The following is a 69,283-nucleotide window of genomic DNA, read 5'->3' on the forward strand; positions in this document are numbered from 1 at the left end:
CTATGTTAGCTTTTGTGAATTACTTCTATTTAAAGAAATGACTGGAATTCAGAAACACATTTCTTCAGCAAATACACATTTGGGGGGGAAAATGCAGACTTTGCCCAGGCCAAATTGATCTAACTGATAAGGACCTCATGATTCAGTGAGTCATTTCTCTCTCAAACAAATATTTACTAGCAGAGATAACAAAAAAAAGATCAGCATTCCAGCCTCACTGCATCTTTTCACCTTCTGTTGACAACACAAAGAGAAAGTGTTCAGTTCCAAGATAGCCCAGTTTGGGGGGAAGGGAAGTGTGTCTCTCCAGACAGGATTTCAGTTCAGATTCCCTAAGTTAGATATTAATTTTCTCAGCTGCAGATAGGTCTAGGTAATGCACAAAACCCAACAAGTGAATCTTTCAAGGAAGATCTTTAAACCAAAGTCCTTACCTAAGGGGCACCAGAGACAACATACTTTTAACCAGCAACCCTCTAGTGCATTCCACAGATGGAGAGACACAGGGTGCGGGGAGGTAAGAAAAGTATTTTCTACTTACTGCCCTCATTAAACTACCACTCAATTGCTAAGCAACACCAGAGATTGTCTCTACACATCTCAAGCCCAGCTCAAGGCAGTGTTCATGTAGTCACTGGGATTTTATATAAAACTTTTCAGATTGTTTAGAATACATTTTCAGAACCTCCCTATAAAGTCAAATTACTGAAAAATAAGAAAAGCTTTGAACTCAAAGCACAACAACAAACCTGCACCGTTCGCATCACCGTGAACTCTTAGTGTACTTTGTTCGGGTGAACATCAAGGCATTCACCCAGGAGTCTAGGCTCCTTTAGTAATCACAGGACAGCAAAAAGCTCTCTAGAGGGCAATGCATCCTATATGAGATTGACTTTTTTGGTCTTCACAGGAAACTTTGCACTCTTAAAGGAACACAGGCTCTTAAATTTGGAGCCTAATGTAAATTTGGCAGTGCTTCAGTGAGGCAGAACTGACATACTGCATAAGTGTTTAGATGGGGGCTAGAGATATCCTATGCTGAGTTTTGCAAGCTACTTTCCTATATTTACTTGCTTCAAATTTGCATAAAACATCAATGAAGCATATTCAGTGAAAGCTCATCTTTGTGTAGAAACAGAGCATCCATCACTTCCACATTAGGGGAAATGTCCTAACTCCCTGTGAAAGCAAGGCCTTTTTTTCTATACAGTGAAGCTGCTGTTCATCTCTTCCTGAACTGGAGAATTTACCAATGATTACTTTCATTGCCCCACACTTGTGTGAAATTCAGAGAAGGCTAGCCCTAAATATAACTTGGAAGTTTAGGAATAGACCCTATCTCGAATTGGTAGCATTAGAACAATCAAACATATTGCAGCCTTACTGAAAGCATTATGCCATTTTGCACATACCTCTGATTTTATCATCTGCAAACTGTCATATTCTGGAGATTTCTGCCTTTGGTTCTGTAGTTAAACCAGCCCAGTGATATTTTCTCATGGGATGTTTCTCTTTTTCATTTCTCTAGGTTGCCTTCTTAAAAGGTGGTCACACAGCAAAGGAAACACAACAGTGCAGCTGGGAGCAGAACATGGCTAACACATTTATCACTGTCCCTGATGGGTATTGCCTTCCTGAGCCTATACAGTACTATGGTGAGCAAAGCAAAATCCCATATTGTGAGAAAGCAGTCTAGTAGAATGGACAGCTGTGAGAAATCCCATCATTTTCTTCAGTTTAGTTTGTCTTTATAAGCACCCATGCAACACTGCCTAAAGTGTGACCAGGCCATTTTTAACACATCTAAGATTCTACTTCAAAACAGATCAGGTACCCTATTTAGAAAGAACACATCAGAAAATGTGTTTCTCTAATATTTATGATTTTTTAGTTTGTAAAACACTGTAAAATTTACAAGTAGCTGATGTTGAGATCCTCTTCAGGTTTTTACTTAACTGTAATTTATTTCTGTACGTAGATGTTTTACCAGAGCACATCAACTACCAGCTGCAAGACACCGACTTTCAGACTGCACCTTACTGCCAATACTCTGCAGTTCAGATCCCTCCTCCAGTACTACAGTCACAACCTCCTCATTCCCAGTACAGCACATATGGGCTGGACTCTCAGTACAGCGACGGGCAGCCTATCAGCAGCAGCTGTGAATTGAGCAAACCCCCTTTCATGGCTCCCCACATTGACGATGGTGGATACCAAGGATTAAAACGGCCACGATTAAGCCACTCTTCTTTGAGACTAAGGGGGCAGGAGGAGCTGTGCGTTGTGTGTGGTGACAAAGCCTCAGGCTATCACTACAATGCACTGACCTGTGAAGGATGCAAAGGTGAGAGGAGAAGCTGAGCTGTAACTTCCAGGACCGTGGCTCCACAGTGCTCAACTTAATGTCTGAGTATCTATGATTTAAGCAAACAGATTTAATCACTTTTAAGCTGACACTTCTACAGAGAATTTTCATTTATCAAAAAAACCCTTATCCAGACTCACATTTTATATAACATTTTTTGAAGACATGCTTTGAAGGTGTCTATTTAATAGAAGCATTTAATGTATCTGAGTTTTGCAATGCTTATTCTCAGGAACAGTGTCTATTTCAGCAGGTGCTGATTTTCCCATGACAATTTTTTCTAGATTTATTTCAGCATGACTAATTTTACTTATTAATAAAATTAAATGAACCCAAGTAATAATTAATTGCTACTTGTATTTTAACTTGCAATATGGAAGCTGTTTTGATTAGGCAAGGAAAACAGTGATTAATATTAAGAAGAAAAAGATGTAATTGTTGTGGAAAAACAGTATTTTAAATGAAGGTAATGTTTGCATTGTTTAAAAAAACCAAACACACAACAACTACCACAAACTTCAAGACATTTGAATTCTTTAAACCATTGCAAGATAAACCTCCTGTGCTAGTTTGAGGCAAACTGGAATATTTTAATGAGAGAAACAGATGATAGGCTGTGAAAAGGAAACAATGGGGATGTCTACTGCACTCATAGGCTTGCTGAGACATATAAAAATAAGAACACAAACATAGATAAGACTGTGTGTGTCTCTGAGTGTGTGTTTCTGCTTAGGTCTGTGTAACTAATCCTTCTGCTTCCAATTCCCCTTGCTGATCCTCTAAACTCACCTTGCATGTAAGACAGACTCTGGGATAAGGTAGAGGTGTGGAAAGAAGGTGGAAGGGTGGTTGGGAGCTCCTCTTGTGGACTCTGATTTCTGGGAGAGGTGTTGTGTTTCTGTATTACCTTTAACTTGTATATTTCTCTATATAACTGCATATATTTGTAATACATAGTAACTAGCTGCTTGTATATTGTGCTAAGCTGTAAATATAAAGCTTCATTCCTTAATTTCCAGCCAGCTGAGTCTAGTCTGGGTGATTTCGTTAGAGCTTGTGGGGGCAGGTAACTCCCAAACCATCACATCACCCTAAATTCTTTCTCTGTAGGCTTCTTTCGACGTAGTATAACCAAAAATGCAGTGTATCGGTGCAAGAACGGCGGCCACTGTGAGATGGACATGTACATGCGCAGGAAGTGCCAGGAATGTCGCCTGAAGAAATGCAAAGCAGTGGGAATGCTCGCAGAATGTAAGTGCTCCTTCCATGCTGGCTACTGTACCTTTTCCAAAGCCAGTCTCTTCTTGTTAAGCTCAGTGGTATTGATCTACATTTCAACTAGCTGTAGGAATATTTCACTGTGCATTTGCTTTGCATGCTTTGTATTTGCATTAACATTAGCTTTGCTGCTTCATTAAATCTGTTTTCATTTCATCCCATGGGACTCCCCCCCTTTTCCCAGTCCTCCTTTCCAACTGGGAAGGAGTCATTAGAACAATTGCTGTAGTTTAGCCCCAGATAAGTCTGTAGCACTTGCAGCTGCTTCATCTGCAAAGCCTACCAATGCTTGGGAACTATCTTCTGAAGTTAAGAGGACTGCTATTCAAAGGCATTACATGAGAGAAAAAGAAACTACTGAAAAGAGACAGCAAAATATCCTGAACCTTGACAGGACAGCTGTAAGAATATCAGATGTGCTTTGGCTTTGAAAAAAAACCCAGAAAAGCCCTGATTGATTGATTGATTGCACAACATTGTTATGAGAATAGGCTGAGGGAGCTGGGGTTGTTCAGCCTAAAGAGGTGCTGATCCAGGAGGATCTTAGCGCTGCCTGCTAATACCTGAAGGGATCCTAAAAGAAGGCTGGAGAGGGACTTTTCAAACCTAGCAATAGGACAAGGCAGAATGGTTTCAAGCTGAGGGACAGTAGGTTAAGAAGTTCTTCATTTGGAGGGTGGTGAGACTTCGAAAAAGGCTGCCCAGGGAGGTTGTGGATGCCTTCTCTCTGGGAGCCTTCAAGGTCAGGCTGGCTAAGGCCTTGAGCAGACAGATCTGAGAGATGTCCCTGCCCATGGTGAGGAGGTTGGAGTAGATGATCTCTAAGGTCCCTTCCAATCTGAGCCATTCTGTCATTCTGTGATTCATGAAAAATTCTCAGAGCTGTGTGTCACAGAGCCACAAGTAGAACAATGTAAGAAGACTGCAAACACTCAGGTCTTTTGGTGGATACTGAAACTAACTTCCCTAATAAATTACACATTGCCATATTCTCCAGTGAGCATAGCTCCTCATCCATTATGGCTCCTGTGATGCAACATGTGTGTTATATAAAACAATAAAGTGTTTATTTCCTATTGTATATATTGGTACACACTGCTTTACTTTGCAGGTCTGCTAACTGAAGTTCAGTGCAAGTCAAAGCGACTGAGGAAGAATTTCAAACAGAAGAGCAGCTTTCTTTGCAACATAAAACTGGAAGATGAGGGACTGAACAGTAAGCATGTATCATCTACAACAAGATCTGCAAAAGTGGGATATTTTTTCTATTTAAAATATTTCTTCTTTAATTTCTTTTTCTTTCTGCCCCAAGTCATTGTCACTTGATTGGTTTATTTTTCTAAAAGATCTTGGAGAAGATGGAACTCACTCCAGGGGAACATCAGCTTCTTGACCACATTGTGGCAGCACACCAAAAATACACTATTCCCCTTGAGGAAGCAAAGAAGTTTGTATGTATACATTACAATCAGCTTGCACTGCTAAGTTAATATTATCCTAAGCACTGTACTTTGGTTATATCAGATGTCTAAATGCTCTTTCATGCAGCTACAAGAAACTGCAAGTCCTGAGGAAAGCTTTCTCCGTCTCTCGGAGACAGCAGTTGTCCATGTACAAGTGCTAGTGGATTTCACAAAAAGACTTCCAGGTAAGTTTTTTCCTTTGGGAAGAAAGAATCAATAACATTTCTTTGCTCGTTGAATTCAAGGAGCAAAAGAGCTTGTTTAAAGATGAAAACAGTCTTTAAAAAGATCACATGAATAATATCCACAGTCACTAAGCAATGGGAGAAATATAAAGTATTAGGATGTGATATAAATACTAGTAAGGAATTTTTGGTTAAGTCTTATCTAGACCCAGAATTTTTAGTTGTATCTTCCTGGAAATCTTGTAACAATAGACACTGTCAGCTGCACTTTTGTTTGGTCTAACCAAGTGTGTAGAGTAGAGTTCCATGGTAAAAAAGCAAGACAGATGCCAACTGCCTTTGGTACGTTTGTCTTTTAACTATGGCTTCTCCTTTCCAGTAAAGGCATTTGTTAAAAATCATTTTATCAATTAATGTTAGGGGGCTTAAAGGCAGCCACAGCCTTCCTTGGCTCTTGACGTGTATCTTTCCCTGCAGGATTTGAAAGTTTAGCTAGCGAAGATCAGATTGCACTGTTGAAAGGGTCAACAGTTGAGGCAATGTTTTTGCGCTCTGCCCAAATATACAACCAAAGAATTCGTGAATGCCAGCCATCAACAAGTGAAAGTAAGTCTGCCTCGCAAGCCTTCTGCTGAGTAGGAGGCTCTTTTGGAACAAATTCCATGCACTTTAATTCACTTAGCCTCAAATAATTGCTCATTGAAGCATAGTGGTACTTAAAATAATACTGATGGTGCCTGTGTGCCTTCTCTAGGTCATTTTTTCAAACACTATACAAAAAAAAGTAACATGCCTACCCCCAAAATTAATCTGATCTCAGTTTTCTGTCCATTACTTCCAAAAAGCAACATTCTCTAGTATTTGCACAAATTGTGAGATAGAAGGACACTATTAGCTATATTAATGGCATATGCTAAGACACTTCAATAATGCCACCAATGAAAGAGGTGATAGGTGCCAAAAAGAACAAATTTTCGAGTGCATGAATCTGGGGAAAAAAATATCACACATTTTTAGGTATCTACCTGCAAAACAGATGCAGACAAATATTTATTAAGGCACATCGAGCTCGGCTGGGAACTGTCATTTGTCTCGTTTCAGGTCACGTAAGACTTTCTGACCATGGGACGTGTTGCCACGTTCAAAACCTCGACAAAAACATTTATGCCATGGAAATGTCTCACAGTGAAGACAGTCCAACTTCCACTACAACCACAGGTAATGGAGGTCTGGGAATCAAAATACTTGGGTATGCCTTTGTTTTGCTGGCCTTTGATCAGGCTTTACAAGGCTTTGGTCAGTTCCCCCTTCCTGGAGGGGTCTCAAAGCCGTGTGGAGGTGATGGAGGGACATGGTTTAGTGGTGACCTGTCAGTGCTGAGTTAACGTCTGGACTCAACCATAAAGATCTAACCAAAATGATCTGATGATTCTGTGAACTAACCTGCTTTTATTTCATTTTTAAGGTATAACCGAGGAGTTTATTACCGCACTGTTTTACTTCTACAGAAGCATGGGGGAACTCAAAGTGACAGAGACCGAATATGCCCTCCTCGTAGCAACGACTGTGTTTTTTTCAGGTAAAATGTGAGCTGACTTGCACTTACCCGCACTTGCCCCGGGTACTGTCCGTCTCCTCCCACCGCGCTCTCAGCTACCGCAATGCTCGCCGGTCCCTTCCGCGGCCCTTCGGGCTCCCGTTCGCTCCCGTTCTCGGCGCTCCCGCTCGCCCACCCCGCTAACCCCCGGCTCTCTCGCCGCGCTCCCGCAGATCGCCCGCTCCTGAGGAATAAGCGGCACGTAGAGGAGTTGCAAGAGCCGCTCCTGGGCATCCTGTACAAGTACTCCAAGATCCACCATCCCGAAGACCCCCAGCATTTCGCCCGCCTCATCGGGCGCCTGACGGAGCTGCGCACCCTCAACCACAGCCACGCGGAGGTGCTGGTGACGTGGCGGACGAAGGCTCCGCGGCTGACTCCGCTGCTTTTCGGGACCTGGGACCTGCCCTGACGGCGCCGCCGCACAGCCGCGTTCCCGCCGACCCCCCGGCGCGCGCCGCCTGCCCGCTCGTGCCCGGCGCGCGCTTTCGCCTCCCGCCTTTTTGTCCTCCCTCAGCAGCCGGCGAGTGCCGGGCGTGAGCCTGCCCCTCATGAAGTGCTGGCCCTGAGCCCCTTTTCTCCGAGACCATGGAGAAAGAAAAACCCTTTAAACTGTTCGTGCCGCCGCGCTTGAGCGGTGGGCAGGTGTCTGCAGTCAAACCCCAGACGAACACTCGGGCAACGGTCCCGCGTCAGGTAAACGGTGCAGCCGCCTGTGTGGCGCGGTCTTGCTCTGGAAGCTGTGAGGGGGGAGCGGTGAGAGAGCCACGGGGCCGTTCCCCGGGGGCACGACGGGGAGCGATCTTCCAGGGTAGCCCGCGAAGTCCTGACCGTCCGTCCTGGGCATCACACACACAGTGTGCGCGAAAGTGCGTGCGCCGGGCTCGTTGTGCTGCAAACGGCTAAGACTGGAGCTGGGGGGAGCATCTGAACTCCTGTTTTCATAGCCTTCCCCCTCTCCCCCCCATCAAACCCGCAGAGAATACTCTCCTCGAGCTCCTGCTATGTGTTTTAACGGCACACCACCGCTGATAAAGGTGCTTGACATGGATAATTCACTAAATGGGAAGTGCACTGCTGGGATCCACGTAGTGGCTTTGATTTATTGATCCCGCCAGGTCAAGTGCGCAGTGAAATTGTTCTGCTCTACGCTCTGAGCTGTGTGAATGCAACAAGATAGGTTTTCACGTTGAGGCTCCGTATGAAACTGTGTTTGAAGTGCGGTATTCTGATGGGAAATGGGTTGCGCCTATTTACAGCATACATCTCTGTGGCTTTAAAAACACCTTGTGACATTTTTATGCTAAAATGTAATCTGATACTTTTCCGAACTACTCTTGGGAATAAGGCAAAAAATAAATACCAGGTATTTGACTTGAAAAATAATTTGCTTAGTGAGTTTTTTGCTATGGAACTCTACAGGTATGCAATCGTTCATCAGTTCTTGCCGTCAAAAGCTCCCACTTTGATCACAGTATTGTCTAGAAAGCAAACTACAACATCCCAACAGTTAAAAAGATCTCTGTGAAATATGAAGCAAAAGAGTTCCAAAGCCATTGCCAATACCTTGGGCTTTGAAAATTATGGGTAGTTAATTTAGTCATTGACAATCCTATTTTCATTTCCCCCCCCACCCTGTGGTTTTTATAATCCTTCTTTACAGATCTACCCACAAGAAACTAATTTTTGAATTTGTGCAGGGTTTTAACAAGTGCCCAGATGATGATTTTAGTTTGCCATTTGTAATAATGGGTACCCCGAACCATGGTGAAATCACTGATTCAGGTAAGGCTAAATAAGCATTTTCCTTGCATGTTCCTTAAACTTTTTCACATTCTTGTCATTTTATGACTGGTTTAACAGTTTCATAGCTGTAACTGTTAAATACAGTTCATGTTGTTTTTTAGAAATACATTAATCAAAAGCTCTTCATATTTCAGATGCAATTTCACAGCAAGTAAAACTTGTCTCTGAGGTAGATGAAGAGGTCAGCTAAGTATAAACTGTTCATCTAATTTCTTATGTCCTCTTTTCTTCCTAAAGAGGTGCTTAAAGCAATATTCAGTAGGGACATCGGGGCTAAAGGAAGTGGTCAAAGGGGAGTAACAATTTTCTGTCTACTGTTTAAAGCTGAGTCACTTTGTAACTCACTAAATGTGACTGGACATAAATGGTTAAACATGAAGTGGATGCACAAAGATTTTAAATGATGGTTCCTGATTTTATATAAGCTTATGTCACCATTTGTGGAAAGAAATTTACACGTGTGGTATTTCTAAGAGATAAATATGTATCTAAGTCTAATATCATTAAATAGCATTTGAGATGAAATTATGGAACCTGTTTTGATAGAATATAGAAACAATGAATGAATTGTATTCAAAACTCTACAAAGAGGCCGAGAAGATCAGGCGGTGGAAACTAACTGTAGAATCAGAACTAAAGCAGAAAGAAAGAAAACTACAAGAAAATAGGAAGATTATCGATGCACAGCGTAAAGCCATTCAAGAATTGCAGGCCAGTATTTTACAATGCATACTCAATATGTAAACAGACAGTTCTTCCTGATTTAGTATGAGACTATTATTCAGGCAATTAAATACTATGGAATGTTGCAGAGGTTGGAGAAATTTTCATTATGATGACTTCGAAGAGGCTGTTTAGTTGGATATTAGTGAGCTGTGACTACTATTGCTGAAGGAAAAAAGTAACATTTTAGGGTTTAAGTATGTTTGTAACGTTGCATCTTTGTATTATTTACACATACATCATACTGTGGTTATGCAGAAAGGCGTTCAAGACAGTAAGATTTCATGCTCCTGGTATGTTGAGCATGTGCATGCATATTTATGTTCAGCACATACAGGAAGCAGTGCACTGAGCTTTCTCCTTCTCTCTTACTGTTGCTGGGCAGCTTTGTGAGAGAAATACACATCTTAAACAGTTTATTGATTCTTTTTTGTTGTTGTTTGTTTGCCCTGGCTTTGGTAACCTCAGTCATCTTTCATTGTTTGAATTTTGACTTGAGAAAGTGAATATTATGAGAAGGGGAGTGAACACCTACAGTGTGTGGTAGTATCTATGAATTACATACCTGTAAGTGTTTCAGTTGCTGGTAAAGTACTGTTGATTATTGTCTTTCATGCAAACTGCAAGAAGGGATGGCTGAGTATGTAATATCAGATAAAATGTATTTCTGTGTCTTCTGATACAGAAGATTACTTTTTCATGTGAGATTTGATAAATGAGAGTGTTTTCGTAATATATTTTTCAATAACAATGTGTTTTTATGTCTGTTCCCTATGAAATTAGTTTGAAAATGAAAAACTAAGTTTAAAACTGGAAGATGAGATAAGTGAAAATAAAGATCTCTTAAAAGAGTAAGTAATATGGTAAAATTTTTTTGTGAAAATCATTCGTTTTTGTTAAATTGTAAAGATGCTCATGATATTTACATAGTTACTACTTTGGTATGCAAAGTACCATACATTCCTGTGACACTTTATTATGTTTTTTTCCCCTCTAGAAACAGTGCCTCCAGGCATCTCTGTGATCTGCTCAAGGAAACCTGTACACACTTCACAGAGAAGTCCACCAAATGTAAATGCTATTTACATTTTGCTTTGTGAAAGTAAATGTACTTAGAGCTTTCTCTAAATTCCTGAAAGAAAAAGCTGCCTTTCTGTTCAAAGGATACAGGATGTTAGGGTTTGGAAGGGACCCAAAGAGATCATCGAGTCCAATCCCCCTTCCAGAGCAGGACTATACAATCTAGCTCAGGTCACACAGGAACATATCCAGAGAGGCCTTGAAAGTCTCCAGAGAACGAGACTCCACAACCTCTCTGGGGACCCTGTTCCAGTGCTCTGGGACCCTTATAGGAAAGAAGTTCCCCCTTGTGTTGAGCTGGAACCTCCTGTGCTACAGCTTCCTTCCATTGCTCCTTGTCCTATCCCAGGGAGCAGAGCCTGTCCCTTTCCTCCTGACCCCCAGCGCTCAGATAGTCATAAACATTTATTAAATCCCCACTCAGTCCAGATTAAAATGCCCCAGGTCCCTCAGCCTCTCCTCATCAGACAGTGTTCCAGTCCCCTCATCATCCTCGTAGCTCTCCCTTGGACTCTCTCTAGCAGACCCCTGTCTCTCTTAAAGTGTACTCAAGATGGGGTCTCACTGGGGCAGAGCAGAGGCAGAGGAGAACCTCCCTCGATCTGCTGGACACACTCTTCTTAATGCACCTTAGGATCCCATTGGCTCAAATTGGTTCCAAATCTCTGGTTGAGAAGTGCTGTACGTGGCTCTGTGTCAGAATGGAAGTAGAAGTCAAGCCATAGATGTAAAACATATGTTTTGTAATACTGACTTTAGCAAGCCTTTGGATTTAGCATGACTGTTTGCTAAAAGGTTACAAGCCCAGGAGCCATTTAGGTATGGGAAGGACATTGAAAAGCTGAGCTTGCTTGATGTTTCAGTGGAGTGTACATTTTCTCCAGATTATGTAGCCTTTGGCACTCTGTTTCTTTAATTTTTTTGAGAAAAGAGCCCATAATTCCTCTGTGCTGAGTAAGCATAATGGCTTGGACAGCTTACATTGTTTGTCAAAAGGAAAACTTTATGGTATATTCTTACTTGACAGATGAACATGAAAGAGAAGAAACAAGACAACTCTACACAGAACTTCATAACAATGTTGAGGTAAGTGATGTAGCTTGTGAAAAGCCTCAGAGTTACGTATGTCGAGATACTTGCATAAACAACAACCTCTGATAAAGTGATTGGTACTGTCATGTGATGCAGGAAATTTCTGTCCCTTTTCAAGAATCATTTTTGCACTGTGTAGGAAATGTGCATTGGATAAAATGCAACAGTGTTTGGGATGTAGATCCATGTGATATGTGTAATCTGCTTAGTGTTCATGGCTACTGTAACTGTTTTCCTTTTGTACGCTATTTCACCTGTTTGGTGATGATCCCAAATGACTGCAATTGGAAGCACCCTCTGGAGAACATCTGGAGAACTTCCCCTGCTAAAAGCAGGGTCAGCTGTAGCAGGTTACATAGGGCTGTGTTCAGTCAGGTTTTGGGTATGCTAGGGTTATTCTACTGGATAATTGTATTTAATGCAGAGTGAAAGAAAAGCACAGCAACTCATCTCTTGTGTTAGGGATCTGCAAACATGGACCAGTTAAAATATTTCATCCTTGAAATTGTTTGGATTTTGAGTACAGAAATTCTTAAACTTCCAACTTGGAATATTCTAACATTGTTTATTCAAAATATGTGCTCTGAATTCTCCTACAAGTGGGAATGAGCTTGTAATACTGTTTGTTTATAAAGCATAACTATAGCTCTTCTTTACTGGAAGTACTTAGTATTGTATGAACCTAATACTGAATTTTACTTTTAGAGAATGATAGTGGCATTTGAAGAGCTTCGTGTGCAGGCAGAGAATTCCAGATCAGAGATGTCTTTCAAGTGTGAGAATTCTGGTTTTTGGGTTTGTGCTGCAGGCTTAACAGTTTTATACTTCATAGATAACATTGCATGCATCTTCAAGCCAGAAAGATGAGAGGTGCTGGAATGGTGAACAGTTCATGTTGCGACAGCCTGGACACTCACACTGCCTGCTTTAAATACCAGGGCCCTTATGTTGTTTATCCACAGGGTCAGATCTGGGACTTTATTTTTCTAATAGTCACTCAAAATCTTAAGTTTTGTCCATGAGGTCCAGTTTTAGGGATCACTGCTTATTTTTGTGATTGGTTTATTTAATGTTAATACAATAGTGTATAGCTAGAGAAAAAGAAATATGCTGCATGTACATTAGTTATTTAATATTGGATGAGTTCTGCAGAAAGCTGATGCAAACATTACTTTTGTTAAACATGACCTCAGCAGTTACTCTTTAGGAAATAAATTGTACAGCTCTGCATTTATAAGCAATCTTAAACTGGAAATTGTATTTAACTTGGAGTGTATTTTAGCTAATATGTTAACTATGGATATTACTGTATCTCAAAAGTGAAAGAAGAAGCAGAGAAGGTGGAGAAGTTTGAAAAAGAATGCAAAATGGAAATCAGTATGAAAGAGAAGCAGGTAAACAGGGTTTTGCAGTTTCTTTAATATTTTGAAAGTGCTTGGTTGTTTGGAAAATACTTGGATTTTGGAGGGATGGAAATTAATACTGACCCTTGTTTGGTGGTGTTCTTTCTGTGTTGTTTGGAATAAAATATGCATTAGGCTGCTGAGTCATGATAAGAAGCATCTTAGTGACAGGATTGGAAACTACCACTGAATACACTTTGTTCTTTGTACATACACTTACCTTTATAAAGTAGTTTGTGCAGAAGCATACAATTAGCAGAGCACTCATCACTCCTAGTGAATAAAAATAAATCATATCTGGGAAGAAGTTTTATAATCTACAGCAGGCACAGGCTGGTAGAAAGTTAAGGAATCTCAGATTTTTTTGTAGCAGTGATGAAAATACCCATAATGGAAGAATAATTAAGTTGAAGAAGTCAACTGTCAGAAGAGTTTTTAGTTTGTAAAACAGGGCTGTCAGAGACTGTGTCTTGTCTGTATATGGCAAGGTCAACAGCTGGAGGATTTGCTGAGGGTGAATGTGACAATGTAAAGGAGCAAGGAACATTTCCTGGGCATCCATAGAAAGGAGCAAAAAACCATCTGGAGCTGCATTTGATTCAGATTCTGCTAACTTAACTGGTGTTCCTTTCATCTCTTGGAATTCATTTTGATTTTGAACTGAAGAGTTTCTTCATCTGTGGTCATGTGACTTGATGAATATTTGGCTAAAACCAACCACCTCATTTAACTTAAATGACAGCAGTTTCTATGCTAATCATACACGGTACACAAATGTAAGTCTGTCCTTTCTTTCTAGACTTCATTGTAATATGATTTTACTTTTGTTAGATTTCAGTTCTTACCATACAGAGTGATGAAAAAGATCATATAATAAGAGACATCAAGACTCAGCTGCAGGAGTCAAAAAATAAGATTGCTGATTTAGAAGAAGAAAAAAGTAAGAGTTCTCTGTATTAGGAGAAAATGTAATGTAATTGTTTGTAGAAGTATAGAGAACAAGATCATTTTAATTTTAACATGTTACTAGTCAAAATTTTGAGGCCTTGCAGGCCATATTTTTGTTTGGAAGAGAAGCTGTTGGTGTGGGATCAAAATTGGTAGCATAATCTGCCTATATGTGAGAACTAGGCCCTTACTTCATAACAAAACTTTCTCTTCAGGTTCAGGCGACACCCTGGTTTTGTTTTGATGTGATGGCTTCATTGTGAGGGATCTTTCTTTTCAATAAACTCTAGTGTGAACATGCTGCATTCCTGTAAAGGTGTCATTCCTTTTCTGTAACAGAAGTAAATTTTGTCGGGGCCCTAACCTGTTCTGAACAGTGTTCAGTTTCTGTTGGACTTGTATAGTACACATGGCATGATAAAAGTGTTTTCCCTGATTACTGGATTGATCTGTTTCACATGAAGTTAGTGAAGGGTCTTCAGTGTCATGTTTTTCAGCTGTCCAAAAATAATATCCTTGTTCCATGTTCTGCAAGGCATATTTTGCTGTCTTTGCCAAATAACACCCCAAACCAAATCTTACTTGCAAAGAGACAAATGATTGATGGTGTTTGGAAGCAAAACTGTTTCTGAAGGGCTCTTTTTTAAGGGAGAGTCAAGCAGAGAGAGCTCTTGAAGACTGCAGTAGGACAAGACATTGCTTGACTTTTGCAAAATCACAATCGGGCATTATGTAGCTTGGTTAAGTTGAAGGAATGTATTTATCTGTAAAATGAAAATGCAAGCATTCTTTAGCAAATACTCATTTTTTCTTAGATGTAAGCATATATATTTTTAATTAGGACACGAAGGAGAAATGTTAAAGGAATCCGAGATCAGTCAAGAGCTCTTGAGGAAAGATCTGGAAGAGGCCAAAATTTCATTGCAAAAAAAAGAGGTAGAGCTGGCTTATAACTTTCCAGTATAAATAGATTAGATGAGCAGTTCCATAAATAATTATGGATACTTTATGAAATAATTGTAGCTGTTCATTGCAAAACATGCTTAGAAATCATATACTTTTTGAAGGTGATTCAGAAGAGCTTAGAAACTGAATTGCAGAATGCAGTGCAAGCATTAATGCAGGTCACTGGAGAAAAAGAAGCACAGGTGGAAGAATATGAAAAAACTAAGGCTTTGCATGCATCAGTGATAAAGGAGTTTGAGGCTTCCATTTCCAATTTGAAAAGCTTGCTGCAGGAAGAGCAAAATAGGTACATGTAACAGTTTAAATTCAAATAATGATCTTACAGGTAAAATATTATATCACTGAACTTCTGGGAATAAAACATAAATCTCATATGTGATCTGGTATTTTTTTATTAATTACTTCTTTTAAAAAATCTCTCACCTGTCTGCTTATTTCAGTTATTAGCACCTGAAGGTGTTTACAATGTTTGATCTTGTGTCTTTTGTAATTTTGCTTTAAAGAAATGCAGATTTATGTCTGCGTATTTTTGATTACTTTTATGTCTGCTGTTCCAAAGGTGTAAAATTAAAATACATGATATATATGGGAGGCAGATATATCACCTGCCTGTTGAAAGACAAATGTTCTTAAAATGCTTGTGATTAGGACTTTGTTTTATTGTCCTTTAAGTTTCAAGTGCAATGCTTTGTTCTACACAATATTTTTTTTAATTACCATTTTCTTAGATTGAAGAAATCTGAGGATGAGGCAAATCTACTTATTGTGGAGCTCACTAATAAGTCTGCTGAACTGGGTAAAATTTGTAGAAAGAGAGAAAATGAGCCAAGTGTTCAAAATGTTTTCTGAAAATGGACTGTCCCTATTGCTCAAAGGAATGATTGTACAGCAGCCTGTAACTGTCAGGAGTGCTTGCATTTATTTTCACTGCGACTCCCTTTTCCCTGCTAGTCACTGTAGCTGGCACCAGTTGTACAGTATCGCTGTGCAGACTTCAGTAGTACGACCGTGCATATGTGGGTTCTCCTGGAAATTACTTTGGTTTCTCAGCAATCAGTTGGGACTGATAGCACTGCAGACCTGTTTGGGAAGTAGTGTTTAGTCTGCTAGGCAGTAGATTCCAGGAATCACTTCTCTATCTTGTAGCAGAGACAGAATACTTACATTAAGCTTTCCTGCAGACCACTCTCCCCATGTTAGATGTAGAATCATGCTGACAGTGGGTAGCTTTAAATACTGCTTTGACATCCTGTGATGTCTAGATAGGCACTAAGCCCAGAGAAAGAGGTCTATCTTTAGCACTGTTTTCTCAGTATCTCTAGTCCTGATACCTGATATCCTCTAGTACCTGCTAAATATGTAAAATATTTCTGTTCAATTAATTTTACATTGCATGTGCTGTAGAAGAGATGACTAAACTGAAATGTGACAAAGAAATGAAACTTGAAGAACTGTCAGAAACACTGGTAAATGTTGTTTTTTTTTTATTAATCTCATGGCATTTACTTTTCATATGAAGTTTCTCTTGCTTTACAAGTATTGTAAATGCCATATATAAAGACAGTCTAATCTGTGTTAATATGATTCTTTCCACTGTTTCTCTTGTTTTGTTCTGCTTTATTTTGATTTTCCTTGTCAAGATTTCTTGAAACTAAAATGAGATAAAGTGAAGTCAGGTTGATATTGTACCACATATGTTTGTTCCTTATATACTGCTCATTGAATTTTCCAAATTGACTTTGACTAATAAACAGGGAAAAGTTGAAGAACTTCTTGTGAAGAAGGCAGATCTTGAGGCTACAATAGCAAATTTGGAGGAGAAAGGAAAAGAAATGAAAGATGTTCTTCAAATCAGAGAGGTCTGAATAAATGATGATAGTAACATGTCTTTATAAATAGTTGTTACACATTATTACTTTTATGTAAGAATGTGAGGCATCACTGAATGTTCCACTGAATGCAGACTTTTTCTTCTGCAGCAAGAAATCCGTGATTTGAAAGTACAACTGACTACTACAGCTGAAAAGGAACAAAATTACTTAAATCAGCTTGCAACACTAAATATGAACCTTGAAAAAGAGGCGTATGATAATTTTTATAGATATAGTATTAATTTTAATATACAATATTAAAATTTCAATGTTCTTGAGAAGTTAATATACAATTAAATTATTTATGATTATTTTCAATTAAATTTTGGATCTATGCACACAATATAACATCTGCTATATACTTTAATTTCTATATTACTTTTTCTCTATTTGTATGCATATAATTGTGCCATATCTCTGTGACTTGGTTGGATTGACATGAGAACAAATTTTATGAAATCTTTCTTAGCTCTGGATATACAACATATTCAACAGCCATTATATTTATATAATAAAGTTAACTCTCCTTTTTCTTCTGAGGCCCTTTTGCATAACTTTGCTGAAGCTTAAATTTGTAATGCAGACCTGGGCTTTTTTCAGTGTGAAGAAGCATTTTGTATTGCAGAAATTTAACTGAAACCAACTTTCAGGATACATGTTCTTACTTATTTTGTTCATTTGTTTTAAACTAGGCTAAAAAATGAAGAATTAACAGTCTATATCAATAAGCTTTTATTAGAAAATGAACAAATAGCACAAGACAAAAGTGGTATGGCTACAGAACTCAAGAAGCTGCAAGAAAGTCACGAGGCAAGTTGTAAACATAGCTGTTTTTAAAGGGCAACGTTCAATTGAAAACAAAAATACAGTACACTGCGACATGACCTGGTTCTATAGAGTATCCAAACTATTTTATGTGTTTAAAACAAAAAGAAAGTGCAGTTTAGCCTTGTGAATAAGGCAAATCTAGACACTGCTTATGAAGGCTTTAAAATGTCTAACGTTGCTTTAAATTGTGTGCATTTGACTTACATGGATCTTTATTTAGGATAATAGACTAAAAGAAGAAAATACAAAACAGTTAATTGAAAATCTGGGAGAAGCAAATAGCCAGCTAAGGCAAGTAAACCCAAATATTTATATACAGTACTATTAAAGGAAGCAAATTAGATTCCCTCTCAGTTAGTCTAAAGGTGTTAATTTGCTGCTTTCTGTGATTTTTAGATTAAACAGCTCACCAGAAACAATTTGGTATTGGTGTTAGCTATGTAGAATTTTCTACAAATGAGCGATGATTGCTACATGGTTTCTGATTGCTACAGTAGCAATTTTTGCCCTAGCTTCATGTTATATACAGAGAGGTATCCTGTTCTGCATTACCATTTTAAGTGTGAAAGAAATGAGAGGTTAAAAGCTAGGGATTAAATGTGAAAATGTGAAACTGGTTAAATGCTCCTCTGTGAAGTAGTCTCTGAACCACCAACCCAATTAGAAGCCTTCCATGTTTCATGGAGGCCTTGTACTACAGGTTACAATACATTATGCTCAGGTAATGGGAAGAATTTTCCATACTTGCAGAAATTATCTCCAGATCAGACATTAACATACCAGTCACATCATTTTAGGAAGATTTTCATTAAACAACTTGTGCAGTTCTCATCAATATTAGCAGCTTCTTAAGAAAATTAAGTATAGGTTTATTTAGCAGTAGTGAAAAGAAAGTTAAGTTAAAATTTACCAATGCTTGTTAATTTTGCATTTAGAAATGAACTGGAATCTTTGAAGGAGAAGATGGCAAAGAAAAGTGAAGAAACTAAAAGTAAACTAGATGAAAGAGAAGAAAATGTATGCCATTATCATATCAGGAAAATTTCTAATGTAACCTATGAGACAAAACCTAATGTAAAACCTTCTGTTTTTTTCTGCAAAGTTGTACCTGGGGATGTAATCTGAAACAGAGGTCTTCTTTTAGTGCTGCTACCAATGAGTCACCATATCTACACATGCTAAGCCCTCTTGTTTTAAAAGACAAGGACCTTCACTGGGATGTTTACTTTTTAAATAGAGGCTTTAAAAGTCCAGATCTGTTAGATTTCAAGCAAACAGATAACCCCTGTTTTTTAATTAGTTCATTACCCACTTAGTGATAGATAGGGTATGGGTTAGCTTAGGTTAGCTTTCAATAGCTAAGAAGAGCTTTGTTTTAAATATGTTCAAATATTTTTACATTCTTCTGTCCTTTTATTTTGTTGACATTGTAATGGACTTAAAACTTATTGTAAACATCAAAGATTTATAATTATCATTCCAGGCTAAGAATATTGAAAATGAAATTTTAAGAAAGGAAAAGCAGTTGAAGATTCTAGAAAACAGGGTATGAAAATTCTCTTCTATTCATTGACTGTAGAGATCTTTACACCTTTAAACAAAAGTTTTTTTTTCTGTTTCGTTCTAAACTCTACAACCAGTGAGAAACAGGTTCAGTGCTGTTAAAGTTGGTGGTACTGCATCAGCAAAACTCTTGCAGTACTTCATGGTTAAAACTCTGATCACTGCAACACATTAACATGTGTCCCATTGAAATGAATCAGGCTTCTTCACATGTGTTTTTAAGAACATTAAGTCAATGACACAGTATTCTTCTAGGAGTTTATTAATGTTTGAAATATTTCTTTTAGTCCAATAACTTGAAGAAACAGTTGGAAAACAAAACCAAATGCATCGAAGAGTTGCAGCAGGAGGTATGTGGTAACTTCAGCGTTTTTTGTATGATATACACGCTTATTAAAATACAATGTTGGGTTTACTTTATTCCAACAGAATAAGATGCTGAAAAAGAAAATCACTGCAGAGAGCAAGAAAGCAAGTACTTTTGAAGGGAAGGTAGGTTTGATTAAATTCACATACAAGATGAGGGTAAAACACAGAGACTGAATCCAGTTTTAAATCCCAGTGTAGCAAGGAGGGGGCAGCCTCTTCTTTTTGATGACCAGAGGAAATAGTTTCAAGTTGCACCAAGGGAGGCTGAGGCTGGATGCTAGGAAATACTTCACAGAGAGGGTTATCAAACTTGCTTCAGGCTAAAGTTCAGCTCTTTTAGAATAAAGCTGAACTTTAACTAGGAAATAGTTTGACTATATATCTGAAATGTAGCAGGGTGATTCTACTCGTAAGAGGTTAACGACGAAATCATTGGTGTATTTATTCCTGAGCAAGCAATGTCTGTAATTCTGCATTCTCAAAAGGTGGATAAATTACAGCTAGAGATAGAAGATATGAACAAGCAACATAAGGAAACTGTTGACATTTATCTAAAAGACATTGAAACAAAAAATGAAAATGAAAATAAACTTCTGGAAGAGGTGAGTGTTGTTATTTTTTCCTGAAGCTTTTAATTTTAATTATTTTGATCTATATTGGTTGATCTGTGTTGGTTTCATGAAGCTGCACTGGCCAGAGTTCTGCTTGCGTAGCAGTCTTAGCAATATAAATGGAACTTCTGGTGTGCACATGTGAGCAAAGCTTTTGTTCCTTGAATCCTTAAGTATTTCTGTATGTCCTTAAGAACCCAGTTAATATTTTTTTGTCAATATATTGTTCACAGAAACTCAACTTCTGGTATAAACACAGTGTAAGTAAGTTAGGCTGTAACTTTTTCCATACTGTTTTCATGCCCACACTTTTTTAATGGAAATATAAAAAAAAATGTTAGGGCACAGTGGTTGAAATGGCCTTGTGATTTGAAATTATGCTTCTCTGCCATGGAAGAATGAATCTACTCTTAATTTAGGTTTATTTGTCTATTTTAACAGTATGTATATAAGATGTAGGATTTCAAACGCGTCTTAAAAGCAAAGAGAGACTACACTAAGTGAAATGATACATATTGCACCCCCGGGGTTAAAAAGAAGTGAAATTAAGATATTTTTTAAAGTATTGTTAATTGTTCATGAACTAAATGAAATGTGTTACTGACAGGTAGAAAAGATGAGGTTGCTTGCTGATGAAGCAGCGATAGCACAAAGAGAAACTGATATCCGATGTCAACACAAGATAACTGAAATGGTGGCACTTATGGAAAAACATAAGGTAAGAGATTTTGCTGTTCTCTATTATTTGTAGTGTGTGACACCATGTTAAGTAAAAACCTTTCAAAACCAGAGTATTACAAATTAGAAAGTGAAACTTCATAATAAAGACCTGAGTCTAGGGAAATGAATACATGCTTGACTTTTCATCACCTAGAAATAAGTGCTTGTTAAGATTTTAAAAATGTGTCTCCTGGCAGATAAATTTCATTTATCTAAATTTCTAGTTTGTTTTTTTTATATATATTTTTTTTTTCAGGCTTCCTCAGATACCATCCAAAACCAGTGCTCTTCAGGATCATTTTAGGCCTCTTTTTATGAAAGAGACTACTTTGTGACCTTCAGCAGTTAACTTACACTCCCCACTATTCTGTTTTGCAGTATATTTAGCCAAAACCATTAATAAAAATCATATAGTTAGTTCTTATGTGCTAGAATATGTGCCATTGCCTAGAGATGAGGCATTCCCTGTCAGTCCATTATATAATCCTTCTTGTGCATTTTCTCTTTTAAGTTTCTGCCAGAGCATCGTAGTGCGTTTGTTCGTAGTGATTCTGAATCCTTAGAAAAACCCTATTTGAAAAAATGAGTAGGTGGATGTGTAATTGTAGCATTTAGTCAAATGTTTTGAGTGTGTTGGGTTTTGTTTTGTTTTTAACATAGCATGAATATGACAAAATGGTTGAAGAAAAAGATGCAGAGTTAAAACTTTATAAAATAAAAGAGCAAGAACAGTTATCATCAAAAAGATCATTGGTAAGGCATGTTCATCAGCACTTAATAATTAAATATAAGGCTGCTGTTCTTAAAGTGTGATATAGATGTCATGTTAGACTGCTTTCTGTTTAACATCTGGGAGAAGCTAAGTGTCTCCTTTAATGCAACTGAATAGTAAAGATCAACTCACTAGTTTCTGCTTACTGTTATTTTCTTACGGTTTTTATTATGTGCATTAAAACCCCAAGGTGTTTCTAAAAAGAAATTGGAGTAGCTGTGCTTTTCTGTCTTCTTTTCCTGAGTATGTTACCTTCTGACCTCACTGTCTGAATAACAAATTTTGTCTGAAAGAGTTGGATTCTACCCTCTACCTCCCTGTTCTTACAGGCTTTTAAAGTTCTTATCTTGAGCAGTTCTGGTCAAGTACCTGCTTCTTATTAGTACTTCATCTCTTTTTAGAACAAACCAAAACAAAAGCTCAAGTCTACAGTTGCATTACTGTTTTATTGCCCTTTGGGCTTATTTTTCTCTCTTGTCTGGAAAACTGGGGATTGTTCTAACAACCAACATCCCCTTGAGACTTTCACAAAAGTGTGTCTCTACTGCATCCACTTCAACTGCAGTATTTGACTGAAAATTTCCTTCATAGAGCCTTTATTCAGCTCTGTGATTTTTTTAAGCAAAAGGCAATGTGACTCCAGTCTGCATATGTTCTGTTCCTTTTAATTTGGTAACTCTTTCATCATCTGTTATTCTAGAGATTGGATCTTTCTAGAAGTGACTTGTAGATACCTCTTGGCATGCTAACTTTATGTATAAGTTAGGTCTATTGAAGAAATGGAATTTTGGTTTGTTGATAATGATCATTAATTACTGTCTCATTTTACACTGCATTTTTCCAGCTTAAGCACAGTTAACTCTGTCTGTTATCTAATTGTTTTTAGGAAATTGAGCTCTCATGTTTGAAAAGTGAACTGTTGGCCCTTAAGGAACAACTTAAAGCAGAAACTGAAGAGAAGGTTGGGGTTGTTTTTTTGTTTGTGATTTGTTGGGTTTTTTAAATTAAATGTAACAATATGGGTGACATATTTGGCCTGGTCTTAGGCACTGTAATAATGATAGCTGTGAAGTGGTGAAGTTTGGCTAAACCTGGGCCTTCTATTTGAGCAAATTCTGTAACAGAGTATGATTGTGGACTGTGTTCTGTAATTACACCAAGATTTTCAACAACTGGACTCAAATAAAACACTTCATTTCCTATCACATAACTCTTTTTAGGAGAAGCTTGCAAAAGAACTTGCCCAAAATATGGTTCCTGAAAGCGAAAAAAAGCACAAGGTATTTTTAACTTAATAATTAGTTAATTTTAGAACTTGGTAATATATAAATATTATGTGTGCAATCTAACTGAAGTTCCATGATAAACTATATATATTCAACAAAAGACTTTGAAAGACTTTTAATTTAAACTTTTTTTATCATTTTAGAAAATGCAGACTTATTTTCCTGAGACTCCTAAACCTCATTTAGATCTGGACTCTGAATCTATTAGAGTAAAATACAAAAAGACTCCACATGATACTCCTATGAAATTCAATGTGATGGAGAAAAAAAAAAAATCTCCTTCAGTATCTGAAGAAAATTCCTTAGAGAATTCTTTATTAAAGGTTTGTAACTCATAAATTGTCTCATTTTGTTCCTGTTCCTCTTCCACAGCTTCCTGTTCGTTCTCCTTGTTCAGTTCATGCTTTGGTTAGAAAGATAATTGTTCCACAACACCTTTAGTGCCTTCCTGAACACTCAGTCAGTAAACTGGGTTATGAGTTTGGATGCTGTAATTATCACTGTAAATACAACTTTAAATGCCATCTGTTTCTTTCCTAGACATATGTTATAAAGACTCCTCCAACACATAAACTGCAAAGTGAAAGCACAAATCTGCATTCAGATCAGTGCATGAGGAAAAAGCAAAAAGTGCTCCTCCAGCTGGATACTCACTCAGATAGCTCTGAACACAGTGACCTCCTGGTAAAAACTAGAACCAGTTGTGTACTTAGCAGTTCTTTTTGCACATTGCTGTATTAAGAATGTATAAAAAGCATCTGGGGTTCTGTACCCAAGATAATATTTATGTGTATGTTTTTATTTGGTTGTGTCTTTCTGAAATTGTATGCAAGTGTGCATAATTTAGTAACTAGGTGACAGAGTACCACTCTACAAAAATAATATCAACTTTTATCATGATTTTTAACATTGTTGTAATGAATTGCTGAGGTTTCATGGTAACATTTTTTTTTTAATTCTTCGTAGTCTACTATTTTTAGAGGGGAAGAAAATACTTTAATGTAGTGTGATTTAGTAAGCTTTTAATTTTTAATTTCAGAGTATAGTCTCAGAGGAAGAAACATTTAAAAAATTGTACAAAGATTATCCTCAAGCTTCACAATTCTATTCCATGACAGCAAAAAAGGTACCACAGCTTTTCTTCATACCAAAACAGCTAAATAAATTGGTTATAGAGACTAATGGATGGCTTTATTTTTCTTTTGCTTTTTAGAAACCACCTACACCAAGTGTAAAAGCTCCAGGCTCTGTACTGAAACTTACAACCATGAGAAAAATGCGTGAGGCTGGCTGGACTGCAGTTTCTAAAATGGACAGGAAAAGAAAAATGAAAGAAGCTGAAAAGTTCTTTACCTAAAGTTTAGAGATGAATAGTGCTTTAGCATTGATCAGTACAACCACACTGTTGTTATTCTTGCAGAGTCAGGTTACATTGTTATAGTTTTCTGAGGTACTCAGTATGTTTAATACTACCTTCGTTTCCTATATACACGTAAACTTGTTAGGCACACAACTATATCTACCCACAGAGCAGTTTCTGCATTTCATCTCCTGTGCTGTAGCAAGTCAGGAGACCCATTAGCCCATTTAAAATTTTTGAAGTATGTGTAGCTACACAGAAAAGAAAATCTGGCATTGGAAATAGTGGTTTTAAAGCAATTCAGGTTTGTTGAAATTTACTCTTTCTTAATACGTAATTCACAAAAGGATATTGTTTAATGAAAGATACTGAGTATGTTAAAATGTATGCACTTTTAGCTGAAATCATCTTGCTTTTTGGTTCACTATCAGTGTTGTTAAGCTGTCTTCTTAGAGTTTTGTTTCAGTAGCCACTCTCTCAGTATGTTAAAGCAGTTTTGAAACTTTAAAAATGGACTTTTCAATAGAATTAGTTTGGTTTAAAACTATGTCCTCTCCATGAGGAATAAACTATGCACACATGTTTTAACGTTGTTAAAACAGTGCTGAGATGGCATTAAAATGTTTATCTGAAACATAAAGTTTGGAGCCAAATGTTGTTGCTTTGTGTATTAGAACACAGATACAAATCACCAGGCAGCCTTGCTAAGGACTAACAGCTTCTGCCATGTAAGGGTAAGAATACTTTAGAGCAATGTAGATTTCTGCATTAATCCTTGATTGTTCTTGCTTTCACAGCAACCACAAAAATGTCCTTCAGAGCCTAGACATAACCCCCCAAAAAATACAGAGACATCCTGAAACGTTACAAAAAATCAAAATCCTGGAATTCACAAGCAAATTTTCTGTGAATCTGTAAAAACTGGAAGCTGCATTTCAAGTTGTTACAGACTTGCAAGACAGATTAGCTCTGAAAACTTTGCAGCCACTCTGTTTAAATGCAAAAATTAGCAAAAACACCTATTTCTATGGAATCTTACTGGGATATGACTTCATCAGTGGAACTCTGCAGCTGCATGGAGTTGGAAATAATTCCCCTGGCAGAACACAGATCTTTTAGAAATCTGATTGGCTGTATCTGGTTTCATCAGCATAGCTCCTACTTCTCTGATATTTTTATTTTGATATCCACAGTGCTGTGTGCAGTGGAAACAAGCACTGAATTTCTCCAGCCCATTGCAGAGATTCCTGGGTTACAAGCCCAAGATTTGAATGTTTACTAGATTCCATTTACAGAGATGTCCCAAGATGAGAATTATAGAGTTAAAAAAAAATCTTTTGGGGACAAGAAGATTGTTATTCAATCCCATCAATCTGCTATCTCTTTATAAACTCACAACAGGCTCAGTTTGTTCTCCTTTCCGCCTCCTCCTGTCCTGTGTCTGGCGGGAACCGCTTCATCAGGAAGAACATGTAAGCAATAGGCCTGTTTTGGGGCCTCCAGAGGCTTGTTTAGGCCTCCTGGATGGCAGAGGCATTGCTGGGGGGGAGGACTGGAGCACTGGGGAGTGTAGATTTAGGGTTTTTTTAGGTTAAGGAAAATTCAAGGGAGTTTGCCAGGGATGCAGTAATTGCTTTGTAATGTCTGTCTCTGTATCTCTCTCCAAATAGAATTCTGCTTTTTTTCTCCAATTTCATTTGAGAGCTTAATTTCTGTCAGCTATCTTTAAAAACCATGACAAGAGATCGAGTAAAACACTTATTGTAGAACATCAACATACTGTCTTTCATGTAATGAATGTACAAAACAACTGATGTCAGTGAATGGATTGCTTTAGTTAAGAGAAAGGTTAAAGATAAATAATTAACAGTGTTACTGGCTGTTCCAGAACAGGGCTACAAAGCTGATGTCTATAAAAGCACATGAAGAATTTCTGTCACTGAATAGTCTGCAGGTCAGCAGGGGGGCAACAAAAGAAATGAATCTATAAGGATCAGGCTTCTAACTGTGGGGTTTTGGTAATTAGGAGAGAAGCCTGCTTCCAGTAGGTAGTGGGATCTCACTCCTTTTGAGTGTTCAGAGAGGTCAGTAGTGAATGAACTCTTTGGTCCCATCCAGAAGGATAATCAAGGAGAAGTTCTTTTACCAGCTCAATAGTCTGTGTAAATGAGGAAAGAGATGTGGCTCTATATTGCTCTGATGCCACTGTCGTGGAACGCAGTTTCACGGGAAATTCATGGGGAAAAACACAAGGCTGGCCAAAAGCTGGAAAACAAGGCCCATGTTTACCTTTTATCTTCCCTAGGGAGTAAACTTCTCATGGGACTGGAAGATTGTTTTGGTTTTACGATTCTTTTGGCTTAAAATGTGAGACACTGTAACTTACATGACATGGGGACCTTTCAGGGGCTTTGCCACCCTCCATGACAGCCACTTAGTGCATTGCTGGCAGGTAGGGAGGCTAATGCAATGCCAGCAAAGAAGAGGTTCTGTGTGCATACTGGTGTGGAGCTAACTTGAGTATGAGGAGGAGCTGTCACATGAGTCTCACCCAGGCTAATTTATTGTGCTTCCAGATAAGTTACTTTTCATTCTTAATACTTGGTCAGATATTTCTGTAATGCACTGCAGTGCATCCAGAGGCTGGGTAAAAGAGCTGTAGTGAATGAACACTGTGCAGAAATGACAATAACTGCTCCCTTCTCTGGAGGCTGAAACCCACTTGGATGAGCTCCTGTGTGACCTGCTCTAGCTGATCCTGCCTGGCAAGGGGCTTGGACTGGATGATCTTTTGAGACCCCTTCCAACCCCTAATGTTCCATGTTGTGTAGAATAACTCTAAATCTTCATGACATGAGCTCTGCATAGGTGGAACTAAAAACACTGCATCTGTGCAGTTGCCTTAACAACCAAAATTGTAATCACCTCAAAGAATTAAATCAGGTTTGTGTGGCATGACCTATTTTATGTAACACTGTCTTGATGGACATTAATTCCATTCTTATCCATTAATTCTTTTATTGCTCAAATCCTGTATCAACTTTCTGTTATCTTACCTGATCTGTCAGGGATAGATGTCAGGTGGAGAGTTACCTGGGTCAACATTCTCTCTTTAAATATTGGCATAGTGCTAGCACTTTTCTTAATGTTTTGAAATTGCCTGAGTATTCTGAGACTTGCTGAAATCATCAACATTAGCTGCCTGATTGTGTTGAGTTTACAAATGTTCATTGCTTATAGATTTTCTTTTTATTGTGCATGTGCATGGTGCTTGTTCAGCCACTGCCTTTTCGAATGCACAGGTACTTACTGAAGAGTTTGCACCAACAGCTTGTCTTCATCTAGACTTGTCTCTTGGCATTACTGTTGACCTCTGTCTCAACACAAGTTTATTTCCTGGTCTCCAGCTTCCAGTGTGAGGATTTTACATTTTCTGACTTCTGACAGTGCCCAACTGTTTCCCGCTTTTCTTATTGCCATAGTTTTTTATTGTTGCATTCACTTTTGTCTTCATTATGATAGAATTTCAAGCTTTAATTCTTTTTTTTTTCACTACTCATGTTTACAGACAAGAGTTCCATAAATCTTGTTAAATTCTTGCTCCGTTTTTACATTAATTTGAGTTCTGTACCCCATTCAGTTATCCTCATTTTTCTCAAATCAGAGAAATCAGCACTTTGAACCCACAAAGAATATATTCTGTCATACTCTGATCTGTCTTCTGCCTGTGTTCTTGCACATTATGTAGGGGACACTTTAAACCTGGATGTCAGGGGTCTTCCTGTCAGGACCAGTGTAATTCCAACTGCTTAAAGTGCCTGTAAATCTGTGAAATCGTAAAAGAAAAATCAGTTCCTACCTCAGCCGTGCATGCAAGGGTACCACATATGATACTCTTGTTCTTTTTATACTCTTTATTTTGGGCAGATTTTGTCCTCGACAGGATTCAGTTTTATGAATTGCTTCCTTTTTCTCTCACAATATCTGAAATACTCCTTAGGATTTTCTAAAAATGAACATTGTTATTTTCTGTGCTTAAGGTTTTAAACAGCAGCAGCATATACATGGAGTGTATATACGCTTATAGAGTGTGCGTGTGTGTGTATCTGTGAGTGTGTGGATGTGTGTGCTCCTTAGCCTGTGTGTTTAATTGCATTTAAAATATGTCAGAATAATGCAGAGTTAAATAATGTATTGGAGTAGTGGCAAAATATCAATGTTCTGCTTCTGTTGCTAAGTGTAAATGGACAGATGTTACTGAGAGTACGACTAATACTCTGCTCATGTCCTTAAGCCAGAAAGAGTTATATTTAATTCCTGAGAAGTTATATGGAGGAAATTAACCCAGAATTAAAGACCCCATGGAAACAAAAAGCATTTGCTAGTCTTCATAGAACAAGCACCCTTACTATATTATCCATAAAAACCCTGCAGAATGAGTCCAGAACACAAAGCTGTGTGCAGCAGTCCAAAACCACAGCACAAAGAGACAATATTATTCATTAGTTAGCTAAACACTAATCAGGACTGTCTGGATCACTTCTTCAGTAGCCCAAGGTGACCAAGTTTACCATCTTAAACTCAACTTTATCATATTTCTTATGGCTATGTAAATCAGGAATATAGTTGCTCTGTGTAAGACAGACATCAGAGCAAAGTCACTTTGGTGATTAACTGGTAGGGTAGGTGTTAGCACAAGCACAGTTGGAAGCCTGGCCAAACACCAATGAAGCAGCACAGGACAGTGGCTTAGGTGGCCCTTTCTGACTTTTCCTCCCATTAGGTGTTCCACAGAGCCCTAAATGTGTTTTACCCTCATCTGTGGACATCTCAGTTTCACTGGTGCACTATTTTGCTTCTCATTGTGCTATAAGGAGTTGGTTTCTTAAAAGTTTTTTTCCTTATCAATTAGTGTTTCAGAGGGAATTGCTTGGTAGACTTCTGCTCAGTAGACTGGAGGCCAGATAATGCCTTGGAGTGTGAGTAGGCAAGTCAGACTCTATAACCCCACAAAGCAATTGCTTTAATTTGAGATTTGTTCCTTTGTGTCTAATGCAGCTTCTCTCAGTTGTGCCTGCCTGGTAACAAGCAAATGGAATGAACCAGAGTTTAATAAACTTGGGCAAACCATTGGTGTAGAATTAGATGTGATTCAGAATGGCTCCATTTCCATGCTGGCCTTCCTGTTGCTCTGTGTCCCAGGTTGAGAATTATAGGGTTCAAAAATCTTCTGGGGACTAGAAGATTGTTATTCAATCCTATAATTCTGCATCTCTTTATAAGCTCACAACAGGGTCAGGTCATTCTCCTTTCCTCCTCCTGCTTGCACTTTATCAGGAAGAACATGTAAGCAGTAGGCCTCTTTTGGGGCCTCCAGAGTCTTGTTTAAGCCTCTTGGATGGTGGAGGCATTGGGAGGGAGGAGGATTGGAGCACCGAGGAGTATTAGATTTAGTTTTTGAGTTGGGGAAAATTCAAGGGGGTTTGCCAGGGATGCAGTAATGCTTTGTAATGTCTATCTCTGTATCTCTCTCCAAATAGAATTCTGCATTTTTTCTCCAATTTCATTTGAGAGCTTAATTTCTGTGGCTTATCTCTTAAAAACCACGACCTATGTGGCAATTAAATTAATAATAACTTTTTAAAAGCAGTGGTTAGTTTAAAAGCCTGAGGAGAAAATGACTGTTAAAATAATTAGATTTCCAGCTCCAGTTTCCAGGTTAGGATATTATGGACACGTTTGTTCCTATCGCATTTGCTGTGTGGTTCAGTATGAATTTTCAATAGATGACTTTGTGATAAGAAAGCAGCAATCCAGATGCAATTATATAAACAGCAAGATATATAAGATCAGCCTGGAATTAGCCTGGAGGGTATAAAGCACACACAGAGCTTGTGTTGGGTCACTGCCTCTCCCAGCTCAAGGCAGGATCAGGTTCCTGTAATAGGGAAGAATTCAGCTGACAAGAGGTTGGTCTTTCCAGGCTTGCAATGTTGCAGCTACAGGGTAAACCAGACTGTGTAATGATCGGCTTTTGTGATGGGAAACTGACAGCTGGAAGAGACTAGAGGGTGATGTCCATGTCGCTGTAGACACTGGCATTTCTAGTTTAGAGGCTGCAGAGTAGCCTCTGCAATTGTCTCGGAGCTAATCAGAGCTTCGTTCTTAGAAACCCCAGCAGGTCTGAGAAATGAGGTCATCACGACAGACAGACAAAGTGGGGGATTCAGTGCTTTGAACTCCTTGCTGCTGTTCTTTATTGTAATTTACTTGAATCTATTATTTAATTCTTGGCAGTGTTCCCATTTCATCATGCCTCTAAACCAACGGGAGAGTGAAAAATACAATGGTGGGGCTGATGTCACAGCTGATGTTTAAGTTTTTTCTTCCTCTCCTGAGCATTTTGTAGCATGCTTGCTTTAAAACTTTATTTTAAAGCAGTGAGATTCTTTTAGCATCTTTGGTTAATGCTACAGCTCATGTTCTCTCACATAGGTCACAGTTTAAAGTCCTTTAGCTCCTGTTGTTTTTCTGTGTCAGCATTGTATCACTCGTTAGTGAAAAGTTCCATGTAATATGCTTTAGAAAGGGAAAGGTGATTTTATTGTCTGTGTTAATGGCCTGTTAACCCTTATTTTCTGTTCATTGATGAGAACTGTTCCATTTGAAGGTCTGAAATTGGGAAGAAGGTGTTAGCTGTAGGTAAAATATTTCAGATTACTTCTGGTCTGTGACTATTGTAACTGTTCTTGTCATGTGCTGAGAAAAGAGTTGGAAGATAAATCTAATTTCACTTAGAATTGCTTTGTTTGTTTGCTTTCCCCATATCTAGCATGAGTCCCTTCCTTGTGATGTCTCTTCTCTTTGGCTTGCTTTTTGGTCAAACAGCATCACTTTGTGTTCCTTCTGAGTATACAATCCATGTGGAGAAAAGGGAATGTGCCTACTGCCTGGCCATCAACACGACCATCTGCGCTGGATTTTGCATGACTCGGGTACAAGGCATTACTCTGGTTTCAGCAGGGTTTCTGTAATGGCCATCACTGCAAAGCAAGTGCCTGTTCCTACTAGAAACTTGGTAAATGAGCTAATTCTAACAGTGCTTGTCACAGAAAAAAAAAAACACATTGTGGTTGTGTTTTCAAGTTAGCTTTTCGCAAAGGTGTGGGTAAGAGATGACAAGCCTCTGGAACTACGGAGTTAGTAACATCAGTGGCATGGCAGAAAACTGACTGCTGCTGTCAGAGCCTCTGTAGTAGGTTTGTGGGTCAGGATGGAACAGGTGGGAAGCAGATTAGTCATCCTTACTGCATGATCAGAAGTACACTGCAAATATCAGAGCTGATCTAAGTGTAGAGAGGTCTGCTTTCTGAATGTTTGAGAAAACATCAAAGGAAGCCTTCTAACATTCATGTATGCTTCAGTGAAACAATGTCTTTTTTTCTTTGTAGGACAGCAATGGCAAGAAGCTTCTACTCAAAAGTGCTCTGTCCCAGAACGTGTGCACATACAAAGAGATGTTGTATCAAACAGCACTGATTCCAGGCTGTCCTCGTCACACCATCCCTTACTATTCCTACCCCGTAGCTGTGAGCTGCAAGTGTGGTAAATGTAACACTGATTATAGTGACTGTGTTCATGAGAAGGTTAGGACAAACTATTGCACAAAACCACAGAAGCTCTGTAACGTGTAAGCTTCCAACAGAATGTGGTGGAAATGTACATCTGTGCTCACAACCAAACAGAAATAAAAGTGTATTTCATAACAGGTTTGCAAATCAGTGTGCACAAAGTTTTATTCTAGAGATTAGTTACACCTCTACATACAGTTATGAGCCTAACAAAGTACATGTTAATGTATATATTACTCAACTCTGTCCAAAATCACACTAAGAAGTCACTTTGGAAGGGAGAAGAGTAGAGTAAAGTATGGAATTCCAGGAGAGGAAAAGACTGAAGATGAATCAGAGACAGTTGATAGGTTGTGCTCCCCTTCTTCCACCCAACATAGTGGTGACTCCTTGGTAAGAACTGCACCTTTGTAATATATGGCTGAATTTTTACTGCATTACTGTTAAGAATAATCTCTATCGAGAGCTGAAGAGTCCAGACTTTTTTCAGTGCTGCCCAGTAACGGGACAAAGGGCAACGGACACAAACTGGAACCCAAACGGTTCCACCTAAGATAAGCAAAAATCTTGGTGTGAGGGCGCTGGATCCCTGGAGCCTGCTGCCCAGAGAGGTTGTGGAGCCTCCTTCTCTGGAGAGATTCCAACCCAACCTGGCCACTGTGATGCTAGGCAGGCTGCTGTGGGTGCCCTGCTTTAGCATGGGGGTTGGCCTGGATGATGGCGAGGTTCCTTCCAACCCCCACCATGCAGGGAGTCTGCGGAAGTCCTGGAGCTCTGCGACAGGCTAAGGGCAAACTCTCGCACGCATCCCGACGCGCAGCCCTCCCGCGCTTGCGAGCTGCCCGGCAGCGCTGCCGACGCGCCAGGGGTGTCCCCTGCAGCCCTCCCGCGGGGCTCGAAGAGAGAGCGAAGCGGCCTGAGGGCTGAGGCGCAGCCCGTGCCCATCCCGCGCACCAAATCCCCGCCTCCCCGGTCCCGCCGCGGCCTCGGCCGCTCTACGTATCGCGGTCCCACAGCGGTCCTGCTGCGCCGCGGTACCGGCACCGCTCCCGCCCCGGCCTAGGCCGCCGCCTCTCCGCGTCCAGCGCGCAGCCAATGCAAGAGGAGCGCCGCCTGCCGGCCCGCCCCGCTGGGCGGCTCCGCTGCACCGCGCGGGCCCTGAGGGCAGCCGTGGCGATGCCGGCGCCGGTGGTCTGGTTCCCTGTCTGGGGCCTTCTTTGCCTGGCCCTCGCCCGCCCGCAGCCCGGCGCTGGGGACATCACGTAGCCAAGGGTGACGAAGCCACCGTGGACCTGGGTGTCGCCGCCGCAGCTGGTGGCCGGAGCCGGCGCTCTGGGTTAGCTGGGCCCAGAAGGCAGGAGGTAAGGCGAAGGCAGCGCCGCCGCGCTGGGAGGGTCTCTGCTGGGCAGGGGGCAGCGGAGGGGGCGAAGCGGGAAGGCAGACAAGTTCTCGCTGGTAGTCGTTTATTGGAGGTTATTTTTATTAGAAAGCTGTTTGAAATTCAAGACAGGACAGCTGATAAAACAGTACTGCGGAGCCGTGAAAGGGGGGTGGAAACTGGTTTCAGCAGTGGGTTAAGCCTTCTCCCTCAAAGCTGCCATAGAAGTAATTCTGTCACAGGCTTTGCAGCATAAACCCATGTGCCAGCTCTGCCCAGAATTGAGGCTACAGAAACAAACAGGCTGCATTGGAAGCTGTTGGCTGTTTGGAGAATCTAGAGGTCAGAGCACCAAGAGAGAGGAAGACGTTTGGAAAGCTTTATTCGTGCACGTTTTCGTTGAACGGCATCTGATGCTGTTAATGAGTGGCCCCCAAAGGCTCTGCAAAATGTAACACTTGAAGGCTTAAGAAAGCTCAAATTCATTTTCAGTGCATATGAAATACATTTTGCCATAAAACTCTCACTTCCAGTATGAAGAGGAGTGAAAAGGAACCTTCATTGTAGGGATATTGCAGGGCTCCTGTGCACTCGGCAAGGTATCCAAGCTGGCTGAGGTTTTCATTTAACAGATGAGGCTCCTGCTGAAGTCATTCGCTTTAAAAAGTGTGTGATGTGCGTTCAGAATGTTCACACGGAGGGATGTGATCTTTTGTTGCTTTCCTCTGAAAGAGGTGCAAGGAACAGGGTACTTCTGCTGACTTACATGGCAGGTATTAGGTATCTGGTGCACGCAAGCATTGGGCTTGCTAACTAAATCCTGCCATGCAGTTCTGGAGTCTGAACTGACTTAAAGGAAGTTTCTGTACTGGTTTGGATTTGTTGCTTTTGAAAAGCTTTCTTATTGAAGACTCACCGTGTGGTGAGTCTTGGAAATTGTTTTGTACTGCTGCTAAAGACCAAAGGTTTTACACTTTCAAGAGCTGAAAAGAAAGAGCAGCAGCACAACAAACTGTGGGCACTGCGTAGTCAGTTTTGATAGCCATAACCCTGCCTGTGACATCTGAGCATTTAATGAATGGGAGTGTGAGTTGTTAACTAGCTAGGTTCAAACAGCAACAGGCAATAATTCTTGCAGCTTTGTCAGGGAGACAAGAGCTGTATTTTCTGTTCCTTAATAAATTAAAGACTTCCAAGTACTAAGATGCAGAGAAAATGGCACATGTATTATGTACCTCACAACAGCAGGAACCAGCAGAAGAGGCTACATCTCTGGATTCTGTTAAAGGCAATAATAGATACCTAACATGCTGATTTCCCATGTAATTACACCAATAACTTGGAGAGCTAAACCAGTAACTGGTATTGTCCTGTTCCTGATATGCAGTGCGGGTAGCTCATACACCTAGACAGCAGGAAAACCAAGAGTATGAGCAGTAATTATGGTCAGAAAAACAAATGCACTGTTAGGAGGAAGAAGAAGCAAAACCCACACATCCAAAACACATCAGAAAGTAAGTTCAAGGGTGAATTTATAGGATTCTTTTTACCACCTTTTTTTTCCTCTTTTTCATAAGGCACTGAGATGGTTTTGTACTTCTGGGGGAGTGAGGGGCTGGGGAAGCAACAGAAGTTTCTGTAAGCTGCCTTTTTATTCAGTGCATCTCCAAAGCAGGAGTGGGCATCTTCCAACTTTAACAGTAAACAAAGAAGGAAACTCTGGTCTGGACATTACATTCTGGTGCTAAAATTTTGAGGAAATAACAGCAATTATATAGAGAGGCTTTTAAAAGCAAATAAAGCACTGTCGTTAAGGGGAGTGTAACAGAAGGAAAGAGCTTTGCTTGCGATAAATTTCTGTCTCTGTAGGGTAATAATCTTGGAACCTGAACCACTGACTCCTCTACTGTGCTATTTTTTACTGGTTTCCATGGAAAGATATCTTGCTCTGAATGACACCATAGAGCAGTGTCTTCTTTCTGTCAGTATTACCCCAGGGAGAAAGCAGCCCAGATGTACACTGTCCCATTACTGACTTAGAGCACAACTAGTTGTAAGGACAACCTCAAGTGTACCTGCTTTGTCTATGTCAGTTGTCTGCTGTGAGGAACTATCCCTCCTGGGTTTGCTGTCGGTGTCATTCTCCCAGTTCAGCCTTTCTTAGGACAGCAGGAGGTCAAGGCTTGGTGCTTGCAGAGTAAGGTCCCACACCCTACTTCCATGAGGCATTAATTTGCTGTGAAAGGAATGATACAAGCCTAACTCTTTTTTTGCTTACGATCTCATCATCTCCTCTCAGCTGGGTACCTGAAGCTAGGCTCAGAAGCTGCTCAGCTGGCAGTGCCTGCTGCATGCCCAGCATTTAGCACATAGCTGTCTCAGTGTCACAGTTTGTGGCTGAGCAACTTGAAAAGACAGCAAGATGCAGCAAGTTGGATAAGTGGAACAGCAACAGGAGGTCCAATCCCAAAGTACCAGAAAAACTATGGCAGTTTGAGTTTCTTTGGGAGGTGGAATATCTTGAGGGCTGTGTATTCCACAGCAATATGCATACTGGAATGCCCACATTTCCTGAAATCCCCTTTCTTTCTGTTGTTTCTCAGTGGGATAAAGACCTCTTGTAAATGCTAAGTCCTGTTAGACACTGTGGACCATTTCAATGAGCTATGTAATTTAGCTGAACTTTTCCCCATCATATTTGCAACAACTGCATCAAGAATCCGAACCAGTGAGAGAGACAGAGCTGCTATGTGCATATTGTTAGCAAAAAGCTGTTCTGGAATGGTGAATCAGCTCGAGTAAGCCAAATAGGAAGATATTCAGGAGCCTTTCATGTAATTTATTTTCCCCTTCTGGAGGACAGTCTTCCTCCCTGGTGGGCTGCTTTGAAAGGAACATTCTCTTAGGAATAAATATGATAAATAGAAAAATAAAAATCTAGAAACAACTTCTGTAAACGCAAGCCCTGAGGTATTTCAAGCACACAGTGGATTTCTTCTTTAACCTGACATGCAATCTAAAGGTGGCAGTCAGAAAATTTACTTTATGGCTCTGTAAAAAGGTCTCTTCTTTCTTTCCTGCCTTGCACCCGCAAGAAAGGGTGAGAGGTTGAGGTAAGAGTCCCATGGAAGCTGTGATAGTCACAGAAGCAGAAACAGATGATTTTAAAGTGCTGTGTTGTCCTTTCCCGACCATTTTCACTCTTCAGTTGGCTTCCACAGGCCTGTTAGGTTCTGCAGAGGATCTGACAAAGCTGCTGCTTTTCTGGATATAGGCTCCACTCCTGTGCCAGCATTGTATAGCAAAGGGTCTTGCATGTTAAAGGGACTTCTGAATGGAGGTTTTAGTGTCCCCTTTAACTCATCTGTATCTATGGTATGTGTCTCAGGCTAGCTTGGCAAGCTTAAGCACGTTTCACACTGCAATCGCACCCAAATGACTGCATTATCTTGCCAGCTTCCCACCTCGTTCCCCCTCTTTCTTTAGCTTTCTCCCCCAGAGCTTTCTGCATGTGCATGAAGGGTCCAGTCCTAAAAAAAACCCAAATCCAATCTCTGTGTGACAGGGAAGTCAGTAGGTCTACTCACATGCATTAGAGTTGGCTGGAGCAGGCCCTTGGGCATTAATTAACATTTTAAAACAAAGTCCAGTTTTATTAATTCTACTCTGTTTGGGCTTTGGAAAGAGCAGTTACAAAATGGATTATGGCTCTTAATTTTTACAATGGCATTTGTTCTTCTGGTAATCCTTGGCAAACAGGGGCTCAGTAGAAAAGGGTTTCAGGCACTCTCTGCCTGGGGGTGTGTGTTACACTCTTGTGTGTTCTCACTCTGGGTGAGACACTGGAAGAATAAGCATGCAGCTGTGCACACACACACCACACACTCACCTAAACAAGGTACCTGCTCACATGCACAAGTATTTGTAAGGAGAGCTTTGCATGTGCCCACACAATGTAAACTCTTAATTGCACATATACAGACATTAAACATCAAATTAGTCTTACACACACCTTTGCTTCTCTTCATTAAAAAGTACATTTTTAAACCCTTTTTTTTCTTGTTCATGTCAGTTTTACTGCAACTAATACAGTTCACCTGCTCATCTAATGGGGTATTCTCCTCTCAGTATGTTAAAACACGAATTAAATACATTACAATTATTAAAACTGGGTAGAAGAGCACTTCTTGGAAAGCTTAGTCTGGAACTCCTGGAACATAGTTGTGCAGTGAAAGTTTTAGATCATGTCTCTTGTGTTACGGATCACACAGCACAGAACCATGCTGAATATCATGCCAAAGATCTAGAAGAGAAGGGATGCAATTTAAGGACCCACTTACAAAACAGTGACAAAGAGTCTGCATTTCAGAACAACCTGAAGGCTCTTATGGCAGAGGAGCAAGTGACTGCTTCCATCAACAAACCCCAGGGTATAAGGCAACTAACACAAAAGAGGTTTCACTGACACCCAAAGCTAAGATTTCATCTGCTCAATCTCAGAGTTTAACTCCTCTTTGTTTTAAATATTAAGACCAGCAAAACAGCCACAAACATTAAGAGTATTAACATTAATTCCACTGATATCTGTGACTCTACTGCTATTATGCCCAGTACTGCACCAAAAGGTTCTGACTTTCAGAATGCCTCTACATGGAGTATTACATTGGGGCCTACAAAAATTCTGGGGAGGGACTTTTCAGGATATCAGGGACTGACAGGACTGGGGGGAATGGAGCAAAGCTGGAGGTGGGGAGATGCAGAGTGGAGGTGAGGAGGAAGTTCTTCAGCATGAGAGTGGTGAGAGCCTGGAATGGGTTGCCCAGGGAGGTGGTTGAGGACCTGTCCCAGGAGGTGTTTAAGGCCAGGCTGGCTGAGGCTGTGGCCAGCCTGCTCTAGGGTAGGGTGTCCCTGGGCATGGCAGGGTGGGTGGAACTGGCTGATCCTTGTGGTCCCTTCCAACCCTGACTGATTCTATGATTCTACATTGGAGTAAGAGCATTGTGGAAGTAGAGGAAGCTAAGGTCTGAATTATTACTCAAGATCAAGACTATGCATTAAAAATAAAACTGTTGATGTTATGGAGCCAGCTAACTAGAGGCAATGTTCAAAACACTGGTGTTGCCAGAGTCTCCAGAGATTTCTTTATTGCCACAAGTTGAATCTCCAAGGCAGTTAACAGCTATCTCCTGAGGCTTTGTGAAGGGATATGAGTACTACTGTCAGGCACTTCAACAACTGTGTTCATGTCCTCTCCCTACACACCTCCCTAAGGAAGGAGAGAGCTGACCAGTCACACCCCATGACCTGTCAGAAGTAAGCACAGAAAAAGGTACAGATGTGTTTCTGCTGCTAAAGAGGTTATCATTTAATAACCTCTGCTGGGAAACCCTAGAAAAGATGATTATATTTCTGCTGCATCCTTGCTGAACAATGAGCTTACAGAAACTCTGTCCCACCCATGTTGCTGTGCTGGATTTCTGAGGACACCTTCACGTTCCATACACATCACAGGCTTCTTTAATCCAGAGTTTCTATTACATACATAAACCCTTCCCCTGCTTTTAAGTATTCACATAAGTCTATGACCATCCTGCTCTTCAGAGCAGCTCAAGATGTATTTCTCTAGTAATATTCTGGCTCCTCATGCTGCTTCAGCCTGCTGCTGCTTTCTGAGTCTGAAGGAGGTAATGGCAAAAGGCTTTCTGCTCCAGCCTGTGCCTGACTGTGCTAGTTTGAAGCAAGCTGGAATGTTTTGGTAAAAGAATTGGCCCCACGTTGGGCGCCAATTAAAAATGTGATGGTTTGGGGGTTACCCCGCCCCCCCACACTTTTGAATTTGCCCCAGCTAACTCAGACGGACCCTGGGAATATAGATAAATAATATAAAAGCACAACTCCCCTCCCAGAAACCAAGGTCCCCAGGAGGGGCTCTCAAACCACCCCAACACCTCCCCCCGTCCCTCTCAACCTTACCCCAGTCCTCAGGAAGAAAAGAGGTGCAGCCAAGAGGTTAGGGAGCAAGGTTAGTAGGAGCAGGGTTAATGAGATGTGACCAGGTCTAAGGCAAAAGCAAGAGTGAGAGACAAAATGGAGAATGTTTTCTTCTTCTTCCCAGAGTTCTCAGCGTGACTGTGAGAGAAGTAGACACAATTGTTTTTCATTTCACTGCCCGTTATCTAGTTCTTTTACCAAAACATTCCAGCTTGCTTCAAACTAGCACACTGACAGAGACTGCCCACTCCTGCCATATCCTTGCAGCAGGCTGACATCTATTGGTCACTGCTCTGGCATGAAGGAGCAGACCTTGGGAAGACAACACTCTTGTGAGAGAAAGTGGCCTGTAAGAAAGGTTATCAAGGCTTTGGTGACACAGTGTGATGAAACAGGCACCTGTAAGTGGGGGCTGTGTGCCGGGAAAGAAATGCTGCTCTCACAACGATGCAGTTAAGTCCTGTTCCTTTAACAAAATCCATCCTGGTCACTGTGCCTGTGACCTAGGAAACCTGTGCAGGAACTTTCCTTCACAGTGAACCAGTGCTCAGCCAGTGTTTTCCTGCAAAGCAGTTTCTGCACCAACAGTAGGTGCTCTCTATTCCCTAGGAAGTCTAGAGAACAGGTCCTCAAAGGGTCTAAACATCACTCCCCAGCTGTCTTGGAGTAGGAGAAATACTGTGCCAGCCTTTTGCTTTTCAGTTCGGTTCGTGCACACTCTGCTTTCTCTGCCAGTTTGAGGCAAATTGGAATATCTTAATGGGAAAAATTAGGTCCTTTGATCACAGTGTAGGGACACAGAAAAGAACTGTTAAAACAAAGTCATGCCAGTCTGCTTGCACTGATGGGGACAATTCCCAGAGAGGGGACACACTGAAAGTCTTAAGAACAGCTGCACCCTGGAGGGATCTCACAAGTTACTGCAAAACACCTTCCACAAAGCTTCAAGTAAGGGACAGGGTAGTGGGTTCAGACACAGACTTGAGAGTAAGAAAATGGATTTACTCACTGTGATGCCAGCAATTGCAATTCCAACAATTCCAAGTAAATGCAGATTAGCATCAATTACATTCTGGATTTCAACCAGGCAGTTCTAATGGAAACGAAATGGAAAGGTTTACTCCTAGAAAAGTATCCTCCCATCAACTCTGTCAGCTGCTCTCTCTAAACAACAGGTAAGCATCAAAGGCACAATTGCAGTCCCTGTCCTAATGCTTGCATCTGTGCCTTGTGGTAGACACTTTTTGTAGTGAGACAGCTGCACCTCCTGCTAGTACAGCCTGACACATACCAGTCGTTTTGTTATGGTAATTTCCCCCTACATTAAAACCCCTTCAGATGATGGAGCATGCCAAAGGAGGAAGTTTGGCTGCACAGACTGACGTTATCACTCACAGGCAGATGCCACAGAGGACAGAAATAACAGTATGTCTCTTCTAGTCAGGAGTCTCCATGCACGATTAAGGCAGGGCACTTAGGACTCCTGTTCTGTTAGGTTCATCCCACTTTTTCCTCCAGGGGATGTAATATCATCTTGGCTACTCTGGGATGCCACAAGCAGGCTTCAGAAATGACGACTGGGCTTGCTCAACATGACCTCCAAGTTATCTTCTGCCTCCACTGCTCCATTTCCTATGGAATTTCATGCTGTAATTTGCAAGGTGAAAAGGAAATTCTTCCTTCCCTTTCAGTATAGACTGTTTCCAATTTTACTGAACAACAGACATGAAAAAGTTATCAGAACAGCCAGTCCTGAGGACACTTGCCTTTGGCAACTGGATATTCTCTGGGCAGGGTAATCCTGTTTGTTGTTCCACATTATCTTTACCACAGCATTGGAGCTAAATGAGAGAGAGAGAGAAAGAATAAAAGAAGGGGAAAACACAGACTTGTTTCCTAGTGAAAGTGGATCAGTAAATACACAAAAAACCCAACCCCCAAACCACTGCAGGACAGGTGATAATTCCGTGTTAACTGCTACCTCTGCTAGAACTAAAACTGTGTGGGTCGAAGTTCTCAAAAATCAGTTTCAGTTATGTGGAGTCAAAGGAAAAAGACAAATTAACAACTTTCAGGAGGGGTTTTAATGTCAGTATCTCATAACACAGCAAAGCAGGGGGTTTTGGAAAAGCAGACCCCCTGGCTTAGAAGCAAACCAGAGCTGTTAGGAGGAGAAAAGAGAAAGTTCAAACAGTGCATATGGAATTACTGACAGTGCACAAAAACAGCAACAGGGAGTGCTGGATTCTTTATTTCTGACAAAACATAGTGCTGGGTTTGGAGGCAGTAATAAATCAGGAGTGTTTCAGAGGATTTGTTTTTCCTGTTTGTCTATCTCCCACAAAATGCTTGGAATTCCTCTTTGGGTCAGAAATAACAACTATGGGAGAAGGACAAAAGGGTGCGAGGTTGTGAAATGTTTGTTTTAAAGAACGTGGGAATGCTGTAAGGAGCAACAAAGCTTGAGCTTGATCTCTGTGGGAGGCACTCTAGATACAAGATGGGCACAAATAGGATTCAAGAGGTCACAGGGTCTAATTCAGGCACCAACTTTTTGGGTGGCCTGAGCTGAGTCATACATCTGCTTTTGGTTCTTTACCTACTTCAGTCAGTGGCAGCATCTCCCACATCGTAGGTCCTGGGACAGAGGTCACCTTTTTTTGTGGACAAATGCAGAAAGATTCCTACCTTTCTAACCCTCTCTGCATTTGTGAGTATTTGTTCTTGGGCTAGGACAGCCGTGCCTTCTGCACAACAAAGACCAGAAGCACCAGATGACATTTACAAGCCTGGTCACTTTCACTTTCAAAGGTAAGGGATCTGAAAAACCACAGTTCTGACATCAGGATCCCAGGCTTGTGAGGCTCTGGCTCTAAGTAACAGTTTAGTTTTATTCTTTCATACCTCAGTGGAAGGCATTCCAAATTTTCAAGGGTAATGTGACAGCAGAGCTGTAGTGCAGGGTATTAAAGTTGAGGAGGATTACTCACAGCCAAGTGTAAGTGATAGATGGTCCTGTTGACCTTCCCACCTGGGTTTCTCATGTAGTCATCATAAATATCTTCATAGATTTTCTGGGCTTCCTGTATTGCCTGCAGAAATTAGACTTTCCAAGTGAGTGGCAAACAAGTGTTACCCCAGTCCAGTGCAGACTTCCAGTTTCTGTCATCAAACTCCAGAGCAGAAAATTATACCTGGTAAACTAAGGAAACGTGACTGGAAAGATGGGAGGTTTTGTGGCCTGATGGCATTCAGAGGGACTCTGCATGGGTCTGAATGTACTTACACTGTAGTCTGTGTTTTGGTTAACTGTTAGCTGGACCAGTGCAGTGCTTGAATGTATTTGCCCTTTTCCCAAGGAATACTCTCCTAGTTCTGTTTGGTGTTCCTTGTGAACTACACCTACAGGTTTTCTTTAATAGAGGGAAGCAAACACTGCATCTCATCTGGACTTGTGACAACACAGACTGTCACTGACTCCAGATGGGAATGTCAGAGAGTCTTCCTGGCAAGGTGTACTATGCAAGAGCCAGGCTGTAGGTCTGTGGCACTGAAATTCACTACTGCCCCATCATTACATTACAGATTGCTTGCTACTTACCACCTTCTTGCCTATAAATGCAAATACCCCAGCAGTGACCTCAGCTGCAAATATCACCAACAGGCAAGCAAAGAACTGCAGAGAGAGAAGAGAATGTAGCATTAATACAGCTAGCACAGTTCTGCCTTGTATGAGCAGTCACTCCCTCCTCCTTGCCCGGGCCTCAACACCTGACACAGTCATTGAAAGCAAGCTGGGTTTTCTAACAGGGGAGTCAAGTGAAATTTCTTGTAATATGGAAACAAAAGTGGCAGTGGCAAAGATGTAACTCCTGTGGTAGCATCAGAAAAGATGGAAGGTAATTCCAGGGAACACCACAAGACAAGACATGGAACTTCTTCCTGCATGGAGCTCTGCAATGGCACTCTGGATGGAGAGCCAAGGTTAGCCAGTGAGAGGACATAAGGCATTTGAAGACAGTACTAAGATTTTCCCAGTAATGACACAAAGCATGCTCTTGAGTGATTTTCTTGTGCAGCCCAGGCCCTCAAAACCTTTTACTTACTGCTCCAAGTAAGCACTGAGACTCCCGCGCGGCTCCGCAGCACCCAAAAAATCCAACTGCGCTCATGATAGCTCCTGCTCCCACCAACACATAGAGCCCTGTGGGAAACCAGAATCAGTCAAGAGTTTAGGGTTTCTGTTCCCAAAGTCTGCTACCTCTTCTGTCAAACCCACACATCTGTAAGTAACAACACTCTCTGCCTCTCACCATATGCAGTTACAGACCTAGGACCCTAGCTGCGTTCAGAGCTCAACAGGACAAAACCTGTAGAGGTAAAGGGAACATTCATCTCTGCCACTTCTAAATCTGCCAGAAATACATTCCACAGGGGGTTTGGACAAGACGACCTCCCTGGAGGTGCTCAAGGCCAGGTTGGATGAGAACTTGAGTGAACTGTTCTAGTGTGAGGTGTCCCTGCCCATGGCAGGGGGGTTGGAACTCGGTGATCCTTGTGGCCCTTTCCAACCCTGACTGATTCTATGTGGGTTTGGTTTTTTTGGGGCTTGTTTGTTTTGGGGGTTGGGTGGTTTTGATTTGGTTTGGGTTTGTTTAGCTTGGTTTGGTGAAGACAAAAGCAAACTAGAGCACCTAATCTTGCTCCCCTCGTAACTTCCACGCTTGGCAGTATATCCATTCACTTGCGGTGCCAGCTCCCATCAGACCACAACCACCGTGTTTGTGCCTTGTCTCTGGGTACAGTGCCAGCCAAAGTACAACAGGCTCAGCGCAGTGCCTTCTAATTGTAGCCTTTGTCTTGTGGGCAACGTGGAGGACCTGCAGACATCTGCCATGCCAGCCTCATTTCCCTCCTGCCGGTGAGGGGACACTAGAGGGCACAGCGAGCCTTGCTCCCAGCTCGGACTGCACAGGCTCTTAGCGAAGCCTTTGTGTTCAAACATGAACACTGCTTAGGATTAACAGCTGCTGGCATTTGCCGTTAGCAAGCCTCGTGGAACCCAGACCAGAAGTGTCCACAGCGATTGCTGGGGAAGTGACAAAACGAACAGATATCATCAGTGGACATGTGCAGGGCACCTGGGTCCTCTGCCACACAGAAGGCAAGCTCCTGCCTCTTGCCCATCACTGTCTATCAGCCAGGTATCATCCCAGCTAATGTGATCCTTCTCTTGTCCCAGTATCAAGAGTTGCTGCTGAGAAACTCAGTCTGCTAAACCAGCAATGAACCAATTATAATTACCATGGCTTTGCCAGGTCTCTGGCACCAGACGTATGGGATTTGCTCCTGACTCTGCTGGCAGTTCATGTTCTGTATTTTCTATCCTTTTAATATTCAGCAGCTTGTGAGTCGTAAGGACTGATTTTCTATCCTTTTAATATTCAGCAGCTTGTGATTTGGAAGGACTGATTTTCTATGCTTTTAGTATTCAGCAGCTTGTGACTTGTAAGGACTGAGCATTCCTCCAGCTAACGTTAGTACACAGTCACCGCACAGCGTTTTTCACTGAGGGAGGAGTATATGAGGGTATATATTGCTTCAACAGCAAAAGTCAGCCCCTCGTGGAAGATAAATAGAAAAAAAAACCAAAAAAACTTCTCTGGTGCACAACCAAAACAGCCATTTCCTGCCATCTCTATGGTAACAAACAGCATGCAGCTACAGAGATGTTTCCTGGACCCTTTTCTGCATGTTGCTGCCTGCTCCTGTCCCTCTAACTGCCTAACCAAGCAACTCAGCAGAGAGACTTTTATGATTAAGAGGACTGGGAAAAAAGTCTTCCCATTTCTTTTTTTTGTTGTTGTTGTGCTTAACACCTAGCAGGGACAGAGCTCCCCGAGGCTCAGGGGTGAGACCACTTTCAGGAGTTTGGATTTGCTTTTGTCTGACAAACAGACTTAACATTTCACTGGCATGACTCAGAGCTAAACCGCTACCTCAATCAGAACTTCCCTTTTAAGGCGTGTTACAGGAAAAACTCACACCACTCACTAAACAAAGCTCAGCTTGCTCTGTGTCTGGCCCCACAGCTGGGCCAGCCAGCATTTTAAAATCACCTTCCCCCATCTTCTGTTCTGCAGAGTTCATTCCTGACTTTGTGCCTCCTCAGCCTGAGAGTGGTCCTTGCTGCTATTCAGAAAGCGCTCCACAAAATGACACTTCACCAAATTCCACAGAACTAAAGATGTTTTCACTTGTCTCCCATGCACACACGTGTGTAAGCTTTCACACAGGAGTGAGACAGGGCAGGAGTACCCAGGAACAGCACCTCCCTTCCTGCTGAAAAATAGCATGTGTAAGAGAAGGGAAGCCCCCACCTCAGCCATTGCTTCGTTCTGCAAAGAACACATCTGGAATGCAGCAAGGCAGCAGCTTTTCTCTCCTATATATTTGATGTTTGATTCATCCCATGGAGAAAAGAAGTATTTCCTGAAATGGAAATGCCAAATAGGGGTATTCCCTATGAAAATTCCAACAGGAGAGATTCCCATTTTCTAGCAGAATCATAGAATTGTCTGGGTTGGAAAGGGACCTCTGAAGGCCATCCAGTCCAATGCCCTCTGCAGTCAGCAGGGACATCCTCAACTAGATCAGGTTGCCCAGAGCCCTGTCAAGGCTCACTTTGAATATCTCCAGGGGTGGGGCCCCAACCACCTCCTCAGGTAACCTGTTCCAGTGGTTTTGTTTGGTTGGGAATTTTAGAATCATAGAATCAACCAGGTTGGAAGAGAACTCCAAGATCATCCAGACCAACCTAGCACCCAGCCCTATCCAGTAAACTAGACCATGTCACCAAGTGCCTCATCTTGAACACCTCCAGGGATGGCAACTCCACCACCTCCCTGGGCAGCCCATTCCAATGCCAGTCACTCTCTCTGGCAAGAACTTCCTCCTAACATCCAGCCTAGACCTCCCCCAGCACAACTTGAGACTGTGTCCCCTTGTTTTTTGTTCGTTTTTTTCCCTTCTTAATCTTACTGAGGGGCTTTGAGATCCATATCCCTGTCTAAAGCCTGCTGCAAAGAGCAGGAGCAGACCAGCATACACTGCCCCTCTGTCCAGCTTTACTTGACATGAGTTTCTTGTTTACCTGACTGCTCTGGTCACTTTCCATTTTAAATAGTTCTGATTCTTCTTTTTATACCAAGAACAGAGCTTCTTGTTTTCTTGGTAGAGTATGAACAGTTGGCAGCTTGTTCAGTGTTAGTTATTCCACTGAGAAAAGAAGAAGCTCTATTCTTGGGATAAGGGATCCAGAGGCAGTGATCAGAATAGTCCTAGAACCTGGACGTTCCTGAGGTTGTATGTGCATTACAATCTGGGAGGCAAAAATGCTCCTCCACTGAAGGGCTGAGGCTCTCCAGCCCTCAGTTAGGGCACTGAGGAACCTGTAGTGCAAAAGCAGTATTAGAAGAGATGAGAAACACAGGTAGGAGTTGGTACTAACAGGACAGACAGGGACAGTTGTGTACACCCCATAGAATCAACCAGGTTGGAAGAGAACTCCAAGCTCATCCAGTCCAACCTAGCACCCAGCCCTGGCCAAGCACCCAGACCATGGCACTAAGTGCCCCAGCCAGATTTTTCTTGAACACCTCCAGGGACACCAACTTCACCCTGGGCAGCCCATTCCAATGCCAATCACTCTCTCTGCCAACAACTTACTCCTAACATCCAGCCTAGACCTCCCCTGGTCCAACTGGAGACTGTGTCCACTTGTTGTGTTGCTGGTTGCCTGGCAGCAGAGCCCAACCCCACCTGGCTGCAGTCTCACTTATGGTAGTTGTAGACAGCAATGAGCTCTGCCCTGAGCCTCCTCTGCTGCAGGCTGCACACCCCCAGCTCCCTCAGCCTCTCCTCACAGGGCTGTGTTCCAGGCCCCTCCCCAGCCTTGCTGCCCCTCTCTGGACACCTTCCAGTACCTGAACATCTCTCTTGAATGGAGGAGCCCAGAACTGGACACAGCACTCAAGGTGTGGCCTGAGCAGTGCTGAGTACCGGGGCAGAAGAACCTCCCTTGTCCTGCTGCCCACACTGCTCCTGAGCCAGCCCAGGATGCCATTGGCTCTGCTGCCCACCTGGGCACACTGCTTGTGGTAGCAGAGCCAGTTTCTGAGATAGACTTGTAACAAGAGATCACCATTCTTGTGTTAATAGACTCTTAGTATATTTATCTGTAAAATACATTTACAAAACTGGAGAAGTGAGGCAGAGTGCTCTGAAAGAAGATAAATTCCTGGAGAATTGGAACATAGCCTTAATCTGTGCATAAGGCACAGACATAATGACAAGTCTTGTGTGAATTCAGCAGACAATTCATGGTTAATCTTCCTGGAGCCACAGAAGCATTGCAGACACAAGTCACGTTTGTAGGCTTCTGCTGACGCACAAATCCTGAATTTCAATGTGAAGGCAACCTGTAATGTGACATCCCAGTGCACTGCCTCCCCCTTCCCACAGCATACCAGCACTTGCTACATGTCTTGCTCACATGCATCTCACTACCCTAAATAATTACACCCCAAATTTACATAAGCCAAAGTATGTCAGCTGTTACCTTCTGAGTAGTCTGCAGTGGCTCTGTCCATACCTACTTAACTCTAGAGCAACCTTCACTCAAGTCCAACGTCAACAAGAAGGTGGACAAGAAGCTCAACAGGAGCCAGCAGTGTGCACTTGCAGCCCAGAGAGCCAACCACATCCTGGGCTGCATCAGAAGTGTGGGCAGCAGGTCGAGGGAGGTGATTCTCCCCCTCTACTCCACTGGTGAGACCCCACCTGGAGTACTGCATCCAGTTCTGGAGCTCCTATTACAAGAGGGATGTGGAGATGCTGGGGCACGTCCAGAGAAGGGCCAAGAGGATGCTCAGAGGCTGCAGCAGCTCTGCTGTGAGCACAGACTGAAAGAGTTGGGGCTGTTCAGGCTGGAGAAGAGGACGCTCTGAGGTGACCTTCTTGTGGCCTTTCAGTATCTGAAAGGGATCTACAAAAAAGCTGGGGAGGGACTTTTTAGGCTGTCAGAAAGTGATAGGACTGGGGGAATGGAGCAAAGCTGGAGGTGGGGAGGAAGTTCTTCACCATGAGAGTGGTGAGAGTCTGGAATAGGCTGCCCAGGGAGATGGTCGAGGCCCCATCCCTGGAGGTGTTTAAGGCCAGGCTGGCTGAGGCTGTGTGCAGCCTGCTCTAGGGTAGGGTGTCCCTGCCCATGGCAGGGGGGTTGGGACTGCCTGATCCTTGTGGTCCCTTCCAGCCCTGACTGATTCTACGATTCTAAGATGCCTGTGTGAGGTGGAGCTGTACTATCACAGCTGTGCATCACAGAATCACAGCTGAGTGATGTGAGCAGTGTGAAAAGCTTCCCAGCATGGAAGCTGTTCACAGTCTGATAATAATCCTGTCAAACTCCTTAGTCCTTTTTCTCCTCCTTTTTCACAAGCAGCATTTGAGCCACTGAAACGTGCTGGAAATTTACACAAGGACATGAAAACTCTTTGGTTGAATTCTGATTTCCTTCCTTAATAATGACTGACATTAATATGCCTTTTTGACTGCAGCTGAGCAGGGTACTTCTGCTAAGAGCAACTGATAGTTCCTGTGTGGTTATAGCTAATTTACAGTCTGTCAGTGCTTAGATTAACTGTAACCACTTCGGTTCACTTTGCTTTATTGGTACTGTATTTCATCTGCCTTTTTAATATTCAGGTCACTTGGGTGTTTTGAAATCCTTTCACAACTCTCTGCAATCCTCTCTAGCTTAGGAGTTTTTCATGCAGGTATCAACAAGAGTTCTAATGCTAAATGCACAGGCTCCAAGCCACCTCAGTCAGAAAACAGAGCATGGCCATAATGCATCGAGGGAAATCTGCCACAAAAGGTAGGGCTGTGCAGACAGCCACCCAAGTGCAGATAATGTAGCTGTTGGAACACAAGAAGCCAATTCAATCAAAGCCCTCTCTGTAGGTGCTTTTGAACTGACACTCCAAAAAGGAGCTGGGGGCTTTTTCTGTTGTTTATTTGTTTCCATTAAGAGCTTTCCTCTTAGTGGATTGTTAGCAGGCAGTCCTGTGATATTTCCACTCTGTCAGAATGGAGATCACTTTAGAGAATGGCACCTAGGGCAGACTTAGTCCTTTTAAAGAGATGTGTGAAGAACAAAGCATAAGAGTGAAAAGTGCCTGAGCATTCCTGGAGCTGAGAGTGCTGCTACAGCAAGAGGAAATATCTCCATGTACCTCACACAGAGCCAGTGACAGGTCTATCCGTGGTCACCTATGTTGCTTGCTACAGGTGGCTATTTCAGGGAGGCTAAAAGTGTTGAGCCTGTGGTGCTGGGCCCTGGCCTGTGTATGGGCAGCCTGGCCAGAATCAGATGCAAGTGCTCCATCACTCACTGAGGTAGGCCAGGGGAGACCCCAGGTACTCAGCAAGCAATACTGTCACAGCTCAGGATTCACAGCAGTGCCAGCAGTGTGCAGGCACCAGGGTGACTTGCAGCTGCCTAGAGGAAGGAAAAAAGGGTGGGTCAAAGGAAATGGTATAACTGCCAGTTCAGCTGCTGCTGCTGTGTGGGACTGCCTGGCTTTCAGACAGCTATGCACCAAGAGAGTAGGGTGAGAGAAAGGTCTACCCAGGAGGACAGTTTAACAGGCAAAAAACATCAAGTGCATTAGCATGCTTAAGAGACTAATTTAAAAGGAAAGGAAAAGCCTCCTGAATCTCAGCATATTGCAGATACAAAGCAATCAGCCCGAGGCAGATGGACAGGTTATTCCATTGGGCTGAAGTTGCTGGTTTAGTCAGAATTCTAACTCGGTGGTGGCCTTGTCTTTACTCTGACCTTTGAGAACTGCTTGCTAGGTTTTATGATCCAGCACAGAGACTGAGGACTTCTGAACAGCTTTCATTTTGAGTAAGTTGGCTTTTTTTTAGGGGGATGGTAGTGGTGATGTCATATTTTCTAAGCAGGTTTCCAGTCAGCACCTTTTGTTTTCCACACAGGGCCACTACTGGCCTTTTCTACACCACCCTTCCACAGCTGCCAAAATAGAGCCAAGATGATAGGAAGACAAGTTCATTCATTAAGACTTAAGTACAGACTAAAAGCTACTCCAAAGCACATGATGGCAGGATCATTAGATGCGCCTCTTGTGGTATTGCATCTCTCCACATAGGCTGCTTTGCCAACAGCTCTCACTTTAAAGGCTAATAGACTTTGAGAGGCTATGGATTTTGGAGAGAAAATACTGTTGACTAAGAGTGTAGTGCTTAACTCAAAAGACATGAAGAGAGCTGCAACAAAGCGAGGCACAGGAGCAGAGAATTGCACTTTACATGCACTTAAGTGCTGGCCAGCTTGCTTGTATGGGCACCCACTGCTATGGAGAAAAACTACTAATATCCTTCAACTCCAGACATGACTTCATATCCTAAGGCATGTGCCATCTAAGTGTACCTTTCAAAGCCAGAATGATCAGTCATGCTCTCACAGGCCCCAAGAAAAAGCCACAGCCACCCAGAAGCTTCTATCTGCAACTGTTTTGGCCCTGATGAATGCCTGGGCCACAGGTTGGATCATGGAACTGGAGCAAGGAGAATGTAACACAGCAGAAACTTTGTGATCTCTGGCTGTAAAGGAGAAGAAATGCTTCAGTGCTGCCAGTGTTGAGAAAGAGACATCCAGACTGATTCATTCACTTCCATCAGGCTTTGTTACTGTTCCTGATAGGACTTGTTGAGTGCATACACTGCGGTTTTATTGCTGCTGGCAGTGATGGGACCTGCTGCACTTCATTTGTTAGGTACACAGAGAATCTGTCCTCCACGTTGCCCAAGGAATCTGAACAGAATTTTGTCTTCATCCACCAGAACCAGAGGGTAGAATGGGTATCTTGAACTGACCTTTAAAGCATCTGTGTGCTGGTTTTTGGTTTAAAAATGCTCAACTTGCACTCAGTAGGAACTTTGTCTTCAGTGCTGTGCTTTAGGTATGTTTAAGAACAGCAGTGCTACAAAATATTAAGGATCAATTAGTTGTGAGATAGCAGTGCTGACATCTTGGGTTCACACCAACATTTCTCTTTTCCTTCTGATTGTTGCAGGCTTTCCTGCCCAGTAAAAAACTTGTCAGAGTCTTGGCACAGGAGTCTCAAGAAGAAGATGAAAGCTGAGGGAATTCTCTTTATTCTGCAGAGCTACAGACTCCCTGTTTGGTCAGTACAGTGCCAGAGGCAACTCAGATAAAAGAGGTAACTGCCCAGCTTTGACCTTTGATGACTTTTTCTTGCTTTTTTTTCCTCTCAACTACAGCTAAGAATACATGAAATCTTCTGGAGCTGAACTGTAATAGAACAGCAAAACTGCACTTTTGCCTCACCAGCTGAAGCACAGTCACAAAAAAAACATATAATGAGATAGAGTAACATAGAAAGTTTGTCATGCCTGCTGCTGCAGTGGGAACTCCCACACTTGTCCAACATTAGGAGGCTGCCCCAGTGTAAACACATCTGATAAAGTAGCTGAAAACTACACGGGTCAAAGGCTTCTAATTCCAACCTGTTATGTCGTAGGTTAAGAAACTGTAAGCTGCAGTGAGGAATATGGATCACTGCACACAAAACAGGCAACAGAAAACCAAGGACACATATGTGCTTGACATCAACACTGCTGCCTCTGAGTTGTTCTCAAACCAACAAAAACATTTCAGTGGCTGGAAAAGATGAACAGGCCTTGTTGCCAAGTCATGGCCCAAACTATTCCAGAGGGCAGAAAAGACAGCTGGGCTGCTGGTAAAGAACAAGGCTATTTAAGGAGACTCATCCTAGCCTAATGGAAAATGCAAGGATATAATTATCAATTATTCCAAACTAAACCAACATTTCAGAGCCAGGAAAAGAAAAAAACCTACTCCACGAGGAAGCACAAGAAAGAAGCTAGTTAGAGTCAGCTCAGTTCAGGTACAACAAGAGGAGAATGTGGTATTTCTTAGAAGAAAGAGAAAATGAGATGTTTTCCACAAGATAGTGATTCTGGACCTACAAAGCAAACTGTGAATGCAGCTGCACTGTTGTTCCAAGCACTGACACAAAGCTGACTTGATCACAGGGGCTTGGGATATCACAAGGCAGCCACAAAAACGGTCAGTGGAACACAGCTAAAGAAATGCTTTTTAAATGCATAATCAGATGTTTGTATCTCCAGGCCATACTGAGGAGCTGCCTTCTCTTTCAGCCCTCTGGGCAGGCTGCTCCTTGTGCGTTGCAAAGTGTTCCATACTGAGAATTCCTGTGCAGGATTCTGGCTGTCACCCAGAATGGATGTTACAGAGCAAACACACAAAGCCATGTAAACAACGCTCCTAGGCTGTGTGAGGAGGGCCCAGGACTGTCAAGGAGGGCTCAGAGCTGGAATCTCTTGGAGATAAAGGTCTTGAGCAGGACCCTCCAGCACAGCCCTGTCTGCTGCAAAAAGCCCACCTCTGCTGAACTTCTCACTGCTCATTTACCCTGTCTTGGGCACAGATTGCCACCAGCATCAGACTTCTGAATGGCTGCCCCATCAGATGCTCAGCAGACACAGCAGCATCTAACCTGATTTGTGATGGGGCAGGGCAGCAGAAAGTGTTTCATTTACCTTTAACAGGAATGCTGCATTCAGAGCATGATGCCTGATACAAAAAAGGGCTAAAACTCTCATTTGGAATTCAGTCAAAAGAGCAAGTTTAGAGAATTCTCAACATTCTTTAGCACTTCTGCTAGCAGTTACATGCTACAGCATACAAGCTCTGTAAATACATGTGGCAGCCCAGGAGCTGAGTGTCATGGTATACAACACTTAACAAGAGAGCTCCCCAGGACCTCCCAAATTGACAACTCTGAACAGTTTCTGTAATTCCTATTCAGGACTGAAGCAGATTAAATCTTTTAGAGATTTAAATACACATGCACCAAAGAATATCTTGTTTATGCAGTGTTACAGGTGCTCCTCAAAGCTGTGGCATGGCTGTAGTGCTCATTCATATCACAGGATGTATTACTTTCTGGGTTCTGAACATCTTTCTGTCTTGTTGAATCTCCTGGGTCAGAAATGAGTGAGGTTAGGAAGAGTTCCAAAATACAGCACAGGAAATTCAGGAGGTATAAATTGGATCTGGAAATTAAGTTTGTGATCTAATATGCTGCTGACATATCAGCAATGATGTAAGAGAAATTAAATCATATATCCTGGCTCTCCGTGTCTTTGGAGGTGCCACAGTAAGCCTCAGGTCCCAGTCAAATTTTCATCTGAATGGTTTTATTCAGCCTCATAAGCTCCCACAGACACTTTGCTGGATGTACCATTCTATCTATCTATTCCCACAGAACTACTGTGCATATATTAAAGAAGTTTGTGGTTAGGACTGTGGTGTATCAGAGTCAAGGTCCCCACTAAGAGCACTGAGGAGTTCAAATAAACTGCAGAGCCCAGCGAGCGTTTCTGCCATGGGTAACTGACTGCTGCAGGACATCCTGGGTCAACTTCCATTGCAAGTCACCCTGTCAGAGTGGGCTTGATTGGCAAGGCAGGACTGGGTGTTTCCACACCTGGCATTTGGAAGTGGCAAAAATATTTGCACTAGTTGGATTTTACTGAGTCCATCTTCAGGGGTGGTACACTAAGCCAGAAAAAACTCGTGACTCTTTTGGTGTAAAGGTGTGTCAGAACTGCCTTTGGATAGAGAAAAGCAGTTGCTGGCAGTCCTAGACAGCTGCTGTTTAAGAATGTCTGTAGCTATGTAACACAGGTGGCATTACCAGGAAACCCATGTGGAAATCCTAGGGAGGAAAAAAAGGTATTTTAAATGCCCCAAATTAGATATGACCAACAGCAATTCTGTGGGCCTGGGGAACCAGCTGATTCCTGCACAGGCAGGACAAACAGTTCTTGAGATGACTGAACAGTGTGTAATTTTCTTTTTCAGCCATGGAAAGATTTGCTCTGATACTTAAAGGCAGACTGAGGGCCTCTGTGTGCAGACAGAGGGAGAAATGGTGAGGAAAAGTTTTACTGCTGGACTGGTATTGCAAACATTCTGAAATGACTCCGTTGTTTTGTTGGCTGGCAGCTGCACAGAAAGCTCTGGAAGGATATATTTGTGAACCCCATGTTCCAGGAGTCTCTGACCATCTCAACTTTTAATACAGCAGTATTAGCACAATTCACTAAGGATACATAGAATCATAGAATCAACCAGGTTGGAAGAGACCTCCAAGATGATTCAGTCCAACCTATCACCCAGCCTTAGACAATCAACCAGACCATGGCACTAAGTGCCTCATTCAGTCTTTTTTGATCACCTCCAGGGATGGTGACTCCACCACCTCCCTGGGCAGCCCATTCCAATGCCAATCACTCTCTCTGCCAACAACTTCCTCCTAACATCCAGCCTAGACCTCCGCCAGCACAACTTTGGGCTGTGTCCCCTTGTTCTGTTGCTGCTTGCCTGGGCAAAGAGACCATGCTGGTTCACATTCAGCTACTCTCTACCAGCACCCCCAGGGCCCACTCTGCCTGGCTGCTCTCAGCCACTCTGTCCCCAGCCTGTAGTGCTGCTTGGGGTTATTTTGGCCAAAGTCTAGAACCCTGCACTTGGTCTTGTTAGATCTCATCCCATTGGCCTCTGCTTACCCATGCAGCCTGGCAAGGTCCCTCTGCAGAGCTCTCCTACCCTCCAACAGATTGACACCTGCTCCTAGCTTGGTGTCATCTGCAAACTTACTGATGCTTGACTCAATCCCCTGATCCAGATCATCAATAAGGATATGCATAGAATCCAGGAGAAGAGTTCAGATAGGAAGTTGATGCCAAGCAGAGAAAGGATGAATGCCGTCATGCACATGGCACACAGCACCAGCATGTCCACTTTTGTGTAGTTCAGCCCAGGAATTGTTTGCCTTTGCATAATTCAGTGCCTAAGGTGTGTCCCATGCCCGAGGATGAAACCAAGACAAGGCTGCTCTCATTACACACACTTGAACTTACCCATGAAGAAATACTCTGGAGACCTTTTATCTGTAGCGAAGTCTGCCATAACTCCACCAAACCTCAGCCATAGACCAAAGGCAATGACAGCCAATCCTGCCAGCTGGAAGGTAAACAGAGCAGTCAGTACTGCAGTAACAACTAGAGAGGCTCCAAGAGATGTCATTGGCACTTTTTGCTTTCTTGAACTGCCCACAGCTCAGAACTGCACTGTCAGAAAACCCAGGAAGTGTTTGCCAGTGTTTGATACCAGTGAATTCCTGCTATAGTGTTTCTTTCTTTCCTTCAGCTCTTCAGTGTAGTTGTGCTTCTGAACTTTAAGTAGTGACTTTCAAACCCTGTAAATGAGCTCATTTAATCAGCAAAACTTGCCCCCAGTTCTGCCGAGGAGATGGTTTCTCCTGTGTCAGCAAAAAGGCAGATAACAAAACACAGTAATTGTCACTTCTATGAAACAACATAACACAAAGCTTTGTCCTTCTCCTGACTTGCAGCTGCAGCTGGACAACATCACTCTGCTCCTACAGCTTGAGCACAGCAGCACTGTGTACCCGGAGCTTGCAGTGCTGTCACCAAGAGGGAAAAGCATTTGGTTGAACTGTGTTTCAAGCATAATGGAGACAAAAGCCCAAAACTGCCTGCTCCAGAGAGGCTGAACGGGATTATTTTGTAACTTCTTTGTAGAAAACAGTGGATCATAAAGAAAGAAAGAAAAAGACATTTAAGAAGACAACACTGCTAATTGTTTTACAGTGTGAAAAACTGGAAAGCTACTGGAAGGGAGAGCATGACATGAAGGAAAGCAAAAGGAAAAAGATGGAATTCGATTGTGCTATGAAACTGAGGTGCAATGAGGGAAGAATGGGCATAGCATTCTCTGAATCACTTGACGGTTCTGCAGTAGGCACTGTTCACTGACACACTAGGACAGCTTTCAGCAAAGTGCAACATGATGCAAAGATTTTGCCTTAGGATGAACTTGTAAGAAGTGGCAGCTGTTGCCTCACTATTTGCAAATGACATTATTAAAAGGCATCACATCGTAAGGAAGCTTTGCTGCGTGAAATGCTGCGAGAACCTCTCGCAGCCTCCTGTTGTTTGGACTTTTATGTTTGTTGGGGAAATGGCCACTACTATAAACCGTCTGCTAAGAGAGATGCCTTTTCTTAGCAATGGCATCTTACGTTCAGCTCATACTTTCCCAGGTAGAGCTACAGCCTTGCCGAAGGAGCTCAAGTCGGGAGCGCCGGTAGGGCACTGCCGCAAGGCAGACTCGGGCAGCCTGTCCCGCAGCGCTCCTGCGAGGGACCCGCGCCCCTCCCTAGGGCTCTGCCGCAGGCGCTCGGTCCCCCGGTCCCCGCCAGCCGCATCTGCTGCCCGCGCTCCCCCCCATAAGGCGCCCCCAGCGCCCCCACGGGGGTCGAGGCTGGCCGGGCGCCTCCGCGCTGTCGACGGCGGCCGGGGCCCGGGAGCGCTCGCAGCAGGTGCCGCAGCGGGCACGGCTCCGCCCGGCCCCGCCAGCTCGGCCCCGTCAGCCCGGCGCGGCGCTCACCCAGAAGGTCAGGTTGAAGATGAACAGCAGGATCTTGATGCAGCGCATCCGCCCGCGCACAGTGCCCATGGCGGGGGCCGGCTCCGGCAGCAGCTCCCCAGGCGGCTCGGCCGAACTCGGCGGCGGCTCCGCGCGGGGCGGGGAGCGGGGCGGTGCCGGTGCCGGGAGGCAGGTGCGGGGCTGGGCTGGGTGCGACGAGGGGCGGGCCGGGGGCCATGCCCGGAGCGCGGCGGCGCTGCCTGAGCGGTACCGCCGGGCTGGACCCGCCCCGGGAGGCGGCTGGGACGGCGCCTGGGGAGTGCGCGGCAGCGGCCCGCGGCGGCGGCGCTCCCCCGGGCTTCGTGCCCGGAGCGGTGCCCGGGTGTGGTGGCCGTACGGCGGGTGTTTCCCCGCGGGGTCTGGCTGCCCTACCCGGGCAGGGTTCGGGCAGCAGCGGGAGCAAGGGCGGCGAGGACCCGGCTCTGTTCGCTGTACTCTGTGGACGGCGACTGCTCCGGCTCTGTTCGCTTGCCCGGCTGCCGCGGACAGCAGCGGCTAACGGGGACGGGCAGCCTCCGCCTGGACTCCGTGAAATCCCTCTCGGCCTTCCGAGCCTGGCATGTGTCTATTCCAATCCCTTAGACACTTAAATTCTGCAGATACTGAGGGGTGCGCCCACAAAATTATAAGGAGGTTCGAGGATTCGATGTGTGAAGTCCAGGACAGCAGGAAAAGAGCCGTTCTCCTTGACACTGGATTTGCTCACACTCGTTAAACTAAGGACCCCTAATGCTCGTTTTCCAGTCACTAATATTTCCACCTTTGTTCTCAGAATTTGACCAAAAAATGCTGAGTGTGTTGTCAAAATCTTTAGGTCTTTCTCCTCTCGCTTTTTTTTTTTTTCAGATGCTGTTTTTTTTTTTCACAGTCTTCAGAAAGTCTTTCTGAAGCTCCCGGTAGGCTCCTAGGAGTTGCAGGCAGTCGTCAATAACAGGGACCCAAGAAGATTTTTTCTTTTCCCTCCCCTCCCCTCTCCTTTTCCTTTTATTTTCCTTATTTTCAGCTTACACCCAATGCCCTAGATTTGAGTTTTCTCTGACTGCAAATTGCAACCCAGGATCTGAGGGAAACAAATTTAGCTGCAAATAAAAGCTTTTAATCTATGAGGCAGGTGAATAAGCAGAAGGCTGAAGGCTTCTCTGACTAAATTAGTGTCCACAGCTTTACTGGGTGGACAATGAGCTGGGTCATGGGAGGGTCACACCAGCTATCCTGAGCTCTGGCATGATCTAGGACAGCTGACTTAACCTGTGAGCCCTGGTTTGTCACATCTACCTAGTGTGCATGCTCCTCATGGCAGGGATAGTTACTGCATGTGCATTCAGCCAAGAGGAGGGAGATTTTGCTTCTCCTTGGTGCCTTTATTTTGGGTAGAGCCAACCAGGATTAAAATGAAATCTGTTCCTTCACCAAAGTCTTCTTTTACGGTAGGAAAAGATACAAGGTAGTAAAAGATACAAGGAGGGTCAAGAGAGCATCACAGTGAATGTAAGGAGAGGAACTGTAGGCACAGGACCACTTTACTGTGAAGGGGAGAGTTGTTCCCTGACTAGAATCAATGGCTGCTACCTGAATCACCACAGAAAGCCTATTCTGGCAAGTGAGCATACTCAATCAAGTGATTACACAATCGCTTCACAAAGGATGCAGATTAAGATGAGCCACTTACTAAGAGTTAGTGGCAGGGAGTGTGTGGGAGGATATATCTTGTCCTTTTTCCCCAGCCTATCACACTGACCCTGCCGACTGCGGACAAGATCAGTACCCACTTGAATTCAACCTCTGGGGTGCTTTCACCACACAGTCCTTAGCTTCCGTACTTGACAGCTTCAGCTTCCTCCTGTAGCGCCCCAGTCACGCACGGTGCGGTCAAAGCTCCTTGGCAGCGCTGTTACATAGGACCTCAAAAGGTCTCTGACGGAGCCATGGAAGTCAGTTTACAGGGCGAGATTGCTGCTCTCTTACTGCCAGTGCAGTGACCCAGGAGTGTGGCACAGCGACTGGCCCCGTCACTGGGTGGTCAGGACAAACAGGACAGAAACCAAAGTCCCTCTGCAGCTTTCTCTGCAGGACTGATGCCAACCACAAAGCAGAATCACTGAGCAGAACTCAGCAAGGTTCTGGCCCTCTCTCCTCATCTCTCCTCTGCCCGCGGCCACGGCGGGTCCCGGAGCGGGGTCACGCCGTAGCAGAAGGAAACCGGAGCTGCCAGGGGTGCCTGGAGCTGAGGGGAGCCCGGGGAGGGGAGGTGCGGAGCTGGGCAGAGCCGGCGCAGGGGCAGCCCGGAGCTGGCCGTGCCTCGCATTCCGCGTGCGGCAGCGCCCTCTGCTGGCCGCCGTGTCAGGGGCGGCGGCTGGGAGCGGAGACCTGGGCTGGCCTCGTCAGCTTCCTCATGTCCCGAGCTGCCTCCAGGGGAGTAGACTTCTACCTCAGACCCAGCGTAGATAAAACTGGCTGGCACGAGTGCTGTTTAACATCTTTGTCAGTGATACGGACAGAGCAATTGAGAGCCCCCTCAGCAAGTCTGCAGATGACACCAAGCTGCGTGGCACAGGTGACTTGCTAGAGGGCACGGATCCATCCAGAGGGACCTGGACAGCCTGCAGAGGTGTGTGCAGTTCTGGAGCCCCCAGCACAAGCAGGACATGGAAGTGTTGGAGCCAGTCCAGAGGAGGCCACCAAGATGCTGAGAGGGCTGCAGCAGCTCTGCTCTGAGCACAGGCTGAGAGAGTTGGGGCTGTGCAGCCTGGAGAAGAGAAGGCTTGGAGGAGAGCTTGGAGTGGCCTTGCAGGATCTGCAGGGGGCTAGAGGAGGGCTGGGGAGGGACTCTTGACAAGGTCTGGTAGTGACAGGATGAGGATGATGGAATTAAACTGACAGGGGGCAGATTCAAACTGGATGTTAAGAAGAAGGTCTTTGTAGTGAGGGTGATGAGACACTGGCACAGGTTGCCCAGGGAGGTTGTGGAGCACAGAATCACCCAATGTGATCTTAGAGGTGTGTGGACATCTTGAGGTGTTCAAGGCCAGGTTGGACGAGGCCTTGAGCAACCTGTTCTAGTGGGAGGTGTCCCTGCCTATGGTAGGGGGTTGGGACTGGATGAGCTTTGAGGTCCCATCCAACCTAAACCATTCTGTGACTGTATGAATCCCCATCCCGCCTGGCCTCGAACACCTCCAGGTATGGGCCATCCACCTACAATCTCCCTGGACAGTCTGTGCCAGTGTCACACCCTCATACCTAATTTAAATTTACTCTCTTTCAGTTTAAAGTTCCTTTCAGTTTCCTCCTTCTCAGCTCTTTCTTTTCATGCTAAGATCAAATTCCTCATTTAAGGTCTCAAATAGCCCTTCAGGGAAGCACAGGCCAGGGAATGAGGAAGGCCTCCCCTATAAAAATACTATCTTATTTCCCAGTTTGAATGAGTGATTTACATAGAGCCACAACTGACTTTAAATTCCAAGCAAACAGGGCAGAAGCCATAATGGACTCTCATTCTGACAGGGACAATGAAGCTTGCATCATGCTGCTGGCATCTGTGTTGCTGTTTCCACTTCCATTGCCAGAACGCTGGGGCCTGGCAACACTGCTCCTGTCTCAGAATGCAGCTCAGGAATTGCTCCCTGGTCTACAAAGGAGGTCAGAATGGACTGTGCTTCTCCAACTGCCTGAGCAAATAGTCTGCTCCTTTGCTTCCTTCCACATATTCTAATTGTTTAAAAATATATTTGATGACTAAAGTTAGGGATTAGATTAAAATGTATATATTTATTCAAATATATTGCATCAGGAATCTGCAGAATTGATCAGGCTGCAAAGCTTATAGAAGGCTGTTGAGAACCATGGGTTGGTCCCCAGGCAATAGCACTGGCCTGGTTTTCTCCATTTTAGGAGTGTCCAGCATTTCTGTGCCTCAAATCCTGGCTTATCTCTGAAAGCTGCTTTGCAGGAAAACCATGGCAAGTCTGTAAAATCATGGAATCCTGTGAACTACTTCATTTCTGCTGCAACCATCATCCAGGTATTATTTCTAGCATCTCCCCTTAATGGCCAAAACAGGAATGAGCACAGAAGACATTTTCCCTCTCTGTTCTAGTAAGCAACTCTCAGCCCCTGTTTGGCATTTCAAGTCCTCTCTCAGCTTCCCACTAAAGAAATCTGAGTTGTTCAGCCAGTTACCAGTTAATATACTCTAGTTGCAGTTCCCTTCTGCTCTTTGGGCCTGACTAATTTCCCTCTGCTTGGGTAGATTTCCCGTTCTATGAGTTGCACACTTCCACTTTGATTCAGCTGCTCTTCTGCTAAGGAAAGTTCCTCTGCCAGCTGCAGAGGAATGGTCCTTAAGACTATACAAATGACCACCCCAACCTGTGAGTTGGGTGATCATGGCACGTCTGGTGATGGAGTGGTCTGCAGGCTCATCTAAACAGTTGCAGCTTGCACGGCCTCTTTGGTGCAATGGGATGAACATTTGGTGTTCTGGATGAACATTGCCACTACATTTTCCCCAGCCAAAGGAAGAGCAGAAGTCAGGTTCCATATCACAGCTGAACTGTCTGCTGTCATCTTTCATGTGAAAGAATGTGCTCTCCTCCAGAAAATCAAAGGGGACAAACATACATGATGAGAGCTGGAGTTGGCTGCTGGCATCTTTGCGGAGGGTCCCTTTCATGCATTTCTGCCATAGCAACATCTGGCTCTCCCAAGTGGAGTGTTTCCTGGACTTGGTGTGAAACAAAGCACTGCCCAGAAGGGAAGCTTTGTCCCTGGTTAGTATTTCTCCTGGACAAGAAGTGACTGTTGCAAAGAGCAAGTTTAGTCCTATCTGCTACCCATGAAGCAGCTGCACATTTGGGGCAGTTGGCACTGATAGCTCCACCAATGCGATAAAATTTGGCTTCATTGCCCTGGAAAGAGTGGAAGAGTAAGGAGATGTTTTGCTTCCCGGGAAAGCTAGGCTAGAGGATAACATCCTCTGTCAAACAGTGAAAAGTCCTAGGGAAATCAAGTGATCCAAACTGCTGCTCAGGGTTTAGTTAGAAGGAGTTTTTCTGCTGTATGTGGTGGGGGGGATTGGGTTGTGCTAATCGAGCTGGTTGGAAAATGAAATATGGAACTGGTTCTATGATGAGTCATAGTGAACAGCTGTGCAGGCATAAACTTATTTAGCCTGGGCTTAAGAGTCTCTGCTGTAGATCACAGTGTGAGCAGCTACTGAGTAGGAGTGCTTAGACCACAAGAGTCAATGACATTTGCCTATGTGCAGCCTGATTTCATGTTATTGAGCATCAGCTCCTACTATGCTTTAAAACACAACCTCCTTACATAGCCAAAAAGAAATATGCCCCAAATCATCAAATGTGAGGTACTCTTTCTTCACATGGCCTTTCTGTTACACACTGATGATTTCCAGGCTATGTATCACGTTACAATGTATGCTTCATGCAGAGAGGGCCTTTGTAGAACAAAGTCTTTAATGGGCCTTGATTTAAAGAGGGGAGATGCTCTCCCTGAAGTACAACAGATTCTGACACTGCTTACCTGCTCTTTTACTCCCTCTTTTGTATGTGCTCCTTAGACTCCTTCTCCATGTTCTTAAAACTTACTGTGTGCCCTCTCACATCATAGCTGAAACTGTTTTGGAGCTGAGGCAGATTTCTTAATGATAATTATTCCAAGAGAAGCCATCTTCACCATGCTGCTGTGCAATGGAGAACATGCTGGGCTGAAGCAGTAGACACTTCTTCTTGATCCAATTGATCAAGGAGAGGGTCTCAGTGAAGGTTTCATTTGGCTTTGTAGTATGCTTCTTTACACTTAGTATGTTAAAATATATTTGTGCCTTAGTATTCCTTCTACCACCAGTAAGTATGACCTGTTCAATCTGAACCTCATCCCTCCAAAATCAGAGTGTGCTGCTCCTGTTCAGTCTGAGCCCCATCCCTCCAAAATCAGAGTGTGCTGCTCCTGTTCAGCCTGAGCCCCATCCCTCCAAAATCAGAGTGTGCTGCTCCTGTTCAGTCTGAGCCCCATCCCTCCAAAATCAGTGTGCTGCTCTTGTTCAGCCTGAGCCCCATCCCTCCAAAATCAGTGTGCTGCTCCTGTTCAGTCTGAGCCCCATCCCTCCAAAATCAGTGTGCTGCTCCTGTTCAGTCTGAGCCCCATCCCTCCAAAATCAGTGTGCTGCTCTTGTTCAGCCTGAGCCCCATCCCTCCAAAATCAGAGTGTGCTGCTCCTGTTCAGTCTGAGCCCCATCCCTCCAAAATCAGTGTGCTGCTCCTGTTCAGTCTGAGCCCCATCCCTCCAAAATCAGAGTGTGCTGCTCCTGTTCAGTCTGAGCCCCATCCCTCCAAAATCAGAGTGTGCTGCTCCTGTTCAGCCTGAGCCCCATCCCTCCAAAATCAGAGTGTGCTGCTCCTGTTCAGTCTGAGCCCCATCCCTCCAAAATCAGAGTGTGCTGCTTTTCACTTTCAAAATGCCACAAGGTGGAAAGCAGTAACCTTGCTCTGTGCACTGCTGGGAAAAGCATAAAGCCAGATCCTTACCTGTGCATCTCATTATAACACAAGCTCTTAATACTCCAGAACTACAACACCCTAGAATCTATTCTCGTGGTGTCAAAGTCAGGTAGTACTCAGGCAATGCAAAGAGTGTGGCCCAAGCATCAAGTCTTAATTCATTTTACTCTTCAAATACATGTTAGTGGTCATGGTGGAGACTCCAAATATATACTGGACTTTGCAGACTTTGCAAATGCTTCTTGGACTGCATATGCCAAGCAGTTTAGGCACACTTGCACAGGCATTTTCCTCCTGCACTTGGAGTTCCCTGTGTGAAGGTCTGACATTATAATCCTCATTCCTACAGACTGAATGCCTTGAGGTACTGCCAGTGCCCCCTGGTCTTACTGCCCAGTGACACATGAAAAAGCTGTTTCTTCAGAGCTTCTGGATTTTGGATGTTCATTTAGTCTGGTCTAAAGATGCTTTCACAGGTTTGTGAGGAACATATCACAACCAGTGTGAGGCCCAGCCTCAAAGTGGAGATTTTCTGCAGACTGGGCTCCTGGAGTGATCCCAGAACTACACATTTTTGAGTGCTTGTCCTAGGTCAGCTTTGTGGTTTATTCCCATGTAATTGTGTTCTCTTTAGACAACTAATGCATAGAAAGGTTCTAAGAGTGACTTCTTTCATAGTGGTCTGGAACTGTTTATTAGGGAAAGCCTATAAAACCTCTTCTAAAGCCTGTGCTGTGTGCCGTGATGTAGGGCAGGGTGTGCAGTTCTGCTCCTTGCCTGGAAAATAACAGGGTTCCTGTGCTGTGTCTCAGCAGCAGAAATTCAGGGCACTGTATGATGCTTCGAGCAGTGCCAGCTGGGAATACCCCCGGAGCCACTGCCCGGGGGCACACGCGATCTCACCCAGTCAGCATGGACATCCCTAAAGCTCTGACTCAATCTGCAGCGCAGGGTGGAACCTGCTGCCGCTGCTGCCCTCTTGATCTGACAACTGCTTGAGCCAAGGAGGAAAAGGAAACGGTTCCAAAGGGCTATGGAAAAATGAAAGTTGCCTAAATTCAAAGCGTATGCCTCAGGACGAAGGAAGTTTGCTAGACAGGTTTTAGACCCCACATTTCTGTGGTCCTTCAGAAATGCGTCAAGACTGGAATGTGAAATCAGAGAAGTGAGTGGTGAAACCTGCCACGGGCGCTGTGCATTTCCCTCTCCTGACATAAAGGACAGTGCTGATTTGTCACTAACGCTTCCACCAGGGAGCTGGGGCAGGTCCTGAGGAGTGAATGAGTGATGCACTGCCTGGCATGCTCCCACCAACAGGTACGGCTTCAGTTCACCTCTACCTCGAACTGGCATAAGGATGCCAGCAGCGGAAGATGAAGACCATAAGCAGCAGGGATTGAGTAGCAGCTGCAGGGCTTGCATCTCATCATGCTAGGGGATGGGGTTGCCCAGCAGGCAGAGTGAAGGGAAGTGTCTGCATTTGCACAACTGATTTAGCCTGAGAATTGATGGAGCTTTTGACATCTTTTGAATTCAGTATGTAATGACAGTGGCAGAAGAGAATCTATGAACTGTAGCAGGTGCTCAGTATTGCAGGGAAGTGCTCACTACAAACCAGGACAGGTATCTGAACAGGTATGGTTTATTTTATTAAACTAGGAATATTTGGGGGTTTTTTTTATTTGTTATATAGGAAAAAAAACCTCAATCAACCAAACCACAACCAAACCAACCAACCAAAAAAACCCCAAACAAAACCAACCAAGGGAACTGAAAAAGTCTAGTAATAAAAAGTCTACTAAGTCCATTTTCATGGAATCACAGAATCAGTCAGGGCTGGAAAGGACCACAAGGATCAGCCAGTTCCAACCCCCCTGCCATGGGCAGGGACACCATACCCTAGATCAGGCTGGCCACAGCCTCATCCAGCCTGGCCTTAAACACCTCCAGGGATGAGGCTTCCACCACCTCCCTGGGCAACCCATTCCAGGCTCTCACCACTCTCATGCTCAACAACTTCCTCCTCACGTCCAGTCTGAACCTCCCCACCTCCAGCTTTGCTTCATCACCCCCAGTCCTGAGAGCCTAAAATGCCCCTCCCCAGCCCTTTTTTGTAGCCCACTTCAGATCCTGGCAGGCCACAAGAAGGTCACCTCAGAGCCTCCTCTTCTCCAGACTGCACAGCCCCAACTCTTTCAGTCTGTGCTCACAGCAGAGCTGCTGCAGCCTCTGAGCATCCTCCTGGCCCTGCTCTGGATACACTCCAGCATCTCCACAGCCCTCTTGTCCCAGGGGCTCCAGAACTGGATGCAGTACTCCAGGTGGGGTCTCAGCAGAGCAGAGCAGAGGGGGAGAATCACCTCCCTGGCCCTGCTGACCACACTTGTCCTGATGCAGCCCAGGCTCTGCTTGGCTTTCTGGGCTGCAAGTGCACACTGCTGGCTCATGTTGATCTTCTCATCCACCAGCACCCCCAAGTCCTTCTCCTCAGGGTTCCTCTCCAGCCTGTATTTGTGCTGTGGTTGTCTGGTTGGTTCTGTTCCATTTTCTTTTTCTGTTTCACTGAGTGCTTGATGGGTTTCAATCAAGAAAAACTGCTTTTAATGCAAACAGCAAATGATATTTTTGAGTTAAAAAGCTACACCATTAGTAGAATTTGATTAGTGTTATAGCTGGGAGACCACCAAGCTGCCAGCTATACTCTGACTATGAAATGTCATTTTTCTCTTGGCACATGAAAACTCTGCCTGTGTTGTATCAGAATATTTGGATGCAGAGTTTGGTTAGGTAGGAGAAGTTTGGGGTTCTGTTGCAAGGAACTTTCAACAAGGTTGTGGTAAATTGTTGTGTTATCTTGGGGGAAGATTTCTCTGCTATTCAATCTGTTCTACAAGCTCCACTTCCAGCAGCATGACTCAAGTTAGCTGTGTGAAGGACTAGCAACAGGAATGCTTTTCTCCTCTTCACTCAGAGAGTGAATTTCTCTGCTGGGGGCTACATGTTGAGTGCAGAGCATGCCTACTTGGTAGGTCTTCTGGGGGGATAGGCAGAGACACAGAGCCACTCCTTGGCTGGGCAGCTCCATTACATGCACCATGCACGTTGTGAGAATATTGTGGTCCTGTGTCCAAGCACCAATGAAATGTGTGTGTCCTTGCAGGGTGAGCTCTTGGTGAGGAACAGAAGCTCAGTAACTCACTGAGGAGTCCAAACAGGTTCTCTGAGTTTCGCCTTGAGCTACTCCTTTGCAAGGACAAAATAGAGGGGAAAGGTCCCATTAGGAGCTTCATTCTGTCATGCAGGTGTTTGCTTCTCAAATGAAATGAAATGGTGCTGAGTTTTGCATGCACCTTCCATGGAAATTAGCTAGGAAGCAGATGAACTGAGGAGGGATTCTTAACAATGATACATCCAAAGCTATTCTTGTCCAGTTTATACAAAGTTGTTTAATCCGTGACGACTGTGAGCATGTCAGAGATGTACAAAATGTCCTTCCAAAGAAAATGCACTCATACAAGTTCAGATATATTTGGCAGCTTGTAAAGGTGTTCAACTGTTCATGGATCTGGGTAGAAAAGTCAGCTCCTTTGGCTTCCATGGCTGAATGTCAGGTGCTAATAGTGATTGATGTTTTTCTCAAGGACCTGCCAGTAAGACCAAAATTTCCTTTTTCATGCTAGGTAAAATGTGGCCAAGTCTATAATCACTATTTATTGTATGCTTAAGTATTCAAAACCTCACTGAGTTTTACAACCTTCCTCCCCTTTTCTAACTACTAACCCCTTTGAGGAGGACTGCTAAGTTAAAATGTGTGCACTGTGGACAAGGAAAATCCTCACATGCTTCACTAGGTTGGTTCTGGTCCATGTGGATCTTTGCTCCAATCATGATAGAATCTGCTTTGCTCTTGTTTTTATGTGGCACCTTGAGCACTGTTTTTCTGCTTGAAAAAATGACCATTCACACTAATTTCAGGCATATCAGAAGAATGAAGAGGAAGCCATGATGCATAACAGTCACATAAACATATTGATGCTAGGACTTACCACTGGAGAGTTATGAAATAGCATCCCTGTGCTGTGGGGATTCACTTACTTCTGATCTCAGAGAGGCTACAAGGTGGGCAAAATGTGTGCATAAAGGGACACACACTGATAGGATATCACTGGCACCCAAACACATACACAACACAACCCTGACCCTAACCCTAACATGAGGAGAGGCTGAGGGAGCTGGGGTTGTTTAGCCTGAAGAAGAGGAAGCTCAGGGCAGACTTCATTGCTGTCTACAACTACTTGAAGGGAGGTTGTAGCAGGTGGGGTTGGGCTCTTCTGCCAGGCAACCAGCGACAGAACAAGAGGACACAGCCTCAAGTTGTGCCAGGGGAGATTCAGGCTGGATGTCAGGAGGAAGTTGTTGTCAGAGAGAGTGATTGGCATTGGAATGGGCTGTCCAGGGAGGTGGTGGAGTGGCTGTGGCTGGAGGTGTTGAAGCCAAGCCTGGCTGGGGCACTTAGTGCCATGGTCTGGGTGATTGGCCAGGGCTGGGTGCTAGGTTGGACTGGATGAGCTTGGAGCTCTCTTCCAACCTAGTTGATTCTATTCTATTCTATTCTATTCTATTCTAGTCTATTCTATTCTAATCTATTCTATTCTATGCAGCTGTGCTGGTTTTCCTGGGGCAGAATTCTAGGCCAGCCACAGGGTGCAGGCTGTTACCAGTTTGGTGTAATCCAGGGCAGCAGGGACACCTTCCACTAGCCCAGGTCACTCAATGCTTCATCCAACCTGACCTTGAACACCTTCAGGGAGAGGACATCCACAACCTCCCTGGGCAACCTGTTCCAGTGTCTCCCCACACTCACTGTAAAGAATTTCTTCCTAGTATCCAGTCTACATCTCCCCTCCCCTGGCTCAAAGCCATTCCCTCTCATCCTGGCACTGCAAGCCCTTGTCAAAATTGCAAAAATGTTTGTACATTTGGCACTTTCAAGAATTTCACTACTCTGAAAGATGTCTGAAACAATACTATTGGTCCCCTCCCATTTCTACCTTCAGTTTGGGAAAAAAGCCATTTGGTGTCTGAGTCTATTTGTTTCCTGCTGTGCACACTATTGAAACTTAGGGCAGTGTATGAGCTTCAACAGGAAGCTTGTTTCAAAGACTCTGCAGCACAGCCAGGAAAGCTTCCAGAAATACATGCTCTGAGATGATCCAAGCATGTTCATTACTCAGAGTGTGAATAGCTTTGAAAGGGCCAAATTTCTGAGGGCTGAATCAGCCAGGAAAGCAATTCAAACAGAAAAATAAAAATCGATTCAGCATTTCAGAAAATTCTTATTGTGGCTCAGAAGATACTAAAAGTGCAACAGAAACAAAGTCTGCACTGATAAATCACAGAATCACAGAGTGCCTCAGGTTGGAAGGGACCTCAGAGATCATTTACTCCAACCTCCCCACCATGGGCAGGGACTCCTCTCAATTAGACTCAGCTGCTCAAGGTCTCATCCTACCTGGCCTTGAACACCTCCAGAACAGCCTCCCTGGGCAGCCTATTCCCGAGCCTCACCATTCTTGTACTGAAGAACTTCTTCCTCAGCTCCAGTCTAACCCTGCTCTCCCTCAGCTTCAAACCATTGCCTCTTCTCCTGTCTCTAGACAGCCTCTCTGCAGCCTTCCTGTAGGATGCCTTCTCCCCTTGGAGTCTTCTCCAGGCTGAACACCCCCAGCTCTCTCAGCCTATCCTCATAGCAGAGGTGCTTCAGCCCTTGGATCACCTTTGTGACCCTCCTCTGAACTCATTCTGTGT

The 69,283-nt window shown here is 43.4% G+C and overlaps 4 protein-coding genes and 1 long non-coding RNA gene across 9 annotated transcripts; 4 read left to right on the forward strand and 1 right to left on the reverse strand.

Moving 5' to 3' along the window:
- The first annotated feature begins 1,573 nt into the window (after nt 1–1,573).
- Nucleotides 1,574–7,306, forward strand: LOC135191449 (bile acid receptor-like). The gene is made up of 10 exons (XM_064173751.1): nt 1,574–1,655; nt 1,979–2,344; nt 3,476–3,616; nt 4,755–4,894; nt 4,990–5,094; nt 5,192–5,291; nt 5,769–5,897; nt 6,393–6,509; nt 6,757–6,870; nt 7,062–7,306. The coding sequence occupies exons 1-10, from the start codon at nt 1,592–1,594 to the stop codon at nt 7,298–7,300; spliced, it is 1,515 nt and encodes a 504-aa protein (XP_064029821.1). The 5' UTR covers nt 1,574–1,591; the 3' UTR covers nt 7,301–7,306.
- Nucleotides 7,307–7,466: 160 nt separating this feature from the next.
- On the forward strand, nt 7,467–24,926 carry SYCP1 (synaptonemal complex protein 1). The gene is made up of 31 exons (XM_064173750.1): nt 7,467–7,584; nt 8,589–8,673; nt 8,829–8,875; nt 9,241–9,405; nt 10,201–10,268; nt 10,415–10,488; nt 11,525–11,583; nt 12,295–12,364; nt 12,910–12,983; nt 13,824–13,932; nt 14,782–14,876; nt 15,008–15,192; nt 15,635–15,702; nt 16,311–16,372; nt 16,661–16,765; nt 16,886–16,989; nt 17,470–17,587; nt 17,826–17,896; nt 18,541–18,622; nt 19,089–19,151; nt 19,456–19,518; nt 19,598–19,660; nt 20,023–20,139; nt 20,756–20,866; nt 21,529–21,621; nt 22,527–22,601; nt 22,861–22,920; nt 23,070–23,249; nt 23,467–23,610; nt 23,966–24,052; nt 24,140–24,926. The coding sequence occupies exons 1-31, from the start codon at nt 7,477–7,479 to the stop codon at nt 24,281–24,283; spliced, it is 2,949 nt and encodes a 982-aa protein (XP_064029820.1). The 5' UTR covers nt 7,467–7,476; the 3' UTR covers nt 24,284–24,926.
- A 764-nt stretch (nt 24,927–25,690) lies between these two features.
- Nucleotides 25,691–32,064, forward strand: TSHB (thyroid stimulating hormone subunit beta). Of its 3 annotated transcripts, none has more exons than XM_064173643.1 (3): nt 25,691–25,758; nt 31,119–31,281; nt 31,738–32,064. In XM_064173643.1, the coding sequence occupies exons 2-3, from the start codon at nt 31,120–31,122 to the stop codon at nt 31,978–31,980; spliced, it is 405 nt and encodes a 134-aa protein (XP_064029713.1). In that variant the 5' UTR covers nt 25,691–25,758; nt 31,119; the 3' UTR covers nt 31,981–32,064. The 3 variants fall into 3 exon arrangements, with proteins under 3 accessions (XP_064029713.1, XP_064029714.1, XP_064029715.1); XM_064173644.1 differs by lacking the exon at nt 25,691–25,758 and adding an exon at nt 26,666–26,738; XM_064173645.1 differs by lacking the exon at nt 25,691–25,758 and adding an exon at nt 30,912–30,988.
- A 994-nt stretch (nt 32,065–33,058) lies between these two features.
- On the forward strand, nt 33,059–56,412 carry LOC135191267 (uncharacterized). Of its 2 annotated transcripts, XR_010308784.1 has the most exons (4): nt 33,059–33,278; nt 51,448–51,558; nt 51,656–54,375; nt 55,861–56,412. It is a non-coding gene; the product is annotated as an uncharacterized LOC135191267 (long non-coding RNA). The 2 variants fall into 2 exon arrangements; XR_010308783.1 differs by lacking the exon at nt 51,656–54,375 and having other exon boundaries at nt 51,448–51,594.
- On the reverse strand, nt 33,661–57,100 carry TSPAN2 (tetraspanin 2). 2 transcript variants are annotated; one of them, XM_064173409.1, is made up of 8 exons: nt 56,919–57,081; nt 55,367–55,469; nt 43,393–43,490; nt 42,888–42,962; nt 42,277–42,378; nt 41,053–41,127; nt 40,296–40,379; nt 33,661–37,598 (listed from the first exon to the last, which is right to left on the reverse strand). In XM_064173409.1, exons 1-8 carry the CDS (start codon nt 56,985–56,987, stop codon nt 37,533–37,535), a joined length of 672 nt encoding a protein of 223 aa, XP_064029479.1. In that variant the 5' UTR covers nt 56,988–57,081; the 3' UTR covers nt 33,661–37,532. The 2 variants fall into 2 exon arrangements, with proteins under 2 accessions (XP_064029479.1, XP_064029480.1); XM_064173410.1 differs by lacking the exon at nt 33,661–37,598 and adding an exon at nt 38,251–38,599 and having other exon boundaries at nt 56,919–57,100.
- Between the last annotated feature and the right edge of the window lie 12,183 nt (nt 57,101–69,283).

The sequence above is a fragment of the Pogoniulus pusillus genome, chromosome 39, assembly GCF_015220805.1.
Source record: "Pogoniulus pusillus isolate bPogPus1 chromosome 39, bPogPus1.pri, whole genome shotgun sequence".
In the NCBI taxonomy this organism is placed as follows: domain Eukaryota; kingdom Metazoa; phylum Chordata; class Aves; order Piciformes; family Lybiidae; genus Pogoniulus; species Pogoniulus pusillus.

Bases quoted from the DNA above. Each gene is read 5' to 3' on its own strand.
- LOC135191449 (XM_064173751.1), top strand. From the start codon at position 1,592: ATGGCTAACACATTTATCACTGTCCCTGATGGGTATTGCCTTCCTGAG. The intron at 1,656-1,978 runs GTGAGCAAAGCA...TTCTGTACGTAG, and splicing joins TGAGCCTATACAGTACTATG to ATGTTTTACCAGAGCACATC. The intron at 3,617-4,754 runs GTAAGTGCTCCT...TTTACTTTGCAG, and splicing joins AGTGGGAATGCTCGCAGAAT to GTCTGCTAACTGAAGTTCAG.
- SYCP1 (XM_064173750.1), top strand. From the start codon at position 7,477: ATGGAGAAAGAAAAACCCTTTAAACTGTTCGTGCCGCCGCGCTTGAGC. The intron at 10,489-11,524 runs GTAAATGCTATT...CTTACTTGACAG, and splicing joins CACAGAGAAGTCCACCAAAT to ATGAACATGAAAGAGAAGAA. The intron at 20,867-21,528 runs GTAAGAGATTTT...TTTTTAACATAG, and splicing joins CACTTATGGAAAAACATAAG to CATGAATATGACAAAATGGT.
- TSHB (XM_064173643.1), top strand. From the start codon at position 31,120: ATGAGTCCCTTCCTTGTGATGTCTCTTCTCTTTGGCTTGCTTTTTGGT. The intron at 31,282-31,737 runs GTACAAGGCATT...TTTTCTTTGTAG, and splicing joins CTGGATTTTGCATGACTCGG to GACAGCAATGGCAAGAAGCT.
- TSPAN2 (XM_064173409.1), bottom strand. From the start codon at position 56,987: ATGGGCACTGTGCGCGGGCGGATGCGCTGCATCAAGATCCTGCTGTTC. The intron at 41,128-42,276 runs GTGAGTAATCCT...TCTCTCATTTAG, and splicing joins TCTATCACTTACACTTGGCT to CTCCAATGCTGTGGTAAAGA. The intron at 40,380-41,052 runs GCAAGTGTCCTC...CGTTTCCATTAG, and splicing joins AGAATATCCAGTTGCCAAAG to AACTGCCTGGTTGAAATCCA.